This window comes from Pelobates fuscus, chromosome 11, assembly GCF_036172605.1.
Source record: "Pelobates fuscus isolate aPelFus1 chromosome 11, aPelFus1.pri, whole genome shotgun sequence".
NCBI lineage: Eukaryota > Metazoa > Chordata > Amphibia > Anura > Pelobatidae > Pelobates > Pelobates fuscus.
The window spans coordinates 140,208,040-140,270,725 of record NC_086327.1 but is presented as its reverse complement, the minus strand read 5'-3'; the positions used below and the strand labels follow the sequence as shown (position 1 = coordinate 140,270,725).

General features: G+C 42.7%; 1 protein-coding gene across 2 annotated transcripts; it reads left to right on the top strand.

Annotated features, from left to right (window-relative positions):
• The first annotated feature begins 15,642 nt into the window (after positions 1-15,642).
• Positions 15,643-57,072, top strand: DRAXIN (dorsal inhibitory axon guidance protein). 2 transcript variants are annotated; one of them, XM_063435760.1, is made up of 7 exons: positions 15,643-15,985; positions 46,828-47,292; positions 54,408-54,595; positions 55,187-55,298; positions 55,588-55,665; positions 56,305-56,394; positions 56,829-57,072. In XM_063435760.1, the coding sequence occupies exons 2-7, from the start codon at positions 46,845-46,847 to the stop codon at positions 56,939-56,941; spliced, it is 1,029 nt and encodes a 342-aa protein (XP_063291830.1). In that variant the 5' UTR covers positions 15,643-15,985; positions 46,828-46,844; the 3' UTR covers positions 56,942-57,072. The 2 variants fall into 2 exon arrangements, with proteins under 2 accessions (XP_063291830.1, XP_063291829.1); XM_063435759.1 differs by having other exon boundaries at positions 15,643-15,989.
• Positions 57,073-62,686: the final 5,614 nt, after the last annotated feature.

Sequence of the window (62,686 nt, the reverse complement as noted above, 5' to 3'; positions counted from 1 at the left end):
AGTATATTGGGGGGAGTCTGGGCTGTATATTGGGGGGAGTCTGGGCTGTATATTGGGGGGGAGTCTGGACAGTATATTGGGGGGGGAGTCTGGACAGTATATTGGGGGGGAGTCTGGGCAGTATATTGGGGGGGAGTCTGGGCAGTATATTGGGGGGGGAGTCTGGGCAGTATATTGGGGGTGGAGTCTGGGCAGTATATTGGGGGGGGAGTCTGGGCAGTATATTGGGGGGGAGTCTGGGCTGTATATTGGGGGGAGTCTCTGGGCTGTATATTGGAGGGAGTCTGGACAGTATATTTGGGGGGAGTCTGGGCAGTATATTGGGGGGGGGAGTCTGGGCAGTATATTGGGGGGGAGTCTGGGCAGTATATTGGGGGGGGAGTCTGGGCAGTATATTGGGGGGGGGAGTCTGGGCAGTATATTGGGGGGGGGGAGTCTGGGCAGTATATTGGGGGGGAGTCTGGGCAGTATATTGGGGGGGAGTCTGGGCTGTATATTGGGGGGGGGGGGAGTCTGGGCTGTATATTGGGGGGGGGGGAGTCTGGGCAGTATATTGGGGGGGGAGTCTGGGCTGTATATTGGGGGGGGAGTCTGGGCTGTATATTGGGGGGGGAGTCTGGGCTGTATATTGGGGGGGGAGTCTGGGCAGTATATTGGGGGGGGTCTGGGCAGTATACTGGGGGAGTCTGGGCTGTTTATTCGGGGGTTTGTGCGTTAGACGTGGGGGGCAGTCTATTAGAATGGGCAGCTGTGTGTTAGATATGGGGCAGTGTATTAGAATAGGGGGCTGTGCGTTAGATGTGGGGGATGTGCGTTAGATGTGGGGGGGGGGGTGTGCGTTAGATGGAGGGGCTGTGCAGTACGTGGGGCCTGTATGTTAGATGTGTACAACCTTTAACAAAATATTTATTTCCTAGATATCATATGCCATGGCATGCTTTTTGCTACGAAAGCCCAGCCATCTAGTCACTCACCAGGGATGGATGAGAAACTGCACCCCAGCGAGAGGGACTGCTCCACATCTGCAACCAAATCCGCCTGTCACTGAATTCAGTAATCTCCGTCTCTTTGTGCATTGTGTATGTATAGTACTCCCAATTCTTATATTTAATCCGGTGTGTCTCACAATCTGTGTCTGTCTGCTGTATATATGTGGCACGCAAGTCTGCATGCACTGTGTCTGTTATGCCAGTTACTCTAACCAGTTGTTTTTTTTTTTGTGTGTCACAACTCTGACAAGCATGTTCTCCTATGGGACACGAAGTACATGAGGCCCGCGTCCAGGGTGGAGTACTGAAGTGGCATCTGACACGTGACAAGCTGCTCCTGTTAGCACAGCGATTTGAACATTGTGTACTGTGATCACGGCCTAGTTCAGAGGTAGGTAACCTTGGGCAGTCCAGATGCTGTGAATTACATCTCCCATAATGCTGGCAAAGCATTATGGGAGGTGTAGTCCAAAACATCTGGAATACCGAATGCTTATGAATGAAAAGTATGGTGTGTGTGTGTGAATGGTCAGTAACAAGGGTTGAAGCCTTGACGTGGCGTTACTGCTCATATGTGTATCCATGTGCCAATTCAACCAATGTGAGTGACTGTAATACTTATGAGGTAACCATAAATACTGTGACGATGGAGACTTAAACGCCTGTATCGCCTAAACACTCCTCCGCACTGCGACCGTATCTCCTCCGCACTGCGACCGTATCTCCTCCGCACTGCGACCGTATCTCCTCCGCACTGCGACCGTATCTCCTCCGCACTGCTTGCAGTGTGACCGTATCACCTCAACACTGCTTTTACTTATCGGGATCCATCAAAGGAGAAATCTAGGGTTATATAGTCCATGTCACTTTAATCTGGGGGGGTGATAAAAGTGTTCCAGATATAAAGCCCCAGTTTTACCCGGTTTAATTCATTATATGTGAGACTGTTTTCTCCATTCCAGATCAAGTTTCAGAGTTTGGTGTCCCAGTTCGGGATGGAGAAAACCGTTCTGTTTAACAAGAGGATCGTTGTGCATCATCTATGACTTGTGGTTCTGCAGGAATTCAACAGGTTCATAAAACGGAACCCTCTGTTGCATTATACCCAATTCTGAGATTACGACAGACCCCTAAAGCACTTTATCTTTTAATTATATTTTATTTATTTATTTTGCATATTGTGCAAAGACCCCAGACTTAAAATGTCCTTTGTATACATCTTCTTTCTCAAGGTCCTCTTCAGCTCCTGGCGCTTCATCTGCCAGGAAAAAAAGTAGAGAGAAAAAAAAAAGAGTAGGAAAAAAATAATAAATAAATAATAAATAAATAATAAGTGTGTGTGTGTGTGTGTGTGTGTGTGTGTGTGTGTGTGTGTGTGTGTGTGTGTGTGTGTGTGTGTGTGTGTGTGTGTGTGTGTGTGTGTGTGTGTGTGTGTGTCTCAAATAGACCATTATGAACATTTTTATTTTTGGTTTTTTTCCTTCTTTTTCTGAAACGTAATGTCACGTTAATAAACTTGAATGAAATAAAACCTCACCGTTTTTTGAAGGTTAATATGTCTTGTTTTTTTTCCATTTCAGTTTGCACATAACTTACATGAATAAAGAATGATGTTGGAAAAACGTACCAAAAAAAAAAAAACCAATAAGTTAAACGATGGACAATAAAAAATGACAAATTATCAAACCTAAGTTAAAAATATTAAAAATCTGATTATTTTACAATCTAGTTCTTATTTATGTTGTGCTTAATGCATAGCAGACGTTGCTCAATAAGTGTGAAGATATTTCAGTGACTCTCATCCATCTGCAATTAATTGTACATGCCGTGATACACACTCATAATGAAAGACACACAATCTCATTGATTTAAAGCATACCCATTGACAGACAAACACTGTCACTAACAGACAAGACACACACTGACTTACGCACAATCCCTGACATACACACACACACACACACACACACACACTCACAGACAAACACATACATACTGACAGACACAATCACACATTCTTGCACACTCTCACAAATTAATTTTATTTTTTGAGGCCCAAAAAGGTGGTGGGGTCCTCTACCTGGAGTACAGTGTTGGATTGTGCTGTAATAGTGCAGCTTCACTCCTTCCCCGCTGGTTAATATGCCAGGGCCGGAATTGTCATATCATAACAGGTTAGGTGCCCCATGCACTCGCCCAGTGTCGGCCCTGAACAGGTTATTGAAACGGAAGAAAAGGAACCGCACTCAAAGCCACTTAAAACTGGCTGCACCGAAGTAGGACCAGCAAAACCAAACCCGTTTAATAAAACAGGAAGAAATCTTCAGGCACTCACAGAATTAAAGCACCAGCAGATTCATTGGATCAGGAAGGCAAAGCAACGTTTCCACCTATTAATAGGTCTTTATCAAGCTGGAGTTCAGTTCAATTTTACTAAACAAGGTTATTCACTAAACTGTGAATTCAAAGTGGATTTCAAATCTAAGGCCAGAGTAGCTGAATTGGAAACTTAGCTGACTTTGAGAATTTTTCCAGTTCAGCTACTTTGGCCTCGAATTTGAAATCCGCATTAAAATCCCAACAATTCCCACTTCAGTAAATAACCACGTAGGACTGTCAGTTAGTGACACATGTGGTATGTAGCATTCCTATCCTGCAAGAGGGAAATCAAGTAGCTGATCAACACAACGTATTTCCTCATTCAGCATATTAATTCTACATATGGCACAGAACCATCCTTCCTGTAATCTCTACCACAGACAGTAATATAGATGTATGTACGTATGATTAGTTAAAGGACCACTCTAGGCACCCAGACCACTTCAGCTTAATGAAGTGGTCTGGGTGCCAGGTCCAGCTAGGGTTAACCCATTTTTTGATAAACATAGCAGTTTCAGAGAAACTGCTATGTTTATAAATGGGTTAATCCAGCCCTCAAAGCCTCTAGGGTGGGGGCACCCTCAGGGCACTATAGTGCCAGGAAAACAAGTATGTTTTCCTGGCACTATAGTGGTCCTTTAAATAGGGGATCATTTGTCTTATGAAATTGTGAGTGTTAGAAAAGGAAAGGTTAAAGGACCTTAACATGTATAGCTTGGAGGAAAGACAAGACAGGGGGGGATATGATAGCAACATTTAAATACATAAAGGGAATTAACAGAGTAAAGGAGGAGACTATATTTAAAAGAAGAAAAACTACCACAACAAAAGGACATAGTCTTAAATTAGAGGGACAAAGGTTTAAAAATAATATCAGGAAGTATTACTTTACTGAGAGGGTAGTGGATTCATGGAATAGCCTTCCAGTTGAAGTGGTAGAGGTTAACACAGTAAAGGAGTTTAAGCATGCGTGGGATAGGCATAAGGCTATCCTAACTATAAGATAAGGCCAGAGACTAATGAAAGTATTTAGAAAATTGGGCAGACTAGATGGGCCGATTGATTCTTATCTGCCGTCACATTCTATGTTTCTATGTTTCTATGTACAAAAGGGCAACACTACATAAAAAAGCAGCATAGTGGCCCAAAGTCAGGACTCTCCTATCAGATCTAAGACAGCTGGCAGTTATGACCTAGCATTTGTAGCACTTTTATACAAAGTCCTTATAAGATGACAAGTGAGCTTGCAATCTAAAAGTGATAATGTTAAATGAGACAACAGTTCTGGATAATCACTCTCTGAGGCCTGGGGAAATTCTAGGTAGAGACGGGTCAGTGGGTGTTAGCGGAAGTGGGTGACGTGAGGTCTTTATAAAATTAGGAAAAGGGAAGTGACAAACCGTGAGCCTAAGAGCCAGTTTAACCCTTTAACCCCTTAAGGACACATGACATGTGTCATGATTCCCTTTTATTCCAGAAGTTTGGTCCTTAAGGGGTTAAATAAACAAGATGATGATAATAAGGTTGTGTAATAACAAATTGAAATTTACCAAATTACGAAATAGCAGCTGAAACTCTCTGCCTGCCAAGGTGGTGTACACTACAAACAAATGGCTTTTGGAATACCCAAATATTTCCTTACTCAAAGAGAAATGTATAATGGTGGGTTAAATTATGATGTTGTCATTTGCTATACTTACATTTGGGTAAAATTAATGAACAAAGCGTGCCTTTGTTTACCATTTCCTTTCTTTTAGAAGCCCTTTGCCACCAAAACTACAGATGCCTCATCTCCCCCTCCCCCCACCCCTCACCCCCATCCCCATATACACATTCTGTCTTTGTTGTAACTACACTGCCCTAATTTTGGTGACATGGTTAAAAATGAATGTTATACTGCCAAAACAAGGTGTCACTATGGTCATTACACCTCCCAACTGTCCCTATTTAGGAGGTACAGTCCCTACTGTGATTCCAACCCCCGTTTCCCATCGTTGTGTCTCTTTTTATTAGGAGATGCGTATTGTTAGTGTGTCTGAGAGTATAACAGAGCTCTAATCTAGAATGCACATAGGAGCACACCAAAATGTATAAAAATAATCTTTATTGTATCCAGTTGTTAAAACATTACACACATTAATTACAAATTAGCAACAACAACAAACCAAGACTACAATAAACAGATGTAAAGATGATGCATAGTAAACAAATTACAATCCCGATAAAGGCTTGTAGAATAACATACAGGCATCTCTATGGCAATACAGGTAAGGTTTCTTTAACCCCTTAAGGACCAAACCTCTGGAATAAAAGGGAATCATGACATGTCACACGTCATGTGTCCTTAAGGGGTTAAACTACAATGTCAGAGATTTCACAACATTTCACGAATGAGCCAAAATACCTCATCTGGAGCCTGCGGCTTTGGCGTTAGATTTATATAAGAAGGTTGCTTTCTGAAAACATATGTGTTTTTGTTGTGATTTTTTTATTTTTATGTATCATTTTTCTTTTTCTGTCTGTAGCTGATTGTATTGTACGTTTCACACAGCTGTATGCTGCTTTGTAAGAGATGGGGGTGTCCACCCCTATTGATCCTCTTTCCCATCCTTCCTGCGAGTTATAAAAGGTTAATTGGCAGTTCCTATAGCCAGGGGCTGCCAGACCCTCTATGTCCTCTTACATTGGAAAATGTCAATCACAGGGGGTCTGAGCTGGGTCTGGGGTCACTGCTCAGATGTTGCAGCATATGTATTAACACACACTCTGTGTCTCCATCCAGGGCAGGGACTACAATTCCCATCATCCCCGGATACATCACAAGTACTACGTTAGCGGATAATGCTGGGAGTTGTAGACTTTAACAAGTTGTTGATATTATTATTATTATTATTATTAAGCTCCTGCGGAGTAAAGATCTCACCATGATGGTACATATTGCCACTAGGGCCTAGAGCTAGTTGCAGTGCAATACGATACTACATGACAAGTCACCTGAAATCCTGGGGAACAAATGGTATATACTTTTATTTTTGCTTTGAAACGCTGCATATACAAAGATTTACCACTTTCACCCCTTCCCGACCGCTGACAGTTCAGGACCGTCATCGGAAAAATCCCCTTGAGGACCGGTGAAGGTCCTGAACCGTCATAACGGTATTATGTACTTACCCGATCACTGTCGATCCACCGGCGGTGATTGGCATTGCTCCAGGTGTGGAGAGACTGCCTGACAACCCAGGCAGTCTCCCCGCGGCAGATTAGGACACCGCAGCCAAGTGATCGCTCAACAGAGCGGTCATATCGTCACAATAGGTGTCCAAGTATCTGCCTGCAGGGGGACTGCCTGTGTTGACAGGCAGTCTCCCTGCAAGTGTAAAATAAAAAAATAATAATAAATAATAATAAAAAATATAATTATATATGTGTATATATATATATATATAGACATATATTATATCTATATAATATATGTCTCCATATCTTTTATTATTATTATTATTATTATTATTATTGCCATTTATATAGCGCCAACAGATTCCGTAGCGCTTTACAATATTTTGAGAGGGGGGGGATGTAACAATAAATAAGACAATTACAAGAAAACTTACAGGAAAAATAGGTTGAAGAGGACCCTGCTCAAATGAGCTTACAGTCTATAGGAGGTGGGGTATTAGAAACATTAGGATAGGAAATATCAAGTAGGAGTGAAGCAGAGCTGGAGGAGAGAGCAAAGCACTATCCCATAGGAGAGCAAGAGACAGGTATGTAAGGGAGAGATTACTCTGGGAGGCCATACGCTTTCCTGAAGAGATGGGTTTTAAGGCCCTTCTTAAATGATTGAAGTCTAGGGGAGAGTCTGATGGCAGTAGGCAAGTTATTCCATAGGAGAGGAGCCGCCCGTGAGAGGTCCTGCAAGCGTGAGTTGGCCGTACGGGTGCGAGCAGCGGTCAGGAGGTGGTCGCGGGCAGAGCGGAGGGTACGAGGAGGGGCATACCTCTGGATCAGTGAAGAGATATAAGAGGGGCTGGAATTGTTCAGTGCTTTAAATGTATGGGTTAGCACTTTGAATTGACTCCTATAGGATACAGGGAGCCAATGTAAGGACTGGCAGAGGGGCGAGGTGTGAGAGGACCGACTGGATAGGAAAATCAGTCTAGCTGCAGCATTCATTACAGACTGTAGCGGGGCAGTACGGCTTTTGGGGAGACCAATCAGGAGAGGGTTACAGTAATCCATGCGGGAAATTACTAGAGCATGGACAAGCTCCTTGGTAGCATCTTGCGTAAGAAAGGGGCGGATGCGGGCTATGTTTTTGAGTTGGAACCTACAGGACTTGGCAACAAACTGGATGTGAGGCTCAAAGGTGAGACCAGAGTCAAGTATGACGCCAAGACAGCGCGCTTGTAGGGATGGACTTATGTGGATATCACTGACTTGAAGGGAGAGTGAGAGAGGAGGATCAGTATTAGGAGGAGGAAAGACAAGGAGCCTGACAACCCAGGCCGAAAGTCCAGAGAATTTAATTTGCTGGCACTATATTTAACCCATTAACTTTCTATGACACCCTAAAACCTGTACATGGGGGGTACTGTTTTACTCAGGAGACTTCACTGAACACAAATATTAGTGTTTACTTTTTTTGCGTTTTTCACACACAAACGGCACTTTCACGGATAATATAATTGTTGTGATACGTTTTCCTGTTTTGAAACACTAATATTTGTGTTCAGCAAAGTCTCCCGAGTATAACAGTATCCCCCCCATGTACAAGTTTTAAAGTGTTTTTGAAAGTTACAGGGTTAATATTTGGGTCAAATATTTTTACATTGAAAATGGCCAGGTTGGTTACATTGCCTTTGAGAGCATATGGTAGCCCAGGAATGAGAATTACCCCCATGATGGCATACCATTTGCAAAAGAAGACAACCCAAGGTATTGCAAATGGGGTATGTCCAGTCTTTGCAAACACTGGCCAAAGTTAGCGTTCATAATTGTTTTTTGCATTTTTAACACACAAACAAATATGAACGCTAACTTTGGCCAGTGTTTGTGACTAAGTGGCTACTAAAAAAGACTGGACATACCCCATATTGAATACCCTGGGTTGTCTACTTTAAAAAAATAAATATGTACATGTGGGGTGTTATTCAGAGATTTATGACAGGTAATAGTGTTACAATGTCACTATTGATACATTTTAAATATGTATGTTTTAAAACCGCAATATCCTACTTGTACCTATAGCTCTATAACTTGCAAAAAAAAAAAGCCAAAAAGCATGGAAACACTGGGTATTTTTAAACTCAGGACAACATTTTGAATCTATTTAGCAGTTTTTTTCATTAGCTTTTGTAGATGAGTAAAACATTTTTCAAGTAAAAGTTTAAAAAAAAATGTTTTTTTTTTCATTTTTTCACCATATTTTATTATTATTATTTTAATTAAATTATATGACACGATAGAAATAATGGTATGTAAGAAAGCCCTTTTTGTCCAAAAAAAACAACATATAACTTGTATGGGAATAGTAAATGAGAGAGAGGAAAATTACAGCTAAGCACAAACACCACAAAAGTGTTAAAACAGCCCTGGTCCTTAACGTACAACATGGCCAAAACAGTCCGGTCCTGAAGGGGTTTATTAACTCCACCTCGGAGTTTCGGGCTGGATAATGTGAATTCTGTGCAGTGTGCTTGCGCCAGACAGCCAATGACAGTGTGGTCGCCCCCCTCTGTGCCACCTGTCTTCCCCTCAGTCCCTCATCCCTGATCTCGCTCTTTGCCACCTGGCCTCAGAGCTTGGAAAACAAGTACGTTTCTCATTTTTGGTTTGTTTTTGTATGTTGGGGGAGGTGGACCACCTCAGAAAGGGCAACTCTAACCAAAACCAGTATTTTATTTAAATATTGATTTGTTGGTTGGAATAACTCTTGAAATTCAGAAAATTAAACCCTATTAAATAAAACCATGGATTTATTTATTATAAAAACCTGTGGTGTAACTCATGTTTTAATCCCCATACATGAGTGATTACTGGCAAGCTAGAATTTAAGACCCTGCAAGTTCTTCCAACACAAACAGCGTGATACTAAGGCATCAAAATCAATTCTTATATGTAGAATGTCTTGCAGACATTAACAAATCCATAGATTTACCTGTAGGTGGGACCATGATAACGATAGTACGAGGAGGTCTCCCAATGCGCTTTTCATTTCAGATATCATTTTTGTGCTTATTCTATAACATCAGCATTATCACTTAGAGTTTCACCTTCGACACCATGTAAACAAACAATGCAAACAGCCGACACAAAAAAATCTCAATAGCTTCTTGTAGACAAGATGACACCTGAAGATCAGGGAAAAAATGCCAATTTTTTACAAAAACAATATATTCTTCCCGGAACTCCGTTGTCAATAAGTGAAGATTCACACTGGTAAAAAGCTTTTAAATTACTAAAACCATCGTGCCAAATTGCCGGTTGCCCAGCAGACATTCTTTGAGCAATTCTCTTCTAAAGTCATAGTATGAGCGCGTAATGGAATGTTTACAAGGATACATTGATGAAACAGAAACACTGTGTCTTACATGGAATGGGAGGAATAATACACTTAGTGATAACAACATCACAGCCAGGTTTTACAGTAGTATATGGAAACAAAGGGAGAAAGGTAGCGCAAATAATATATTTACACTGTTAAAATAAATAAAAAATGTAAAAAGACTATTATAGCAGTGTAGCAGAGCTTCAATATTTATCATAAATATCTCCGCTGTATAATCCTTGTAGCTGAGGAAGCAATACGTTATCCAAGACACAATCCCCCCAGTAACTGGACGACACGCAGTTCTGGGAGTCAACTGGTTCTTATTCAGCCACAGCGGGCTTTTATGCAACTCCCCATGCAAGGGCATTCCCCCGATGGACCTGAGAGGGGACAAGGGACAAATCAACATTTTACAGACTCCTCCTCTGTGCCTGGGAGATAATTGAGTAAATACAACTCTTTAATTTTATCTCTCCAGTACAGAAAATATACAATATTTGCAAATATCATAAAACACATTTTAATATTTCAGAACCCCACGAAAGTCACCGAATAGCTGGGATCTGAGCGCCCACTTTGTCAAATATCATTCAGCTCCATTCGGTGGTTCGGGAACACCATTCCAGTGAAGTTTTGACTGGTCGGCCACAAGGTAAAGCCCCAAAACAGTTCCAGAGCAATTAAGACTCGACCAGTTTTCTTTCGTTGGTTCTTTCGAAGGCTTCCCCTGGCTGCTAGCATACGAATGTTCCCCCTGTTCGGTAGCTTAGGTCTCCTGGTTCGGGAACTTGGATAGGCAGCGGTATCAGTTTACCGGGTGTTCGCGAGGTAAAGTAGCTGAAATTAGTTCCAGCTGCCCACGTTCGAGAGACAAAATCGTCGCCGTTTGTTTGCACATGTGTGTTCGGTAATACGAAGGGTGGCCACACAGGGAAAACCCTTTTTTTAACAAGCAATTTGCGGTTAACAGCCAGGGGTGGTCGGTTGTTAAAAGATGCGAACCCAGGGACCACACAGATGGGGGTTCTGTAAACAAATGGGGGGTACGGACAGCTGAACAAAGGGTACAAAAAAGGGTATTACAACATTCACTCTGCTACAAGCTGGTAAAAGGATAAGAAAGTCCACAATAATGTCTAAAATCAATATAAAGTGCAACTTGCAAGGTCACAGAAGATATTTTTCTTGTGCAAAATCTTGGGTGAGAAGTGGCTTGCAATTGGTGTGAACATATAAAAAAGCAGAGAAATGAATCCAATGGTACAGTATATCACAATCAACTTAAACAGAATAAGATGTACTCACATTTACCAGAGCGAAACCAGCTCTAGTGTAAGGAGCGTAGAGTGGTATGAGCTACACTTCTAGGACATATGAGTAGATGTAGTAGTCAGGTTTCTAAGCAGTATGGCGGTAATGAGACCCAAACGGAAAAACAGAACAGATAAAAATAATGCTCTCCGTATATACTAAACCAGGAGTAAAAAGAGAATAAATCTTACATTTTATACAGCAGGCTGACCCTTTAATTAATAAGGTACAGGTGGTATGATCCCCACCCTGGCTTCTTTGGTGAGGTCCTCACTGGAATAGAATACCAGGATGCCGACAAAAAAATAAGATAAAAATAATAAAAGCAAGAAAAATAGCAAAATTCGGTATTAAAATAGCCTAAACTCCTTTATTAAAATGCTATATAAAATTCACAACGCGTTTCACCATACAGGGCTTCATTAAGTGTAAAATAGACCAGGTTTTACAGTAGCTTTGAAACGAGAGAGACATAACACAGAGAATTTCAGATGTACAATATGTGAAGTCTCATGAAGTAGCAGATTATTAATGGATCAGAATCCATATATTCCAGGAATGGGATGTGCGTGTCACAGGAAAAACTCACTTTCAGAACTAGACTTAATTCCTATAGATCCACAAAATAATTTTACAAACTTGTAAAAGCTACTTAGATTGCAAATAGTAGCAATAAATAAAAAATGCTATGAAAATAAAATCTGTAAAAAAAACTCCTGAAATTTAGTCACCCGTGGACAGCAGTGATAGACTGTGAGTACTAAAGATGACCCCACCATAACCACTACATTGAGCTGTGTCCCTTTAAACTAAGCAGATGTTTAAGGAGCACTGCCGTTTATTAAAGCGACGTGTGGGTTCATTGCAGAACTCCCTGTAAATTCTAATGCCAACATCTTCAGCAAGCTGAATCGGAAAGTTAACTTTTTTAAGGTTTTGATAGGTTCACTATACAGTGGACTCTAATAAACTGAAAACGTTAGGGGTTCTGTGTGCATGAAGGGGTTCTGTGTGCGTGAAGGGGTTCTGTGTGCGTGAAGGGGTGCTTTTTATGTGTGGAGGGGTTCTGTGTGCGTGAAGGAGTTCTGTGTGCGTGAAGAGGTTCTGTGTATGTGGAGGGGTGTTGTTTATGTGTGGAGGGGTTCTGTGTGCTTGAAGGGGTGCTGTGTGCGTGAAGTGTTGCTGTGTGCATGAAGGGGTGCTGTGTGCATGAAGGGGTGCTGTGTGCGTGTAGGGGTTCTGTGTGCGTGGAGGGGTTCTGTGTGCGTGAAGGAGTTCTGTGTGTGTGAAGGGGTTCTGTGTATGTGGAGGGGTGCTGTTTATGTGTGGAGGGGTTCTGTGTGCGTGAAGGGGTTCTGTGTGTGTGGAAGGGTGCTGTTTATATGTGGAGGGGTTCTGTGTGCGTGAAGGGGTTCTGTGTGTGTGGAGGGGTTCTGTGTGCGTGGGGGGGTTCTGTGTGTGTGAAGGGGTTCTGTGTGTGTGAAGGGGTTATGTGTGTGAAGGGGTTCTGTGTGTGGGGGGTTCTGTGTGTGGGGGGTTTCTGTGTGTGGGGGGGTTGTGGGTGTGTGTGGGGGTTCTGTGTGTGTGGGAGGGTTCTGTGTGTGTGTGGGGGGAAGGGTTCTGTGTGTGTGGGGGGGTTCTGTGTGTGGGGGGAGGGGGGGGTTCTGTGTGTGTGGGGGGGTTCTGTGTGTTGGGGGGGGTTCTGTGTGTTGGGGGGGTTCTGTGTGTGTGGAGGGGTGGAGGGGTTCTGTGTGTGTGGAGGGGTGGAGGGGTTGTGTGTGTGGAGGGGTTCTCTGAGTGTGGAGGGGTTCTGTGTGTGTGGAGGGGTGCTGTTGGTGGGGGGGGGAGGAGTGTAGTGTATGTATGGGGGGGGCTATAGCATTGATATATTTATATTAAAAAAATTAAAAAAAACGTTATATTACTCCCCTCACCCCTTACCTTTGGTCAGGGCCCAGGGGAGAGGGGGAATACTCTTCAATCCCTGGTGGTCCAGTGGTGGCGCGTGCAGTTCAGCCTGCAGCTCCTCTGGCTGCAGGCTGACTTCGCTCTCCTCCCGCGAGAACATCAGGCAGGTCGGAGCGTTGCCATGGTAATGCACAGCAACGCTCCAACCTGCCTGCTCGCGGGAGGAGCATTCTCGCTTCCTGCTTCCTGTTACACCGGGTAGGGGAACAGAAGCTCCCCTACCACGGTCTGCCTGCTCGGCCACGCTACATTCTGTGACCGGCAGGAGGGGAGCACATGATCACATCCCCTTCTGCCGGTCACCCTGCAATTGCGGCCCGGGCTGGTGCACACTAGGCGGCCGCACACCGGCCCCCTAGTGTGCCGGCCCACCGGAAAATTTCCCAGTGTCCCGGTGGGCCAGTCCGGCCCTGTACAGAAGAATCTAAAGTGAATTATTTTATTGGTCGTCATTATTTGTAAATATTTACAGCAAACCAAGGAATAAAGTGAGACGTGAAGGAAACTGTTTCAATTTCAAACAAAAAAATATCAGTTTTTATTCCATAGCGATAACTAGAGTTCATATTGGGCAATCAGCAGGTCGTCCAAGTTCTGTAACTCCGAAACGGCATATGGACGAATGACGAAGCTAACTAAAGAGACAAACGAAAGAGGCATTTCATTTATTAAGAGATGATTGATGTGAAATAAGACGATTGACAGATAGGGGACAGCCCAAAAAAATAATGATTGTATTCACAGTTTAAGAGAAAAGTCAGCAACTATTATACCGTATTTAATAAATGTATATAAGTAGAGAATTTTGTTTTGTCCTGCCCCATCTCTCTCAATCTCTGTTGGAAACTTTTTTCACTTGATCTGTGAACCACCTGGGGGGATGCTATCCTCTTTATGTTATGAATATATTTTGCAGCACACTTATTAAACCATTTTCGTACCCTTTGCTTTGTCCAAATCATTTTCTCCAAATTATTTGCATGGGCAGAATTCATTAAACCATAACACACCATGGCCGGAGTTTGGAACTACCTGAACTAAATTTGGGTGGGTTTTCAGGCAAATCAATGTGGCCAAACCAAATGTTGTCACCGTGCACAGGCCTAGCGATAAATATGATGAAGACAGAGATTATACGAAGAAAACGTGTAAATTGAAACCGATAGCACTGGCTGACAAATGAGACATTGCCATGTATATTCATTTGAGTGTTTTTGACTCAGTTCCTCGCCCTTCCCTCGTTTCTCTCATGTCTTTTCATGGTAGTGAGTTTGATATTGTGAATCATTTTCTATGTTTTACTAATATTGAAATTTTTATTTATTTCCCTATCATTAAATCAAAATAAAAAGTAAATTCAGTTTGCAATAATAGTCTGAATACGCTGCATTGTACAGACCAAGCCAAACAGAGTCATTTTATTCTAAACCAAGTTATGCAAAACACTTTTATTCTTTATTCACTAAATACCCAATTATAGTATTATTGAAAACCAATTAAGGCTACAATAGCAGATCAGGAAAATCTCCAACTCATCAATAGTCACAGCTTGACTGTTTTAGTCTGAATTCTGTCCTTCAGATTTTAATTCGCTACAACTCAGAGTTTAGTGAATAAACCCCTTTATGTTCGTAAAGTAATAAAGTGATTTTTAATTTCCATTTTTTTTGAATGGTTACAAAATGTCCCGAAATTTGACATCTTTTACAAGGCATCTTCCGAGCCAGTGAATCTCCGCTTCCTCAAGGTTAGCAGGGAGCTTTGTGATCTTTTGTTCCCTCTCGAAAAGCAGAATCCCCCATTTCCTCTGCAGCATCTCTCATTCTCTCTCTTCTTCTCTCCTTTTGTTACCAGCCTCCAATTCTCTCTCTTTTCACAGGAGACTGGGGCAAAGCAGAAGGCGCGCAGGAGCCAAGGGCGCACAGGAGCCAGGGGCGCACAGGGCTAGGGATTATAGGCTACCTGATTGGTTACATTGTTTTTGATTATTTCTAAATTACTTCTGCTAACACAAATGACACATTCTGTCCATCAATTAACAGAGGCACTGCCGCAAACTCATTGTCTGCAATATGTCAATAAAAATATTGCCATGGGTTTGGTACTTTGTAATAAGAAATATCTGTCAGTCTTTATGACTGTGTTATTATTATTATTTTGATTTATATAGCGCCAACATACATCGCAGCACTTAATAGTTTTACAAAAAACAGCAGGTTATTGACAAACAAAACAACAGAGACAAAAGGTGTAGAGGCTCAAACAAGCATCTATCTATCTATCTATCTATCTATCTATCTATCCACCCACCTACACAGCCATCCACCCACCAATAGTTATGCCTGTAGCCTAAAGACACACACACACAGACACACACACACACCAGACACAAACAGTGTGCACACAGATAGAAGGCTTGGTGCTAATAGTGTAGCCAGCAGATAATCTCTATATACAATTGGGTTACAATAATCTCTACATCTTAATCTAAACTAATATTCCCCCAACCAATGACTCCCTGAAAACTTTCGTTCCCTCTCCCCATTGCCCCCTCCATGCCATTCCCCACCTCTCTCACTGCACCTGGTCACATTTTGGAATTAAGAAAAAAAGCCCCCCTCTAATTATCCTGTGCCCCTCCTCTCTCTTTCCCTCTTCTCCTCCCCCTACTTTCTCTCCCATCCCTTGGCTGCTGGATGAAGCAGATTTGGAGAAGAGGGGCTGTGGACAGGTAAGGAGATCCCTGTCTCCAGAAGCCCTGTGCTGTGTCCCTGCACATCTGTAGCTGGTGGGTGAGTGACTTACAGCAGCTGTTTTTAGTCTGTTAATTTCTCTAATATTAAACTATATTAATATTAAGCTATTATATGCAATGCATGCTATATCCCTCCCCTGTATTTATAGAACGATTATCTGTGTGTCTTTACCTGCACCTACACTCACACTATCTGCCCCTACACTCACATTGCTTGCCCCTACACTCACACTATCTGCCCCTACACTTACATTGCCTGCCCCTACACTCACACTACCTGCCCCTACACTCACACTATCTGCCCCTACACTCACACTATCTGCCCCTACACTCACACTGCCTGCCCCTACACTCACACTGCCTGCCCCTACACTCACACTGCCTGCCCCTACACTCACACTATCTGCCCCTACACTCACACTAACTGCCCCTACACTCACTTTGCCTGCCCCTACACTCACATTACCTGCCCCTACACTCACACTATCTGGCCCTACACTCACACTAACTGCCCCTACACTCACACTAACTGCCCCTACACTCACACTACCTGCCCCTACACTCACACTACCTGCCCATAAGCTCACACTACCTGCCCATACGCTCACACTACCTGCCCCTACGCTCACACTATCTGCCCCTACACTGACACTATCTGCCCCTACACTCACATTACCTGCCCCTACACTGACACTATCTGCCCCTACACTCACTTTGCCTGCCCCTACACTCACTTTGCCTGCCCCTACACTCACACTAGTGGGGAGGTGTGTGAGTATTACCTGTGTTCTCTCCCCATCACTGGACATTTAACATTCTGCTCACTGTCTGTTAAATGTATCACTTATTTCTCAATCCTTTTCACATTCAGACAATCTTTTGCTCATCCTTCTGTCTCCTCTCTCCAAATCCTTCTGTTCCTTGTAAGAGTGGGGAGAGGTTGGGGCTTCTACAAATCTAATTTCTTATTGTGTTACATGTCTTACATCGTTAATGCTGGAAGTATTTTATTTTCTAGATACTCATAGTTTTCTGTAACTGTGTCCATGTCTCCCCTTGTGTCTGATTTATCACACCTTACCCCATTACCTTCCTAATGAGAATCTTAGCTGGGAATTTGGGGATTTTAAAATCGGTGCCAACTCACTGGGAATCCTGGCTGTCACTTTATCTGAGTTACTCTTTTCCAAGCAAGGAGGGCATCTTCTGTGCACTACAATTCCCATCATGCTCTGAGACTGAGAATCACTTCTATCCCTTCAACTTAAACTGAGGTTTTTGCTGAAAACGTCTCTTTGTATTAGAAATAAGATCAACTAAAGTAACATTGATTTCCTACAGAATCTTCCTGTCCGTTCCTTTAGGTCTCCTTAGTCATTTATTATTTTCTATGCTTTAAAAAATATATATTATTATTTTATTTTTGTGCAAATTTGGTGAATACATATTTATATAGTTCTTGTAAACAGATCAGAAATTAACAATATATTTTGGGGAAATGACCAATGAATGTACTGTCATTGTCTTTAATCTTATTGTTTTTATTATTTTTATTTTTTTATTTATTTTTATCTACGTAAGTTTAAGCGCTTCATCAAGATCTGAGCAAATTAGCATTTTAATGATCAGTAACACAATGACAATGTTAATTTATTAACTGGTGTCTTGGTGTAGAACAGCGTCTCTATGGGAAGTAATGAGAATCCTTGTTATCCCAACACAATTCTTTGGAAAAATCTCAATTTGCTTAAGTCAGCTTTTTTTTTTAACCATTGACCTTACACCCCCATCACTGTTTTCAAAGTCGAGCTACAGAATGACAAATACAATATTGTAGTGGGATTTTCTTAATAACACTAAGGGCAGCTCTGTTTGAAGAAGGTCACATATTTAAAATCTATTTCTCCTGTGAGATTTTCTATATTTTTTTATGACTCACTGTATAATTTGTGCTAATTACATTTCGGTGTCAGCCCCCTCTGATTGATTTAATTAATATAGCATTATATGTTGCAGATCTAAAAAAACAAACAAAAAACACAAGTCAGGATTTTAAAGATTGAAGACAGTCTTTGATATCCCTCTCGAATCTGGATTAAAAATCCACTGCCCAAGGCAAAGTATCTCATAAATAAATAAGAGACACAATAAGCCTTCATGGGAAGATTGAGTAACCTTTAAAATGAACTTTTTATTTATTTATTTCTAGGGGGAGCGAAAAGAATATACGGTATATTGTTTTCAATGAACCCCCTGTCATGTATATCGTATCCTATATGAGCTGTACATTCATTCGTTTGGTTTTTAAAGTACAGCGATCGCCCCATGTTTTTAAGAGGATATACAATGGGGTTTAATTACTAAATTGGAAATTGTGGAGAATTGACAAGAAGTCAGCAGGGCTGTGAAAGTCCTACATTTGTAGAATTGCCCCAGTTCAGTTAGTTTTGCCTATATTTGCCAATCTCTTTCCCGCTTTTCAAAGTTCCCAATTAGTGAATACACCCAATATTAAATCAAAGTGAATTTCACATTTTAGTAGCTGTAGTTGGCTTGCATTGTTTACAATTTGGGAGAATATTTTTTACAATTTGGCTATTTTTGAGTAACATTTGAAATCCACTTTGCATTATTATTATTATTATTAATATTTTATTATTTATATAGCGCCATCAGATTCTGTAGCGCTGTACAATGGGCATTCATATAACACTTCCCATATCGGGCTATATTTCTGTGTAATGAAATGAAGTTTAATGCACTTTTTATATTAGTAAAAAAAAAAAAAGTGAGATAATGTTAGTAGATACCCCTTATATAATAATTATCAGATTTGTGAAATCTACCGAATGAATCCCTTTCTTTCCCAGCTGGCGAGTAATAGACGCAGTGCAAGGCATGCTGGGACATTGCCGTCTGTTGGCTCATGATCTGGGCTCCACAGCTCATCATAAGCTTTTTATAAACTAATGTTTTATTGTTTCCATGGAAACATTTTCAACTTTGCTTTCTGCTTAAAAGAAAATAAAAAATAAATAAATAAAAAGCTTGAAAAAAAACCAATAGAAATATGAACATGCCAGAAAAACATAGCACATCCCTTCACACAACTAGTTATTATTCTTAGGCGGGGTTTTATTTCATTAGAATTAGTCTTCTATTATTTATTTGCGGTTATCCTTGTGGTATAGGCAGTACCAGACATACAGTAACATGTTTGTGGGATAAAATCAGTTCATTTAAGGGACACTATAGGCACCCAGCTCATTGAAGTGGAAATATTTACCTCTGAGGGTTAACTTCACCTCCAATAGCGGTCTACCAGACAGCCACCGGAGGGACTTCTGGGTTGTTGGGCGACCGTCGGCTTACTGGTGCTGGACGTCCTCACGCTATGCATGGAGACACCCAGCGTCACCCAATACCCCATAGGAAAGCCCCACATGTCCATTAGGTCTCCCCTGCTGGCTGACGTTGGTGTGGGAGGAGCGGAGGTGGAGCCCAAACCGGCGCAGAGAAACATCGGTGGGTTTTTAACACCTTCTGCACTGTGGGTGGGGGCCACCAGATAAAGGGGCACTATAGGGAGGGTTGTAAATAAATAAAAATTAACTTCCTCACATAGTCTATAATCATATAATAATAGCAAAGTATTTAACCAGGAAAGGTACTCTGGTTTTAAAGTACGTCCTGGGGATGTTTACCTTAGCCCAACATCCATGGGTTGTTACTATTACCCAATTTAATAGTTTTATGTACCTCAGATTGATGAAGGGCTGAGTCAACCCTGCCAGGATTTGAACCTGCGACCCAAGGGTTGAACAGATTCTACTGATGATGCATTAGCCCACTGAGCTATCTCACCATAATATGCTGTTTGTTTTGTGTTTATGGTGGGGCTGCGTTGCCTGTACTAGGGGTAACAGTGTGAGCATGAGGGTTATTGCCCTCTGCCTAAGACTGCCTGTGCATTTCTGAGGGTGACTCTGGCAGGAAAGTTGTGACAGAGTGAGTGTGACATGATGACTGTCTGTGAGGGGAGGGAGTTGTGGTGATGTGACAGGGTGACAGTGTGTGTGTGGGGAGGGGGTGATGTGACATGAATGTGTGTGAGGGGAGGGAGGGGTGGTGATGTGACAGGGTGACTGTGTGTGTGGGGAGGTGGTGATGTGACATGACTGTGTGTGAGGGGAGGGAGGGGTGGTGATGTGACATGACTGTGTGTGAGGGGAGGGAGGGGTGGTGATGTGACATGACTGTGTGTGAGGGGAGGGAGTTGTGGTGATGTGACAGGGTGACTGTGTGTGTGGGGAGGGAGTAATGTGACATCACAGAGTGAGTGTGACATGATGACTGTGTGTGAGGGGAGGGAGTTGTGTTGATGTGACAGGGTGACAGTGTGTGTGGGGAGGGGGTGATGTGACATGACTGTGTGTGAGGCGAGGGGTGGTGATGTGACAGGGTGACTGTGTGTGAGGGCAGGAAGGGAGGGGTGGTGATGTGACAGGGTGACTGTCTGTGAGGGGAGGGAGGGGTGGTGATGTGACAGGGTGACTGTGTGTGTGGGGAGGGAGTAATGTGACATGACTGTGTGTGAGGGGAGGGAGGGGTGGTGATGTGACATGACTGTGTGTGAGGGGAGGGAGTTGTGGTGATGTGACAGGGTGACTGTGTGTGTGGGGAGGGAGTAATGTGACATCACAGAGTGAGTGTGACATGATGACTGTGTGTGAGGGGAGGGAGTTGTGTTGATGTGACAGGGTGACAGTGTGTGTGGGGAGGGGGTGATGTGACATGACTGTGTGTGAGACGAGGGGTGGTGATGTGACAGGGTGACAGTGTGTGTGGGCAGGAAGGGAGGGGGTGATGTGACATGACTGTGTGTGAGACGAGGGGTGGTGATGTGACAGGGTGACAGTGTGTGTGGGCAGGAAGGGAGGGGGTGATGTGACATGACTGTGTGTGAGACGAGGGGTGGTGATGTGACAGGGTGACAGTGTGTGTGGGCAGGAAGGGAGGGGGTGATGTGACATGACTGTGTGTGAGACGAGGGGTGGTGATGTGACAGGGTGACTGTGTGTGAAGGGAGGGAGGGAGGGGTGGTGATGTGACAGGGTGACTGTGTGTGTGGGGAGGGGTGGTGTGACAGCACAGAGTGAGTGTTTTTTACTTCACAATCTGGATACAGACAGTCAGAGAAAATGCAAACAGGTACAAATATCATCGGTATCTGCTTCTATGGGAATCCTCTCCTTCTTATGCAGCTTGTTTTGTCGTTCATATTATTCAATACTGCCAGTGGCTGAGCTGGGCTACCTGGGCTACCATTTTGATACATGTCTTTTTCTGGAATTAAGGGGCGTGGCTAAAGAGGCAGCCTTATGGTGCACTATTTATTTTATGGAAAAACAGTGATGTGACATGACTGTGTGTGAGGGGAGGGAGTTGTGGTGATGTGACAGGGTGACTGTGTGTGTGGGGAGGGAGTAATGTGACATCACAGAGTGAGTGTGACATGATGACTGTGTGTGAGGGGAGGGAGTTGTGTTGATGTGACAGGGTGACAGTGTGTGTGGGGAGGGGGTGATGTGACATGACTGTGTGTGAGGCGAGGGGTGGTGATGTGACAGGGTGACTGTGTGTGAGGGCAGGAAGGGAGGGGTGGTGATGTGACAGGGTGACTGTCTGTGAGGGGAGGGAGGGGTGGTTATGTGACAGGGTGACTGTGTGTGTGGGGAGGGAGTAATGTGACATCACAGAGTGAGTGTGACATGATGACTGTGTGTGAGGGGAGGGAATTGTGTTGATGTGACAGGGTGACAGTGTGTGTGTGGGGGGGTGATGTGACATGACTGTGTGAGGGGAGGGAGGGGTGGTGATGTGACAGGGGGACTGTGTGTGTGGGGAGGTGGTGATGTGACATGACTGTGTGTGAGGGGAGGGAGTTGTGGTGATGTGACAGGGTGACTGTGTGTGTGGGGAGGGAGTAATGTGACATCACAGAGTGAGTGTGACATGATGACTGTGTGTGAGGGGAGGGAGTTGTGTTGATGTGACAGGGTGACAGTGTGTGTGGGGAGGGGGTGATGTGACATGACTGTGTGTGAGACGAGGGGTGGTGATGTGACAGGGTGACTGTGTGTGAGGGGAGGGGGTGATGTGACATGACTGTGTGTGAGACGAGGGGTGGTGATGTGACAGGGTGACAGTGTGTGTGGGCAGGAAGGGAGGGGGTGATGTGACATGACTGTGTGTGAGACGAGGGGTGGTGATGTGACAGGGTGACAGTGTGTGTGGGCAGGAAGGGAGGGGGTGATGTGACATGACTGTGTGTGAGACGAGGGGTGGTGATGTGACAGGGTGACAGTGTGTGTGGGCAGGAAGGGAGGGGGTGATGTGACATGACTGTGTGTGAGACGAGGGGTGGTGATGTGACAGGGTGACTGTGTGTGTGGGGAGGGGTGGTGTGACAGCACAGAGTGAGTGTTTTTTACTTCACAATCTGGATACAGACAGTCAGAGAAAATGCAAACAGGTACAAATATCATCGGTATCTGCTTCTATGGGAATCCTCTCCTTCTTATGCAGCTTGTTTTGTCGTTCATATTATTCAATACTGTCAGTGGCTGAGCTGGGCTACCTGGGCTACCATTTTGATACATGTCTTTTTCTGGAATTAAGGGGCGTGGCTAAAGAGGCAGCCTTATGGTGCACTATTTATTTTATGGAAAAACACTAAATATTCGAGTGTGCTAAAATAAATACAGCATAGTAAATAGGCCGAAACCTATCAAATGCATTAAAGTATTATGGGTGCCAGGAGTGTCCCTTCTAGTACTTAGCTGTAGAGGGCACCCCATTAAAGAGGTAATCTGTGCTGAATATGGTTTCACCTGCTGAATGTCTTCTCTTCAGTCCAATACAAAACTGGATACTTGAGCAAGTCTAATACAAAACTGTATTCAGTAGCTGACAGTACAGTACAAAATGTTATTTATTTTATGTCATTGATTCCTGGCAATACCTGAATCCTCCCATCTTCCTGGATTACTACCTTCTAATCCTCGGTAGGGATTGTTCCACTTATGCTACAAATATTGATACAAAAGTATGATTATATTTTCAATTCTCTCCATATATAATATTAGAACACTATATTCCATCTCCTTATTCTTATATATGTGAATACTGCTGGAGAACAAGTGTATTCATTATATATATCCCTGGATGGGCATTATACCGCCTTATATCTGGAAATGAGATATTTAATACAAAGCTCTATACTTGTGAGTGCACATTTTATATTCTTTGACACTTTATGTACCCTGTAGTTATAGAGAGAGCATAGAAACAATGTGTCTGTTTATTCTCCTCATTTGCAAAGTGTGCCATGACTGTGCCAGGCATAAACTAGATTATGATGTCATATGCTATATCTTTAATATGAATGTGAAGAAAATGGAGCATATTATGAAAAAAGTTAACACAAATGATTGTGTTATAATAATTAAGTCATTTTCAATGTTTTTTTTTCAGTTGTGTAATTTCCAGAGAAGGGACATTTCACCTTTAACTCCTTAATACCAAAGGATTTATACCAATGTTATTAAATGATGACATTCATTTCCTTATATTGCAGTGACTAACACATTGTTACTGTGTTATTGCTGGTTGTGTATGAATGCCAGTTTGCTGTGTGTATGTGTAGCAGATCATTACAGAGCAAGAATTAACAAGCTTGCTTTGGGGCTCAAATTCAGACAAAGGAGCAAATCACTGGCCTGTATCTCTTAGGAAATAATAAGCTGCAAAAATGTCCTAATCAGACAAAATGTCCAGGAAACAAGCAGAGTTGTATGCCTTGGTCGTTCGCTAACGAGGCATCGTATTAAAAATATGTATATGATATTATACATTCCTGCTGGTGTCAGCATAGACTACTAAACACAATGCAAGCCTCGCACTGCTACTCTCTGTTTGGGAAAGAACTGGGAAATCTGGGGAATGCCACAGGCTGGTAAAAAGCTCAGTTACCGTACATGGAAATTTAAAAGCAAAAATAAAAATTAACGTGGAAATTTAAAACAATTTGTGTCCTTTGGCTTTATGAGAGATAAACTTGCATATATGATGGGTTTAAGACTTGAGAGGATTTTGATTAATTGCCAATATCTGACCATTAATAAGTCATAATATCAGAATAACAGTATGTTTAAAAGGCACAGGTTGGGAACACTGAAACCGAACGGTAACTGTCATTCAGTATGAATCAATGGACCCCATCTAGGCTTCTCATTCTGAAATCACAAACTGTATTTTTAAAGGGATAAAGAATCTTTAAAACATGTGTACATACTTTGACATAATGGGGCATACAACTATATAGTATAGCATTTAACTGAATGCACTGTTTTTGTATAAAATAAGGATAGTCTGGGGTAATAGAGACTGTGACGGACCGCCTGGCACCCTGACCGGGTACCTCCATCAATCGCTGCTTCCTAGTACTTACAAGCACCATAAGCACCGCACTGGAAGACCATAACCACTGTAAACCCCACAAACCACCGCGGTCCTCGCTGCTTTCCATCCACCCTGCACCAAAGACCAGGATCCAGCTTCCAGTTGGTAGACCTCTCCTATTCCAGAGAGCAAAGCAGGCTGCTCTTACAAGAGCAATCGTTGTGATCCAAGGGAGTATAGTGATTATAGCAATCCCCAGAGTGACTATAGCTCTCCAATCCCCACAAACATGAGCCTAGACTTCATAAAGGGTAAAACAAATCTCTTTAATGGCAGCCACAACTGGCCTTATATGCAGGTACCCATGCAAGGGACACTCCCCCCTGGACCTGAGAGTAGACTACAGCAAAGACATATACAAAATTATATTGGCTCTCAGGTGTAGGACACTCCCATACAAAATAGGTCAATCCCTCCCCTATGCCTGGGAGACAATGGAGCCAGCACTGTACTAAACTCAATTATCTCCAGGCACAGAAAACATACATTTTTACAAAACCCCCAAAATACCTTAAAACACACAAAATCCCCACAAAAGTTACATCCCCTCATAGCCCTGATCTGGGTGACCAACATATCCAAAAATCACCCAGACCAGTTCAGGGGTTCAGGAATTTCCTGGAAGTCCTAATTTGACCGACCGACCCATACCCAAAACAGTTCCATAGAATCAGAGCTTGCAGTCAGACTAGTTTGGTAGTTTAAAAATGAACAAACTACCCAACACAGTCAATAGTCTTACCCTGGAGTTTGTTTCCCTTGTTCGTGGTAAGGTTTCCACCGAACAGTGCCTTACTAAGTGTTGTGGAACCGAACGCAGGCGATGCTGGAAGTCCACCGGTGTTCGGGAGTTTGTGTGTCCGTTTTCATTTCCATGAGATTCATGCCCAAACACCGCTGCTTGCATTCGCGGGAACACGATGGCTGTCCATAGGAATTGCCGCCACCCAGACAAACACTTAGAACACTGCGGTGGAAATTGCTACAAAGTAGCAATTAGGCTTAACAAGCTCCAGGGTGGTCTCCGGTTCGTGCGGCTGTTTGGTTCCCGAACCAAATATAAAATCCCACGAACCAAGTCTGTTCACATGTTTTTTTTTAAAGGGCCCTTAGTCGTTTGGTAAGAGGCTGGCAAGCAGGCCCCTCCGAAAGCACGTGACGAGGCTCAGTTCGTCACAGAGACCATACAAGGTGTGTTGTAGAGCACTTTTAACCTAATACATTCATTGCAATAAAGAAATTGTGGGCTAATGGAGTGAAGGATTTAAAATTATAAATAATTGTTGGGATAGTTGCTTAAACCCGGTAATACAATTTGCACACCGCTGGTCTGGTCATCAGTATGTATGCAAAAAATACTTCTGATGGCAGACCAACAAAAAGATCCGATTAACAAAGAGTCAAACAGAAACCGTTCGGTGTAATTTTCTAAGGGTAACCACCAGTATTAGTGTGAAATGCGTAGGTATTTTCTTTACCTCTGTTAGTGAATGTTAATGTAAATACAACTGATTTTGTAAAAGCAGGTATGCAGCAAACAGGTGTTTATTATTTAATTTTCATCTGTTTATTTCCTGTTGGAAGGGGGGGGGGAGAAGAAGGTTGAAAAATAAATTAAATACCTAAGAGGGCACTGTACGCGTTTCACGTCTACCCTGACGCTTTATCAACATTCTGTTCCGTGGAGTTTGATGTAATTTGCATGATTAGACATAACTGAATGCTGATTGGCTTAAACTCAAGGCTCCAAAAATCCAATCAGTATACAACTTTGGTTTTGTATTGCTTTTTTCCTGCTGCTGTGGTTTCTATAGAATTCTTGTAGCCTACAAGTCTTACAAAAGTTATATACATTTTTGAACTTGCCTCCGTCTACTATTTCAAATGAAATACGTTCCTAATAAACATAACTGGACCTTTATAACCACTTTATATCCACTTGTGAATATACCAGGTTTCTCTCAATCAGAGCACATGTTTAAACAGAAATTTCAGATAATGGTACGTGTACCCAAGGGAATCTCTGCTCTGTCAAGAGGTAAAAAGAGTTGCCTTCTCCTTCTTCAAATGATAAAGATTTGATACGCACAGTGGCCACCGTAGGTTTATGGGATTATATATATGTCGTCTTGCCTCAAGGAAGTCCTAACTAGGAAAGAATGTTATGTGAGATGGTTAATGTCCTTCAAAACCAAAGAAGACTCCCAGATGGTCAATGTTAAGTACATTAAAATAGAAAATATGTAAGAACCCATTATAAAGCCTTTGAAATAATATCAAATCCACAATTTCTAGTGGTTTGGAAAAGCACATCAACCTCCTGTAGTTGGTACAGATCAATAGAATTTTTTTGTGTCTCGTTTATTTGTTGTTCTATTTATGAACCAGGTCAGAAGTTGAATCTCCTCTGGGAGAGTTCTATATATCTCACTGTGCCGGCAGCTGCAGACAGCAATCAGGTAGCCGTGTACAAACGTAGTGATTATATGTTGCTCGTAATCACTGCCAAGAGAAATCTCACTTCCAGTCGGGAGAGATGAATTCAGACAAACCGGAGAAGAAAGGAAAGGGTACAATGAAACATATTGGGGCCTTAAATCATCACAGTGAAGTCAAATAAAACATTACTTTAGACCAACGCACAGTCATTACTTTCCTCCACAACTAATAGCCTGCTATAGCTTTTGCAGAGTTTTCCGGCTTGAACTGACTAACAAGGGTGGAACGGATAGAAGAACATATCGCCAACCTTTGAGTTATCCAAAAAGAAAGACCCCTTAATTAAGTGGACTAGCGAAAAAGGAACAAGTTGAGGTCAGGGCCTCCAGAAGTCAGAATAGTTGTATAACATGCTAGAGGTCAGGGCAGGCAGCAGACAGAGTGGTCACATAATAAGCCAGGAACATAGAACACGGGATAATCCAGAGAACAATTCTAAACGTAAAGCAGTCAACGTGGAGGCAATGGAATGTTCCTAATGAGTTTATACATTAAACTGTTAACAGCTTTCTAGTAACCTACTTTGCCACCTTACCCTTACCTCTTGAGGAGAGCCCTCAACCCCTCCTGTGTGTCCAACCCGTCTGGTTATAAATACATGTCTGTTAGTCCACCCATTGTACAACACTGCAGAAATTGTTGGCACTATATGAATAATAATAACAATATATAAATCATTATCCCTAGAATTGTTCTTAATGTATAGTCCTCATTACACATTAAAGCGGCACTGTCATGCCGAACTTACCTTTCCTCAATCTCTTCCTCTTCTCCCCCTCTCTCGGGATCTGTTATTCTTTTCTTCCTGTCTTCTTTAGTTTTCTTTAAAATTATAAGACAAAGTAGGGACTCTGTCTTATGGAGGATTCCTCCGCTTGACCAGCTCTGACCAGCGGAGGAGCAAAGTGTGCTTCATTTCCGCTGGTCAGAGCAATTTTCCCATGATCCCTAGCTTTCCTCCCAGTTCCCACAATGCTTCCTGTCAGTATTGCCAAACGTCCTGTCACTTAGACAGAACGCCGGCAAAACTGCCGAATTGCATCCTAACAGAATGAGCACTGTTTCTCCATTGGTGTTAGGATGCAATTCGGTACTTTGTTCGTATCGGAATTTCATTCTAATGAATGAAACTCCGATCCTATTCATTGCTGTGGCTGCATCTTGCAGCCGCTTAGTAGATAACTCCCTAATTCCCACGGTATCAGGGAGCTATCTACTAAAAGGCTGAAAGACCTGAATTGGTCTTTCAGCCAAATTTACTAACACCAAGTAAAAATGACTTGGTATTAGTAAATAATATGCCCCTACTCGCTATACCGCGAGTAGGGGCATGTCTAGTAAGCAGTGAGCAGCCTGTGGCTGCTCACTGTAAAAAAAAACAAAAAAACACCTAATAACCCCCCCCCCCCCCCTGCGCGGGGGTTAAAGATGGGGGGGACCTACTGTCCTCCCCCCTGGCCCCCACCCCTGCGCTGTGGGTGGGGGCCCTAATAAAATAATAAGGGGGGGGACCTACTGTCCTCCCCCCCTGGCCCCCACCCCTGCGCTGTGGGTGGGGGCCCTAATAAAATAATAAGGGGGGGGACCTACTGTCCTCCCCCCCTGGCCCCCACCCCTGCGCTGTGGGTGGGGGCCCTAATAAAATAATAAGGGGGGGGGACCTACTGTCCTCCCCCCCTGGCCCCCACCCCTGCGCTGTGGGTGGGGGCCCTAATAAAATAATAAGGGGGGGACCTACTGTCCTCCCCCCCCTGGCCCCCACCCCTGCGCGGTGGGTGGGGGCCCTAATAAAATAATAAGGGGGGGGACCTACTGTCCTCCCCCCCTGGCCCCCACCCCTGCGCGGTGGGTGGGGGCCCTAGTAAAATAATAAGGGGGGGGACCTACTGTCCTCCCCCCCTGGCCCCCACCCCTGCGCTGTGGGTGGGGGCCCTAATAAAATAATAGGGGGGGGACCTACTGTCCTCCCCCCTGGCCCCCACCCCTGCGCGGTGGGTGGGGGCCCTAATAAAATAATAAGGGGGGGGACCTACTGTCCTCCCCCCCTGGCCCCCACCCCTGCGCTGTGGGTGGGGGCCCTAATAAAATAATAAGGGGGGGACCTACTGTCCTCCCCCCCCTGGCCCCCACCCCTGAGCGGTGGGTGGGGGCCCTAAATGAACCCCCCCCCCATCAAGGTGACTAGGGGTCCCAAACCCCTAGTCACCCCCCCAACCCAAAACATTCTATCCCCTACCTACCCCCCTCACCCTAAAAATAGTGAGGGGGGAATAAAATAACTAACCTGTAAAAAAAAAAAATTAAACTTACCATTTGACGTCTTCTTTTTTCTAAATTCTTCTTTCTTCAGCCCCCAAAAAAGCCAAATAAAAATCCATCATACCCGTCGCACTTTAAAAAAAAACAAAAAAAAAAACGAGCGCCAAAAAAAATTAATCCATGTTCACCCATGGAGGGCACGCCGCGTACTGAGCTCCGCAGGGCGGATCAAGGCTTATATAGCCTTGCCCCGCCCTGCAATTAGGCTTAGAACACACTGATTGGTTGGTTTAAGCCAATCAGAGTGCTCTGTGTCATTTTACACAGCGTGGGAAAATTCAAAAGAACTTTCCCACGCTGTGTAAAATGACAGATCACTGTGATTGGATGGTTTTCAAGCCATCCAATCACAGTGCTCTGTGTCATTTTACAAGCGTGGGAAAATTCCAAAGAACTTTCCCACACTTGTAAAATGACACAGAGCACTGTGATAGGATGGATTTCAAGCCATCCAATCACAGTGCTCTGTGTCATTTTACAAGCGTGGGAAAATTCCAAAGAACTTTCCCAAGCTTGTAAAATTACACAGAGCACTGTGATTGGATGGCTTGAAAACCATCCTATCACAGTGCTCTGTGTCATTTTACAAGCGTGGGAAAGTTCTTTGGAATTTTCCCACGCTTGTAAAATGACACAGAGCACTCTGATTGGCTTAAACCAACCAATCAGTGTGTTCTAAGCCTAATTGCAGGGCGGGGCAAGGCTATATAAGCCTTGACCCGCCCTGCGGAGCTCAGTACGCGGCGTGCCCTCCATGGGTGAACATGGATTAATTTTTTTTGCGCTCGTTTTTTTTTTTTTTTTTTTTAAAGTGCGACGGGTATGATGGATTTTTATTTGGCCTTTTTGGGGGCTGAAGAAAGAAGAATTTAGAAAAAAGAAGACGTCAAATGGTAAGTTTAATTATTTTTTTTACAGGTTAGTTATTTTATTCCCCCCTCACTATTTTTAGGGTGAGGGGGGTAGGTAGGGGTTAGAATGTTTTGGGGTGGGGGGGTGGGGTGACTAGGGGCTTGGGACCCCTAGTCACCTTGATGGGGGGGGGTTCATTTAGGGCCCCCACCCACCGCTCAGGGGTGGGGGCTAGGGGGGGGAGGACAGTAGGTCCCCCCCCTTATTATTTTATTAGGGCCCCCACCCACAGCGCAGGGGTGGGGGCCAGGGGGGGAGGACAGTAGGTCCCCCCCCTTATTATTTTATTAGGGCCCCCACCCACTGCGCAGGGGTGGGGGCCAGGGGGGAGGACAGTAGGTCCCCCCCCCTATTATTTTATTAGGGCCCCCACCCACAGCGCAGGGGTGGGGGCCAGGGGGGGAGGACAGTAGGTCCCCCCCCTTATTATTTTACTAGGGCCCCCACCCACCGCGCAGGGGTGGGGGCCAGGGGGGAGGACAGTAGGTCCCCCCCCTTATTATTTTATTAGGGCCCCCACCCACCGCGCAGGGGTGGGGGCCGGGGGGGAGGACAGTAGGTCCCCCCCCCTTATTGTTTTATTAGGGCCCCCACCCACCACGCAGGAGTGGGGGCCGGGGGGAGGACAGTAGGTCCCCCCCCCTTATTGTTTTATTAGGGCCCCCACCCACCGCGCAGGGGTGGGGGCCGGGGGGGAGGACAGTAGGTCCCCCCCCTTATTATTTTATTAGTGCCCCCACCCACCGCGCAGGGGTGGGGGCCAGGGGGGAGGTCAGTAGGTCCCCCCCCCCTTATTACCATTTATGTTTTTACAGTGAGCAGCCACAGGCTGCTCACTGTTTAGTGGACATGCCCCTACTCGCGGTATAGCGAGTAGGGGCATTGGGGAGATTTTAATCTCCCTTGTGCTATTATGGGGGTCATATTGACCCCCATAGAGTGAGGGGGGACCTGGGGGGCTTATGAAGTGGTGGGGAGCACAGCTCCCCACCGCTTCTGTCTTTACATATTACAAGGAGGGAGCTGCACGCCGGTAGCTCCCTCCTTGTAATAAACTGATCGAACAAACGAACACTGATACTCAGTGTTAGTTTGTTCGTCTGATTTTTTCTATTCATTCATTCGTCTGTCTGATGAATGAATGGATGAAATTCCCGTTCGCATGTCCAGGTGTTTCACTGGGCATGTGCGGGAATCTCACAGTCTGTCTAGTGTGGGTAGATGACGTGTCCCACAGGGACTTCACCTACCCACACAAAGATGGCGGCGCCCTGAATAAAGATCGGGGCAGAAGATACAGATTTAAAAATAGGTAATCTGGGGGGCTTAGGGGCATTTGGGGGTGACTAGGGGGTCAATTGGATGTAGTGGAGGCGGGAGGGGGGTTAAAAAAAAAACGGGATTCGGCATGACAGTGCCGCTTTAACTGGGTGTCATGTATGTCTAGAAAGCTGTGCTGTGAGTTAAAGGGCCGATCAAATGCCAAAAACGTGCATATGACAAGTTCAGCATTCACTAATGCAGAAATTAAAAAATATCAATATATCACGTCTATATCCCTCACAGTTGCCCGCTCTAAATGGATGTGAGCAGACGTGCATGCTTCTACCAGTTCAGTATTGACACCTAGAGAATAGATTGTTTAGCGGCTTGGAGTGTCCTTTAAACTATAATCTTCATTCTTCTCAATCCATTTTCTCTGTCTAGCTACTATTGTATGTCTTTTCTAGTTTCTTAAATGGTTTGTAACACTCAACTGGTGTTCTCGATTCTGTCTACTTGATCGTCTGCAATCTGGTTCCCACTTTCTGAACTCGAAGCAATGGGGCCAATGATTTAATCACAGTTCAATCCAAGGGTCACTGCTCTGTCACATATTCTTCTTGACCTTTCAGCTGTGTTTGACACATTGGACCATCCGCTTCTTCTTCTTACCCTTTACGACCTCTGCCTTCGTGACTCAGTTTCTAATCTCACCTCTCCCACCACTCTTTAAGCCACCAATTTCCCAGTAACATTTCTTCCCAGCAACCTCTTTAATGTGGAGCTCCCCAAGTTCTGGGTCCCCTTGTGTAATAATTGTCTCTCTTAGCAATTTTAAAACTTTTTTTTACAGACTCGGTGTGATAGCAGAGGTCACTGCCAGGACCATATAACCCAGCTAAACGAAGAGATGAGATGATTCTTACAATTCTACTTACTTTTGAAAAATGTTTATTTATAAAACTTGCAGATGCCTTGTGAATCCCAGACAATTTCCAGTTCAGGGAATAATTTACAAGCCAATACAATATGTAATACACAATATTAATACAAGTGAAAGATAAAGGCAGGGTTATTGTAACGGACCGTTTCGCTCATCAGAAGTTAAAAACCGTTTAGGCGTTATTCCCCTTTCCAGATGCACAGGCAGCAACTGTAAGCACCAATCTCCCGAACTGCAAACTCTACGAATCCTGGAAACAGCCGAACAGGAAACCATACAAAAGGGTTACACTCCTGGCAGTCAGCATACAATACAATTCCCCCAATAACGAGACGACACTTCGTTTTGAGGGTTAAGCAGAATCTGACTGTACTGGCACATACAGTCTCTTTTATTCCCAATCCACAAACATAGTACAGCCCACAGGGTTTTACAGAACAACCAATCAATCCGTACAATACACACAGACACTCCCACACAAAATCCTCCCCTCTGCCTGTGATATGATTACTGAACACAATGGGTAATCTCATTATGACAGGCAGAGGAATACAGTTTTTACACATTATTCATAACTTTGAAAGTATGCATCACATTCACATAAATCAGCATACTCCAAATACAAACATATGTCAAAATCATCCAAATTGGTCCATTGGTTCAAAAGATAGATCGAAGTCCTTTGTGACCAAATGAAGCATGGCTTTTCTGCCCAAAACCAGTTCCACAGAGTCTTCTATCCTGGAGATAATTGAGAAGTAATCCAATGATCTCCAATGACAGAGGCAAAACTCCATTAAGCACATGGCAGTAAAAAGACAGTAAAATACAATAAAATATACAAGGTTACATTTCTTACATAAAATACAGACATTCTACCTATCCCCAGATAGCTTAGATCTGAGCGCACATTATTACCGCATGGCGCTCAGATCACATACATACAGTTCAATCGCCATGGAGCCAAAGTCTTTCATACAGTCTTTCAGTATACGGCTGGGCTCCATGGCATAGCTATCTTGGGTAGCATGGCTTTAACAGTCCGCAGAAAGGCACAAACCAGCCTTTCTGCAGGGAAAAAGAACAGGGGCCATAGTCTAAAGGCAAGAGGCGGGCAAGCAGCCCCCTCCAAGGACACGTGGCGAGGTCGGTTTCTCCACAGTTATCTGCTAAAGTGTGAATTGTTGGGCTATGTGTAAATACCAATTATTGGTTCAGTTTCAATTTCACTTAATTTTAACCAGTAAATGCCTTAATAACAACCTAGCTTTTAAAGATCACATATTATATTGGAATGTGTCACGAATGGTTCTTATCTGCCGTCACATTCTATGTTTCTATTTTTCTACCATGTCCCTACCGTCTCACTGCTCAATTTGCTGCCATTTAGGAGTTAAATCCCTCTTATTTCTGTTTATGCAGCCCATGCCACACCTCCACTGGCTAAGGCCCTGGGGAGTCAGCACAGCTAAACGGACAAGGGCACATGTATGAGTGTGGGGATGGTGCTAGTAATTGGCTATATGTGTTTAGGGGAGTGGCTGTATGTGTATATGGGCGTGGCTATATGTGTTTAGGGGAGTGGTTATGTGTTTGTAGGGGGGCAGGGATCATCTTACCTCAGTGCCTTTTGGGATTCTGGCCAGCAAACATCTTCCCTCCCACCCACCCTAATTTTCAGTTTTTGTTCCGTCACAGCTAGCGGGGAGCGTGTCCTTGCCAACAGGGTTGGGGACCAGATGGAATGTCAGGAGATGGACATGGTGGGTCTCAACCTCCCCTGCTCTGTAAGGTAAACTTTTAAGTTACCGAATAGGACGTGCCCACCGAGCAAAAAGCCGGCTGGTGGTAGAGCATTTAAGATGATGGGAATTTTTGGTTTGGACGAGGGGGGAGGCGAGACACCAGTGGGTAAAGTTTTGGTGCATAGGCACCTGGTTAAGTTCGTTGGCAAGGACGGTTATTTAAGTTGGAGGCTGTAGGGCAATAAGTGTAATTTATATGTTAATTATGGTATGTATATGTATATATTTATATGTTTATTTATATTTGAATTAAAGAAAAAGAATAAAGTTCGGATGAGTCCTACAGTTGTAAGTTTAATAAATGCTGTGGCCTGTTTCATCCAATATTCGTTGTTTGTCATTATTGGGGGGAGAATTGGGTTAGTCTCCTTACTCTTAGTCGCACCACATTCCCCGCTACGTACATACATGACTGTCACAGCCTACATGGAAAAAAAAAAGGTTACATTTTCAATCACATCTTAACTTTATTCTGTAAATTAAACTTTAATCACACACAGGAGGCCGCTACCGGCTCTAGCAGGGCATTAACAGAGCAGGAGATAAGAAATTCTAAATTAAACAGAATGTGCCATAAAGGATGTTTAAACATTAGACCTCTCTTTACAGTAAGTGTTTAAGAAGGTCACATGCAGGGAGTTGGGGCTGGGGCTGCATAAAGAAAGTGATTTAGTGACCTCCTAAATGGCAGATAATTGAGCAGAGTCATGCTTGTTTCGTGCCTCTAGTATCCCTTTAAGGTGTTATAGATTTTAGCTTTTTTTAAATGTTTAAGTATTATATTTACACAATGTAATAGACTTAAACATTTGTGTATAGAAAAGACAATTATACAATATACTCTTCTGATACAAAGCTTTAAAGGTTAAATAATGAAAAGCGTTTAACTAAATATGCCTGGCCTGGCCAACAATATGTCCACAAACGTGATTTAGAGCAAGAAATAACGGCGGTTCCTGGATGTTTGGGTTGGTGTATGTGTGCATTCTGTTCTGGGGCCCGCAGAGTGCTGTAAAGTCCTCTTTGTAATTTTGTGCAAAGATAATATATGTCTACGTTCTGTTGTCCTTTCGGTGAGTCCCCTTCCCACGTATGTCTGATCTCTGGGATTTAATCCTCTGTGTACAGCAGGACCACGAGAATAAAGAAAACGTCTGATAAAAAGCTTCTTTTTGGTCACCCCAGCTGTCATCATTGCCATGGCTTTATTCTGCTATTCACGGCCCTAAAAAAAACCTTTAATATCAAGTCCAAAAAGTGACAATGAAACCACCACCCAGTGAAACCAGCATGTGGAGGAATCGAGGGAATAGATCTTTGAAGTTTAATGAGACTTTAATTCACGCTCGCTACGAAGTCCTTGGGCCTGCCAAATCTCCAGCCTCACAATTTATGGAGAGCAAAGTGTTTTCAGGATAATAACACGATAAACATTCAGTGCCCCCAAGGTCTGATTTACGCAGAACACCGCGAGCTTGGAACTTATAACGCACTGAGAATGACTGAGCACGAAAAATACACAATCCAATTTATGGAAAGGGCGAAAGAACAAATGCAGCCTTTCCGATACACCGATCGTTTTTTGTTTTTTTGTGATCACTTGAGCTGTAAAGTCTAAGTCGAACAAACATATGTTTGAATTACAAATATATTTCTACATCAGCAAACTATGCACTCAGCTGGCTGAAGGAAATGTATGGCTCGAGGGGGGGGGGGGGGGGTGGAGGGTTTCTTTAAACGTGTTGTCCAAAAATCACATAACATCCACAGCAATGAAACCTGGGATATAACGTCTCTGTAAATAAATAATTAGCAAGTCCTGTCTGATGCCAGTGTAATCTATGCATTGTCCCAAATCGCTAGCAACGGTTTGGGGTTTTATCTACCGAACCCACAATTGTAGGGAATTGTAAAGGGCATTGCAAGTTGTGCTACAAAAGAGACCATTTGGAAACATTCTTTAACTTAACATTTTGTTCTAAAACGTGCAATTCCATTGTCCGTTTATGCAATCCTCCAGTTAGTAAAGGAACCGTTTTACAAACCTCTGTTTTGGGGGTAGGCAACCTTCGGCACTCCAGATACTAACCAGATCTCACTTGATGGCTGTTAGAGCATTGTGGGAGATGTAGTCCACAACATCTGTAGTACCGAAGGTTGGCTACGCCTGCCTTATTTGGATACATGTAGCAATTGTACCTCTGTTAGTCATTTGTCTGTCCCAATGTATTGATAAAAAGTAGCATTAACAAATAGCACTTTACTTATTGAGACTTTTTACCCTCCCAGGGTAAAAAGTAAAATGTAATTGGTTTTACAGCTTCCACAGGGTCACCTCCTCCGGGAGAGCTAGAAGCAAAGGACGGCAATGCACTGGAGGGCTTAGCTCAGAGGAGCGAACGCAAGCTTCATGCAGGAGTTTTTAGCTCTCCTGGAGGCTGTGACCAGCACTCAGCAGACCCAAGGTAAATTATCGAACCACCACAAAAAGTTAGACTACTTGCCTTGGGAGGGTAGTGGTTATGGTGCTTGAATATTTCCTTCTAAACTTATCATTACCTGGGCTTACCGTTAGTCTTGTTACACTTACAAAGAATATCGTATCTCTCGACTGTAAGCTCGTTTGGGATGGGTCCTCATCTACCTATTGTTTCTATTTCATTATCATCATCAGTGTCTCATTAGTTGTTAATTTTACCCCCTCATAATATTGTAAAGCGCTACGGAATAAGTTGGCGCTATGTGAATACCAATAATAATAATAATAATAATAATATAGGATAAAGTAAAACATTCTTTGTTGAAGCGTTTGTTTCAATTTCTAGTTAACTTGAATCATACATCATGATTTATCCCGGATTACTGTTTTAATATATATTTAGCATTTCATTGAATGGTATACGAATGCAGTAGTTGTAGTCCGCCCAATGTATGCATGCATTGTTTAATTAGACTAAGAGATGGCGTGCTGGGTGATGATTGAGAGAGAATTAATTAGATGAATGACAGTACAGACACGTAGTAATTAAGGAGGGGTGTGGGCAGTGAGAGGAGCTCATGAGGAAAGATTGGGAAAATCTGGTAAATTGGGGATGATGAATTGTTTTGGAGCCGGGGATGGGGGGGTAAACAATATTTAAATTAGATTTTAAATATTTTGGAAGGAGAAATGAGTTGCTATTCGCTCAGAAAGGGGCTGTATGAGAGAGTTTGCAGAATGAAAACCCTTAAAATGCCTATTTGCCTAGGTGACAAACACTAGAATAGGAACCATGCATTAAAAGGGTTAATGCAAGCAGTGCACTGAAAGGGTTAATGTGAACAATTCATGGAAAGGGTTAATGTGAGCCATTTGTTTTCTATACTGGTAAACGTGGAGAATTGACAGGGGATTGCAAATGTTAAGCTAAAATATGTAAAAATATATCCTATGCCCGTTTTGGTTGTAAAACCTTTTTCATTGAATAACGTTAAGAGTTTATACACGTTATACAGTGTGAGTCTCGTCCCTTATTAATTAATTACTTAAAGGCACACTATAGGCACCAAAACAACTTTAGCTTATTGAAGCAGTTTTGGTGTATAGATCATGACCCTGCCGTCTCCCTGCTCAATTATCTACCATTTAGGAGTTAATCACTTTGTTAATACAGCCCCACCCAAACCCTTCTGGCTGTCACTCACACAGCCTGCATGCAAAAAAGATTATATTTTTAATCAGATGCTACAGAGTTTTTATCCCTTGCTCTGTAAATTGAACTTTATTCACACACAGGAGGCTGCTTCAGGGTCTATACCAGGGGTAGGCAACCTTTTAGCAGCACTGTGCCGATATAGGATTGTGAAGTCCCTTAGCGTGCCGGTCCTATTTTTTTAAATTGAGGTGTGTATGCTGCCGTATTCTGCTTTTGTTATTTTTACTGCAGTTGCTTTGTATCGTTGTATTTGTGCGTATATGAGCTATTATATTATATATGTTCATTAGTACTTTATGGTATCGTGTATACCTATGAATGTGGGCTGTGTATGGGGGCTGCTTGTGGAATTGTGGGTGGATGGATATGTCACATTGTGTGTTTGGTAGTGTGTATGTATGTTTAGGGGGCTGTTTGGGGTATTGCATGTCAGATGCAGCATGCGGGGTTGTGTGCATGTATGTGGATTGTTAGTGGTGTTGCGTTTGTGGGGATTGTGTGTATGTTTGTGTGTAGGCTGTTCATATTATTTTTATGAGGGGAGGGTTATTTATGTGTATATCTAGCAGTATGGGTGGCTTCCCTAGGTTCCAGTGGGGACCAGGCCGGCCATGTATAGCTCAAGTATAGGAGCTGCAACAGCAGCGGCAGGCTGCTCTGCTACAGTGTGGATTCCCATTCACAAGTCCTGGGATGAAGTGATCTGAGATCACTTCCTCTATGTGCTGCAATGCTTAAATTGAGGATTGTCCTTCACCACCTCTTCGTATTAGCAGATATCTGAAGTTTCACTGGGACTCCTGATAGGACAGAGCCTGTTTGGCTCTAGCAGCCTTGAGTGCCGTGCAAAGTCACCTTGAGTGCCGTGCATGGCACTAGTGCCGTAGGTTGCCTACCCCTGGTCTAGAGGGCAAATAAAGCAGGAGATAAGAAATTCTAAATTAAACAGGCTGTGCAATAAAGGAAGTTTAAAAATTAGATCTCGCTTTACAGGAAATGTTTAGGAAGGCTGTGTAAGATGTGACTAAGGCTGTAAAAAACAAAGTGATTTAACTCCTAAATGTCAGATAATTAAGCAGTGAGACCGCAAGAGCCTGAGCTATACACCAAAACTGCTTACGATAAAGTTGTTCTGGTGCCATAGTGTCCCTTTAATGACTACAAGCTGGACATATCCCATTGTATCATGATATGTCTGACATGTGAAACCCCTAAAGTGAACTGGGTAATATGTTCTATGCTCAGCATTTTAAGTATATGTAAGGCTGGGAGACAGAATGTATGTGTAAGGCTGGGAGATAGAATGTGTGTGTAAGGCTGGGAGATAGAATGTGTGTGTAAGGCTGGGATACAGAATGTGTGTGTAAGGCTGGGATACAGAATGTGTGTGTAAGGCTGGGATACAGAATGTGTGTGTAAGGCTGGGATACAGAATGTGTGTGTAAGGCTGGGATACAGAATGTGTGTGTAAGGCTGGGATACAGAATGTGTGTGTAAGGCTGGGATACAGAATGTGTGTGTAAGGCTGGGATACAGAATGTGTGTGTAAGGCTGGGATACAGAATGTGTGTGTAAGGCTGGGATACAGAATGTGTGTGTAAGGCTGGGATACAGAATGTGTGTGTAAGGCTGGGATACAGAATGTGTGTGTAAGGCTGGGATACAGAATGTGTGTGTAAGGCTGGGATACAGAATGTGTGTGTAAGGCTGGGCGATAGAATGTGTGTGTAAGGCTGGGCGATAGAATGTGTGTGTAAGGCTGGGCGATAGAATGTGTGTGTAAGGCTGGGCGATAGAATGTGTGTGTAAGGCTGGGCGATAGAATGTGTGTGTAAGGCTGGGCGATAGAATGTGTGTGTAAGGCTGGGCGATAGAATGTGTGTGTAAGGCTGGGAGATAGAATGTGTGTGTAAGGCTGGGAGATAGAATGTGTGTGTAAGGCTGGGAGATAGAATGCTTGTAATGGAGCATTTTGTAGAATTTTTTGTGATTAGGAAGAGGTCATAGAGCTTACACTATAGAGCGTATATATTGATAATAGAATGGGACATTGCAAAGCAAAACCCAGTTATATCATTACGCTGAGCCACTCGCGCTGTTGAATTGAAAGTGTTAAGAGAGTAACAACGGCAGTAGTTTTATGTTTACATTATATTGTTGATGTGTAGTACGCGTTTTATTAATAGATATAATTAAAAGCAGCAGTAGAAATATTAGCTTGATGTCGTTAATCCCACGTTCAGTTATAACATGATTAAAGGCTGACAATCAGCGATTCTGCGTGCAGATTCAGGATAAGTAATTGGCTGGGCTTTCTTGCAGTAGGTAACATGTTGTGCGCCCAGACGGGCGTCCTAGTGAAATGAATCTGCGTGGGGGGGTGGGGGGAGTTGGGTACCAAGATTCCATGTTGAAACCAGCTGGGCACAGAGACGGTGCTGACCCTAACATCTGTGCCGACCTGGCATAGCTCACGTTGTGTTGGAGCGCACCGGGAGGGGGGGGGAGGCCATCTCCAAAATTTCCTACCAGCAGGGAAGGAATAAATTGGAGCAAAGTAAATGAAAAGGAAACATCAAAATGATTAATTACTCTAATTTGCATGTGAATCTGGAGCACAATGCATCTCAGCAGATTGTGGCCATATATGCTTCTGCCAGAAAACATAACACTTCATAGAAAGCCATCTCTTTTAATTTACTGACGGGTCCCTGTGCGCTTCCGCTACCAGCCAGCGAAGATTTAATGCGGTTTTATTTCCAAGATTCAAAATATTCCTTATTGTTTTCATTAGTAGCATTTTTTTCCCCTCCCCGGAGTTCCATATAACATTATTAGAAAATGGATCGCTAGGACTCACAGGCCGATTCTTCAAATGATCCATAGAGTGATCAGGATCAAGGAAGGGGTACTAAGCCACTGACTGGCACTGCGAAAAAGTTACATCATATCACATCAGCGCTGTTACGCTAGTGATGATGTGATCGAAATCTCCAGAATTGACTGTCAGGATTTAACTAGGACCCAACACGCAGGACTTAAGATAAATTAAATATAACCTGAATACTAAAGCGTATTACCGGACCGTAGAATGGCTGGAGTTAATGCTAATAATATAAAAAAGTACAGAACAGGCCAGAACAGGGAGAGAGAGTACATAAATGGTAAGATAATCCAAATATTAAGAAGGAGGAATAGTCAAGGTACACGGTAGAAGAAAAACTACCACAACAAGAGGGGCAAAGGTTTAAAAATAATATCCGGAAGTGTGACTTTACTGAGAGGGTAGTGGATGCATGGAATAGCCTTCCAGCTGAGGTGGTAGAGGTTAACACAGTGAGGGAGTTTAAGCTTGCGTGGGATAGGCATAAGGCTATCCTAACTATAAGATAAGGCCAGGGACTAATGAGAGTATTTAGAAAATTGGGCAGACTAGATGGGCCAAATGGTTCTGATCTGCCGTCACATTCTATGTTTCTATAAGAAGCCGGAGTCAAAATAATACAGAATCAATCGATATAACGCGCTCTCGGATAACTACATGCGGAAACACGACAGGGCACTGAGAAAAGTATCAAATAAGCTTAAATAACCGTAAGAGGGCAGGGACAGGTTATCGGCTATCATGTGACGTCGGAACGTGTTTGTGCAACATCTGCGTGATGATGGGCATTAGTGTCCATAATCAGGGCAGAGACTTTGGAGCCATAGGAGGGTTCCGTTTGGCAGCAGCTGGGCGCCCTGACATCAACATAACCAATATAGAAACCATTTATTTTGGTTATTTAGAGAGAATTATTGTTGGGTATAAAGCACCAACATATTCTGCAGCGCAGTACAAAGGGTTACACAAAACACATAAAGATAAAGTGCAGACATCAGGTGGACTCCAGAGAACCCTCAATGGACAAAACCAATTTCTGTCACGTAAGCAGTTCATCTTCATAACAAAACTCACTTTTGCTGCACTCCTCTGCGGAGCCAAGTTCAGGAGTCTTATTTTTTATTTATTATTGGGTAAGAAATCAATGGGAGTGTAATATTTTCTCTTATCACACAATCCTTAATGTTTATTTCATGGATATTGATTACGATGTGTTTAGTTATAATATTCTGCTCTGTGTGATCAATATGTGGGGTTACTTTGTCTGCTTGGATTCTGTTGGTTTAAGTACTGCAGGGCCGCACGGTTTTCCTAATTAAAAATTAATCCAAGAGTTCAGGTAGCTGACAGTGTGACATAAATACTACACTTGAGATTTGCCCTGGGGACATAACCAGGAAGATGCCAATCTGTAATGAGAAGAGACAGGGAACCTACCCAGCTCCCATTACAAAACTAAATGACAGGACCATGTCACCAGCAAGGAGGGCACAGGTCTGCTGTGATGTTTCTAGCTGCAATTAGAGAAGTATTAACCCAGCAAGTGCCAGGGAAAAATATACACACTCCCAAATATAGCCACATTCCGACTCATACATATACATACACACAGGACGTATCGTAGAAAATAAGACACAATTTCCAATCTATCTTTTGCTCTAATTTTTACACCTGCTCATTCACTAAAACAGCAGATTCAAGAACTCTCAATTGTCCCTATTTAGGAGGGACAGTCCCTATTTTGGACTCAACTCCCTCTGTCCCTCTTTTCTAGGAGCTCCATATTGTTGGTGTGTATCACAGAGCTCCACAGCAATAATACCCCCAGTAATGTGTCTGAGTGTATAACGGGACCCCACAGTAATAATACTCCCAGTAATGTCAGTGTATAACAGAGCTCCACAGCAATAATACTCCCAGTAATGTGTCTGAGTGTATAACAGAGCCCCACAGCAATAATACTCCTAGTAATGTGTCTGAGTGTATAACACAGCTCCACAACAATAATACTCCCAGTAATGTGTCTGAGTGTATAACAGAGCTCCACGGCAATAATACTCCCAGTAATGTGTCTGAGTGTATAACAGAGCTCCACAGCAATAATACTCCCAGTAATGTGTGTGAGTATATAACAGAGCTCCACAGCAATAATACTCCCAGTAATGTGTCTGAGTGTATAACAGAGCCCCACAGCAATAATACTCCCAGTAATGTGTCTGAGTGTATAACAGAGCTCCACGGCAATAATACTCCCAGTAATGTGTCTGAGTGTATAACAGAGCTCCACAGCAATAATACTCCCAGTAATGTGTCTGAGTGTATAACAGAGCTCCACGGCAATAATACTCCCAGTAATGTGTCTGAGTGTATAACAGAGCTCCACGGCAATAATACTCCCAGTAATGTGTCTGAGTGTATAACAGAGCTCCACGGCAATAATACTCCCAGTAATGTGTCTGAGTGTATAACAGAGCTCCACAGAAATAATACTCCCAGTAATGTGTCTTTAATCTACAATAAATGTGTTTAGAAATCAGTCTGTGGAAAAAAGATACATTGTTCTCCCCTCTCTCTTTAATCCTTCTCCCCTCTGTAGTCTCCAGTCTTTTATTTCTCTGCGTTTTCCCTCCTCAGTCTCTCTCAACAAACTCTCCAACATTGCATTTTCACATGTATGTATTTGCAACCATTCCTTTCCCCCAATTCCTTAAAGGAATGCTATAGGGTCAGGAACACAAACATATATTTCTGACCCGATAGTGTTAAAACCACCATCTAGCCACTCTGGTCCCCTAATGCCTCCCTAAATATAGTAAATCGTACTTGTTTTCAAGTCTGGAGCTGCTTGCATTGTCATCCTTTAGACCTGCCCACTGCCTGCTGACATCATCAGAAGTGGTGGCCTGATCCAATCACAGTGCTTCCCCATAGGACTGGCTGAGGCTGACAAGGAGGCAGATCAGGGGTAGAGAGCCAGCATGATACAAACACAGCCCTGGCCAATCAGCATCTCCTCATAGAGATGAATTGAATCAATGAATCTCTATGAGGAAAGTTCAGTGTCTGCATGCAGAGGGAGGAGATACTGAATGTTTGGATGCATTTTAGGCAGCCATGACCCAGGAAGGATCTCTAACAGCCATCTGAGGAGTGGCCAGTGACGTTATCACTAGGCTGTAATGTAAACACTGCATTTTCTCTGACAAGACCGTGTTTACAGCAAAAAGCCTGAAGGTAATGATTCTACTCACCAGAACAAATTCAATAAGCTGTATCCTATACAATGATCTGAGTCCTATAAAATAAGCTGCATATCATTAAATAAGCTGTAGTAGTTCTGGTGACTATAGTGTCCCTTTAACATTCACCCATACTAATCTTACAGAAGCACAAGATACACAGTAAACTTAACAAAATTCTGTTACAATATGTTCATTGAACCCCTTAAGGACACATGACATGTGTGACATGTCATGATTCCCTTTTATTCCAGAAGTTTGTCCTTAAGGGGTTAAAGCAGGTGACATGAGGTTATGGAACTGATATTGTGACATGTTTAATTCAAAGAGACACTCTGAGCATCGGAACTATTATTACTCATTGTATTATTACAGCTCATTAGAGTTTCATTTTCACTATTAGCTCTTCTCTCAGAAGTGCCACAAGGCATGGAATTATTTAGGTGCCTTTTTTGTGTGCCCCCCTTATACCCAATCGCTATGACTATTATAGAAAAAAATCTATTTTTAGCAATATCAAAAGTCCGACTGGTGTTCATTTCCCAAGTGAGAGATCTGGTGTTGTGTTTTATATAAGATACCCAGCACCTTACGTCTACCTCTTACCAGAGACGTCATTCCGTATTATCTGTCCAAACATCTGTACGGTGTGATGACTCTGTGCGTGCTCAGACCTTGCAATGAGGGGATGTCAAACGTCAGGATCAGGCCAATCTGGATCTCTGCTATCGGTTTTGGCGTAACCATTTTGGCTCACGCAGAGTTAATAAGTCATGGTAAAAATGTATCACGTAATATACCACTATATGTTGCTAAAGCATGATTTTGAAATGGTGATAAAAGATATGATAATTTTTCACATTATATCCGGAGGAGAGTTTTTCTGTATTCCCAGCCATTCTGAGAAAATAACTGTATGTAAGTGGCTGTTATCGTTTTAATGTAATGGCGCCAGGTGGACGGATATATTAGTTTAATTGTTGGATATATTGAAATATTCCATTGCACAAAATGCTAAATCTTTCTATTCAGTTTCAGCTGCCGTGTTGCAGTACGAAAGGTTCAACGTTAAAAGAATAATCAAAATATTAACTGGTTCGATACCAACCCTGATCTCACCCAGATTTACAGGACGAGAACTGGAATCTTTGGTCTTCCAAGTTCCACTTACCTGTATTTTGGGTAAAACCACAAATGTATGTTATTAAGAAACACTCAGAAACATTCCATTATTTTATCATTTATATAGCGTCAGCAAATTCCGTAGCGCTGTACAATGGGTATCCATAAATAGAAGAAAATCCCATCCGGTTTATTATGGGTTTAGCGATGGCGTACACTCATACTGGACGTTTTATTAGTGTTTTTGTGTATGTGTGTATATATATATATATATTTCAATATTATTTTATCCATGAAATAAGAAAATGATATTTTTATAATGAATAACTAATTATTACATAAATACAGTATTAAAAAAAAATGAGGTATGAAATATAATTCTGTTTGCTCAACGGTAACCTGGTATATACGATAGTACTCATCCGACAATAGAAATGGGGTGGGGGGAGGTTGCGCCAGAGTGGTATGAACATTAAATAAGTAAACTTAACACAAGAGAATAAAAACCAATGGTTGAAAAAAGGTGTAGTGTAGCAAAAAATATACAATAATAAAAATGTCCAGTATAGAGTCCAATAAAACCTTGTCTGAAGAAACAACCACAATCCTGTCAGAGGAATATCGTCTACGATGGTGTCAGATTAGAGTATTTATGGAATCCGTATGAAAAGACAGAGGGGAGCTAATAGTGCAATATGTCCCAGGAAAGGTAATAACAGTCAATATAAGGTCTATTTTGGTCCTACTCACGTTTTTGAGAGCTTTAAACCAGCTCTCGTATGAATAGCGTACAGTGGCATAATCCCCACTTATAGGAAACGTTGCATGAAGAAACGTTGCTAGGCAGATGTCACATTAATATGAAGACCATTTGTAATTAAAAGGAAACAATAGTGCTCTCTATATACAAATTCTTAGGAGTATGAAATAACATAACAATTGGTTACTCACATTTAATTGAGAAGGCGGACTGCTCAATGAATAAGGCGTAAGTGATTAAAAAGTGCTGATTAGAATCTATATGAATGAATGGGAAAAATTGCCCCTACATTGGAGTGTGCTTGGAAACAATTAATTAATTAAACATAAAGCTTTAGCCATTCTTGGTGGTATTTTTGAGCACTGTGAACTAAGCATAGGTTTATTTAAAAATATATATTTTTTAAATGGAGCAGAATTTTGGGTGAACTCTCTTTGACGCCTTGTCACCCCAACAAATTTAAGTTTAATCCCACAGACACATAAAACTGACATTTCTGGGTTGTGTTTTCCCAGAGCGCACATCTTAAATGTGTTCATCTTCGGTCAATAGAAATCATTTTCCGATTGCATAGAAACGTTAACATTTAGTTTCTTTAATCCCACCCAAAAGGTCATGTTGTTTGAGATACCTCAGTAACGCCATGATAACCTTGTACCATGCAGAATGCTCTCTGCGAGTATTTCAATAAAACCATCTGTTTAAATACCAAACCGTTAACCTTTTTTATTATTATATATGGCTGCTTGTAGCCATTTGGTTCCTACTCTGGGCACTGTAAGCTCCATCAACACTAAGGATTGTTGTAGTGGCCATGTAATTATTGCATTACTACTATATATGGCCAAAACATATACATTGGTACGTTTACAAGTGTTGCTAATTTGGGGTATTTTTGTCTCTTTTTTCAGATGAAATAATTAGGAGAATGACTGCCCTATTTGACTGCCTTCCTTCCGTCTGCCTGGTATTAGTGATTATTACTAATCATCTGATCTGCCCGAGCTCCCTGGAGCCAAAAGTCAAACCTAAAAGAATGTCAGAAACCAGCAGGTATGAGCAGGACATGTGGGGTCACCAGCCTCAAGAGAGGACAAACAGGAGGTCAGGAATGTCTAAGAGAGATCGAACTCGAGGTGGAATGTCACCCACAGCCTTCGTACCAGTGGATGGTGTTATTGGGCTACCACCCCAGAGCGAAGTAGCAGATGTAATACAGCCAAGCGCACTGAAACAGGACAGGGAACAATTTCAGGCTTTCGATTTTCCCTATAATCAAAGGGACAACCAGTCACCAGGAGTCCATTCAAAGGGGAAGAAACATAACCGAGAACACAGAAGGTCCAACAACAAGGATCGGGTTAAGCACCATCGAGGTATTCACTTTATTTTTGACGATTTTATATTTTTCAATTCAAATTCAACCCTTGTCCACAACAAAATCTTGAAAATGCTTGAAAACCATACAAACTACTTCGCTACAAAACCCTAACCACTTACTTAAAAACAAATATCAAATAAGAAATGATTGATCTATCCATTATCTAATAGTTTCTAGACTTGACGATTTCTAAACTCAAAGTCTAAATGTACACGAATTATGGACCATCTGGAACACGAACATATCTGGGCTGGCTAGTGATTCTTCGTGGTCCCCCCCAAAAATGAGATGATTGATGACTAGAGGGACAGTCACTAAATGTTGATTTTATTCACAGATCAAATAAGAAGTGAGCAATAGAGGAAGTAAAAAAGAACTGTATAAAAATATATATTTATATAAAATATTATAGTTCTAATAAATATGTAATATAGAAATACTGATTTGTTTTACTGCTTCCCCTTGGTTTCCCCTGTATCTGTTACTTTTTCTCACTTGATCTGTGAACCAAATGGTGAGAGCTACCAGTGTACTGCAGAGTACATACATAATATTATATTGTGCAGTGAAATGATTGCCCCATTTTTACACCTTTTTTGGTTTCCGAATTGGAATCTATGTTCTGAAATTCTCCTGAGCCAAACCATGTATAAACGTGTATTCCTAATGCTATAGCGCTCTACTCATCCGTGTTGCTCCGCCCCTTTAGCTGAGATCTTGAGACCATGAGCGACAGATGGGGACCCTTAATGAAAATGGGGGGGGGGGACCTATTGTCCTCCCCACCCGGGAGTGTTCTTTACAATTTTCCCACGCTGTGTAAAATTACTCAGAGCACTCTGATTGGTTAGATTCCAAGCCAACCAATCAGAGTGCTGTGACAGGTAAATGTGGAGACTTACCTGTCAGTCTCTTCATTTACCTGTCAGAGCCCTCTCATTGGTTGGTTTAAACCAGACTTCCCCAAACTCCGGCCCTCCAGATGTTGCTTGACTACAACTCCCATGATTCTATGAATGAAATAGATAGGCTGAGAATCATGTGAGTTGTAGTTAAGCAACATCTGGAGGGCCAGGGTTTGGGGAAGCCTGGCCTAAACCAACCAATCAGAGCGCTCTGAGTCAAATTGCAGGGCATGGGGAGGCTTTATAAGTCTTTCCCTGCCCTGCAGAGCTCAGTCGCCGTGCCATCGCTGGGTGAAGAAGGAATATTCTTTTAGCATCAGGATTTTTTTTTTTTTGACTGATTTTTTTTTTTGCACTTTTTTTTATTAGTTCGATGGGTATTATGGTTTTTTATTTGGGCTGAAAAAAGATGGTTTAAAAAAAAAAAAAAGAAGGCATCAAATGGTAAGTATTTTATTAATTTACAGGGATTTAGTTTTATTGTCTCCCCCCTCACTATTTTTAGGGTGGGGGGGAAAGGTAGGACTTTCATTTTTTTTGGGGTGGGGGGGTGACTAGGGGCTTGGGGACCCCTAATCACCTGGGGGGGTTGACATTTAATCCTCACCAGTCGCCCATGGGTGGGGACCGGGGGGAGGACAATAGGTGTGTCGTTCCCTCTCATTTTCATTTAGGGCCCCCACCCGTCGCCCAGGACAATAGGTCCCACCCTACCCATTTTCAATTAGGGCCCCCACCCGCCGCTCATGGGTGGGGGCCGGGGGGGAGGACAAAGGTTCACCCCCTATTTTCATTTAGGACCCCCATCCGCCGCACATGGGTGGGCGCCAGGTGGAGGACAATAGGTCCCCACCATTTTCAATTATGGCCCCCACTCACCACTCATGGGTGGAGCTAAGGGGGACCTGTTTATTTTCATAGCCCCCACTCACGGGTCACGGGTGGGATCTAGAGGGACACTATGTTCCCCCCGCTAGTTAATAGATTCCCCACCATGGGGCTACTTGTTGAAAGGGGGGAGAACGGCTTTTTTTTTTTTTACACCGGTGAGCAGCCACAGGCCACAGGTTGCTCACTGTTTAGTAGACATGCCCCTACTTGTGGCATAGCGAGTAGGGGCATTCAGGTTTTTGACCCCCATAGAGTGAGGGAAGACATGGGGGGGCTTAGGAAGTGGCGGGGAGCACTGCTCCCTGCCGCTTCTATTTTTACATATTACAAGGAGGAAGCTGTGCGCCGGTAGCTCCCTCCTTGTAATAAACCGAACAAACGAACACCTATATTCGGTGTTTGTTTGTTTGTTCGTCTGAAATTTCTATTCGTGGAATGAATGGACAAAATTCCCCTAGCGAATGTCCAAGTGTAATAACAGCGCTAGTGTGGGCAGATGACGTGTCCCGCAGGGACTTCATCTGCCCACAAAAAGATGGCGGCGCCCAGGACCTAGGTCGGGGCAGAAAATGAAGATTAAAAAATAGGTAATATGGGGGGCTTAGGGGCATTTGGGGTGACTAGGGGGACAATTAGATGTAGTGGAGTTGGGAGGGGGGTTAAAAAAAAAAATACGTGATTCGGCCATGACAGTGCTGCTTTAACACTGTAAAAATAACTTTGCCTTTCCTGTTCAATGGCAATGTTTTCAACTGCAGGGTTAAGAGAGGGGGCAAACATCACCCTGGCCGCTTCATGGTGATTGACAGCAGGGGCAAAGGAAGGAGCCATGATCTAAAATGAAACAGTGGTATCTTTAAAAAGGAGGAAAAAGTCTTCAAATAATAATTAGAAATTGCAATCTAAATTTTAGTCAATCCATGATATATTTATGCTGGGTTGTCGTGGCTATAACATTAGATTTATATTTTAGTATCATTACCCATATTGGATTTGCCCAATCCTAACACAGCCTCCCTCAGAGATCATAGTATCTGCCAGAGGTCACCCCAGGGGTGCAACCTAAAACAATAATGGAAGGTTTATTCGCTAAACTCCAAATTGTAGTGAATTGAAATCCGACCCTACTAGTGAATAAAAATAAACAAAGTGGCAAAACTGTAAATTTTGTTGCTTTGGAAAAATAATTCTAGATCACATTTTAATCTTAATTTTGCCATTCAGATTTTAATTCACTACAATTCGGAGCTTAGTGAATAAACCTTTTTCTCCATATATTCCAGCTTTTATTAAGTCCATTTAAACCCACCGTCAGTCTCACTCCTGCACTAATGCCCTTAGAATTGTCTGTTACCAGGTATTCGGCCCGTGGATTCCTAGCTATTGTTCTCGATGGTATGTGATATTTCTGCACTTATTCTCTAATTACCAGCAGGAAATAAAATCCGTAGCCAGAAGCACTAGTTCACTCCCCCCCTGGGGGTGATTACCGCCCGCCCAGCTTTAATATTGTACTAAAAATAAAATGTCACCAGGCCCCCATTACATAAACACATATCTGTCTTCCAGCATCTTCTAACAAAGATACGAAGTGCAAACAATATGGTTTATTCACTAAACAGCGAATTGGATTGAAAACCAGATAGCAAATTAGACCAAACTAGATAATTTGGAATAATTCACCAAGTTATAGTCACAGCTTGGCCATTTTAACCTGATTTTTGAAATTTGGTTTTCAAACCGCAAATTTACTCCAAATTTTAAGATTTTCCTAAAATTCTGCGAAACATAGACAAACTTATATGTCGGTGATTTATCCCAACGGCCACAACCCAAGCGCACAATATTACACATTTGGCCTTTAGGGTAAGATATATAGAGGAGTGTAAATAATAACCATTTTTGTTCTATTAACCCTGTAATACCTTTAGGAGCACAAATAGTTAAGTCATAGTTAACGTAGAGGACAATTTGCAGTGTTGCAGAGGGTTTAATCCTACAGATGAAAAAAATCAAATTTCAAACAGATTTGCAAAATTCATTATCATCAAAGATGGATTTTTGGCCCCTTGGGGTGAGATGAGTTAATTTAGTAGCATGCTTGTCTCTGGCTTATGTCTTCTGGTTTACAGCAATGGTTACCAAAGAGCCTTAAATGAAAATGCTTTGTTACTTAAAATACATTAGAGATACTATCGACATATGTAAAACGGGAAAGTCTCAGCTCCATAACCACTACAGCACTATATAGTGGTTATGGTGCCAATGGTTACACAATTGGTAATCACATTGATTTCAGTTGGTTCGACACTCACGCATTCTGTGATTACCTGTCAAATTGTTTTCAGTTGGTTCGAAACTTATCTGGGTCTGCACATTACCGTTCCTCTTCATATATCATTAAAGCAGAAGTCCCTAATTCCACGTTAGTGGTATCAATTTTGCCTGTCTTTGGATTGAATTTATTGACTGAGAGCGTCATCTGATAATTCATACCTCCCAACTGTCCCTATTCAGGAGGGACAGTCTCTATTTTGGGCCCAATTCCCTCTGTCTTTTTTTTTCTATCCTAATGTCCCTCTTTTCTAGGAGCTCCACATTGTTGATGTGTCTGAGTGTATAACAGAGCTCCACAGCAATAATACTCCCAGTAATGTGTCTGAGTGTATAACAGAGCTCCACAGCAATAATACTCCCAGTAATGTGTCTGAGTGTATAACAGAGCTCCACTGTAATAATACTCCCAGTAATGTGTCTGAGTGTATAACAGAGCTCCACAGTAATAATACTCCCAGTAATGTGTCTGAGTGTATAACAGAGCTCCACAGTAATAATACTCCCAGTAATGTGTCTGAGTGTATAACAGAGCTCCACAGTAATAATAATCCCAGTAATGTGGCTGAGTGTTTAACAGAGCTCCACAGTAATAATACTCCCAGTAATGTGTCTGAGTGTATAACAGAGCTCCACAGTAATAATACTCCCATTAATGTGTCTGAGTGTATAACAGAGCTCCACAGCAATAATACTCCCAGTAATGTGTCTGAGTGTATAACAGAGCTCCACAGTAATAATACTCCCAGTAATGTGTCTGAGTGTATAACAGAGCTACACAGCAATAATACTCCCAGTAATCTGTCTGAGTGTATAACAGAGCTCCACAGCAATAATACTCCCAGTAATGTGTCTGAGTGTATAACAGAGCTCCACAGCAATAATACTCCCAGTAATGTGTCTGAGTGTATAACAGAGCTCCACTGTAATAATACTCCCAGTAATGTGTCTGAGTGTATAACAGAGCTCCACAGTAATAATACTCCCAGTAATGTGTCTGAGTGTATAACAGAGCTCCACAGTAATAATACTCCCAGTAATGTGTCTGAGTGTATAACAGAGCTCCACAGTAATAATAATCCCAGTAATGTGGCTGAGTGTATAACAGAGCTCCACAGCAATAATACTCCCAGTAATGTGTCTGAGTGTTTAACAGAGCTCCACAGCAATAATACTCCCAGTAATGTGTCTGAGTGTATAACAGAGCTCCACAGCAATAATACTCCCAGTAATGTGTCTGCGCGTATAACAGAGCTCCACAGCAATAATCCTCCCAGTAATGTGTCTGAGTGTATAACAGAGCTCCACAGCAATATTACTCCCAGTAATGTGTCTGAGTGTATAACAGAGCTCCACAGCAATAACACTCCCAGTAATGTGTCTGAGTGTATAACAGAGCTCCACAGCAATAACACTCCCAGTAATGTGTCTGAGTGTGTAACAGAGCTCCACAGCAATAATACTCCCAGTAATGTGTCTGAGTGTATAACAGAGCTCCACAGCAATAACACTCCCAGTAATGTGTCTGAGTGTATAACAGAGCTCCACAGCAATAACACTCCCAGTAATGTGTCTGAGTGTGTAACAGAGCTCCACAGCAATAATACTCCCAGTAATGTGTCTGAGTGTATAACAGAGCTCCACAGCAATAATACTCCCAGTAATGTGTCTGAGTGTATAACAGAGCTCCACTGTAATAACAGGCCCCACCAGCTCTCAAGTCATGTACTTAATTCCTGCGGTGATACTAGATGTGAATTTATAAACAGAAGCCGCCAGTGGGGAGGTTTAATTTAGATAAATGAATTCAATTTAATAGGAAGCGACCGGTGTGTTGTAATTGCTGATAAATATGAAGTTTACACAAGAGGTTTGTGCAGTTATCACTCAGTGTAGAATTGCAACAGAAGCAGAAAACACACAATCCTTTTACTTCTAATTGTGTTTGTATGAGATATATATATATATATATATATATAGAGAGAGAGAGAGAGATTTGCCATCCCAGGGGATTTATCAGGGCAGTTCTCCTTTAAATTGCCGGTTTGTAACCTATACGTACCTGCTGCAGGTGTGATGGGTAAGGCAACACCCCATGTAGTGTGTTTGTACCTTTCCTGACCCCCAGGGTCTGTATCCATGGCTTATCTGGGTCTAGCCCAGCCAGTAACCAGCACATTTGTGTCAACAGTCCCTCATTTTGGGGTACTGTCCCTGCAACAATAAGTCCCAGGGAACAGTCCCGAATTTTGAAATCTACCGGCAGATTTCAAAATGCAGGAGGGGACTGGGCATGGTCTCCTTAAGGGGGCAATGGAGAGCAAGCAAAGTCCAGCACAGGTAGATGCACTAATTACGGAGATAAGGAATATAAAGCCAGGATGGGGTGCGGGGGGGGAGGGGGGATGCGGTGGGTTTGTACTGGCTCTGCATGGGCACATGCCAAAGTGACATTCACAGACGTAAAGGGGGCATTCTATCTCAGCCGCATTACATCAGTGAATTAGGGCTACCCTGGCACAGAACTTGTTAAAACATCAACAATGATACAAACAGCAATGGCCTGCAGAGACGTGGGCGTCTGAGACTTCTATTTGCAGTGAATCCAAAGTGAATTTCAAATTCAAGGTAAAAATAGCCAAAGCGATCTGAATCCAAACAGGACGGTGGGACAGGGACCCCTAAAGAAATTGATCTATAGCTCTTCTACGACACTGTCCTTCTATCCTCCTCTTCCACTGCCACAGAGACAGGATTATTCTCACAGAATTGCACTGAATTGGAAACTGAATGGCAACACTTAAAAAAAAAGTATATGATATTTTTGGATATTGTAATAATTTTGAGCGAAAGAAAGTTTATCCAAAAACATGAAATCAATGCCTAGGTTTAAAGCCCCAGCTTGTTGGCTGGGGAAGGACAAAGCACTGCTTGCCTTAAGGTATCCTGCTTTCTAATCTGTGTCTTTGTATGTTTGCAGGCAGAGGCTTTGAAGCTGAACCCAGCAGTCTCATGAAAGAGGATTTAAGCTTTAAAGTGACCCCCCACCTGACTCGTCTGGATATCTCTCCGAGTGCCCCTGGCCCTGCATATCCTCTCAGCACAGGCAGCCAATCGCCAGTTGCCGAGCATCCCACAGCGGCGTTGGATACCTCACATCGCGTCCGGGTACAGATATTATTATATAGAATCATGTCCCAGAGTCCCAGAGCAGTTGGGTAGATGATTAGAACCGTTTCGGTATATGGACAGGTGTTCAGGACAGGATTCCAATGTAAATGTTGGGTGGATTCTCAGTCTGTTAGGGCCAGTGAGCAGATTCACAGGGTTTATTGTCATTTTCTCAATGTCTAGATGGGACAGATTCACATGGTCTCAGGGCGAATGGGCAGGTTCTCAGGGTGAATGGGCAGATTATGGTGCATTTTTTATTGATCATATTATTGAGACATTGGAGTATAATCTAAGGATCTCAGGACAGATAGGTCGGTTCTCAGAATGGCAAAGCTCTCGATGGGTAGATTTACTAGGTGAATCGGCAGATTCCCTTAAGGCTTAGGATGAATAAGAAGATTTTAAAGCTGACTTTGAATGTGAAATCCCTGGCCGAAGTCATGGCAGCTAACATTGCTGGATTGCCAGTGGTTTATATACCAGGCACAGGTAAAACATTTGGGTTTTTGTGCCATTTTAAAACCCAGCAAATAGTAACATTCCATGTTTGAAACCCTGATACAATATTCGCCTTCTCGCTTGCAGTCTCATTCAAAGAAAGGCGGTGATGTCGCGCCAACACTGGATATGGGGCTTTTTGATTGGACGGATTATGAAGACTTGAAGCCGGATACCTGGCCATCCCCAAAAAAGAAAGGTAAACAGACTTTGCCAGAAAATGGAGAAAAGTTTACACACCCCGTATTGAATCCAGCTGGGTATTCAGTAAATCCTGCACGATTATCACAATGTGAGGACTGTTATGATGTAACGTGTCTCTAATTTCCCAGAAAGAGTGTTTTTGAGAGATCACAAATAATATAACTAACAGAAACTATGTAACAGAGAGATCATAAAAATACAATCACAGAAACAGTGTTACTAGGAGAACACAAACACACAACTTGACAAATGTAAACTGTAACACTACTTATTGTTTCTTACAGGGAAGCAGAAAGATAAATTTAATACAACCTCGATGGCTGAAGTAGAGCCATGTGATCACCATCTCGATTGCCTCCCAGGTAAGGGGACATGCCAAACACATCTATATTCTTTCTGATTGACTTATTCAAATATAGCCATCCTGAAGATTACATTTTCTCTGCTTAAATTGGGCACTTTATGTGCGAAGAGTGCATGGTCATTTTTTTAAATTTCTTTTTACAAAAAGTGCAAATTTCAAAAGAAATGTACACTTTTATAAATGTACCTTGTTACACCCCCATGGCTGTCAATCAGACCACAGATCTGTTACTTCCTGGTTTGTTTAGCTCAGTGAAGTTAAACTCAAGAGGCAGCAATTGCCTTGCAACGACTTCTCATTGATGTGTATTTGGAAGTCTGTGATTGGACAGCCACAGAAAGTCTGGGCGGGGTTAGAAGGGGAGGGCTTGCAAAGGCTGCAGCTCTTTTTTTATATACCACCAATGAAAAAATATTAAATGCTTACACAGGCCTGCCCACCCATCCCAATCTTCATATCTCCCAATGTTGGGAGGTTTGGATTCATGTGTGTGTGTGTACACAAGAAAGTGTTTTACATGTTTGACTGCACACATGTACATTCAGGCTTCCCATCTGGTTGTAAAATGTGCTTAGGCTGAGAGTACATGCATTAATCACTCCAGTCAGTAGATCGTGTTTACTCTTTTATTTCCCAGGTTCCTGCTGTGATCTGCGCGAACATCTCTGCAAAGCGCATAATCGAGGGTTGAACAATAAGTGCTACGATGACTGCATGTGCACAGAAGGTGCGGACATCCATCGGCCTGGCTGCCGGGGTTTAATGAGTCTCATATTGTTTATTAAATAATAGTTTCACTAATCTCCAGGAATTGTGTAGAATCAAAAAAAAATTGCAAATTTTAGTTGGGAAAAAAATAGATAAATTTGATATTTTTGGTTTTAATTCCAGAGTATTGCAATTCTTTCTCATTTTTCCTCAGTTTCCTGTTTGGTGAATACCGTTTGATGGGTAATTTGTGGTGTTTTCTTTCTGCTTGCCAGCAGTCGCTATAAATGTGGAACCGGGATAGACTAGCCATGCTATTGCACTTGGCGTCAGACTACTGACATATTGACTGGCTGAGGAAAATGGGAATTTGATTTTGAACCCAACCTGTATAGGTTGACCAATACCATTGTCAATCATTTTTCTTAATTTATTTTTTTTATTTTTTTGCAGGTCTGCGCTGCTATGCCAAATTTCACCGTAATCAGAGAGTCACCAGGAAGAAAGGGCGCTGCGTGGACCCAGAATCAATCAACAAAGACCAAGGATCGTTCATATCCGTTTAAATTATTTCTGGAGTTTCAACCACGCTGCAGCATTTGCCAAACAGATTTGAAATCTGACTATTTTGTATGGGGGGGGGGGGGGGGGCGTCAGTGGTATCACTGGTAATAGTCGCCCCAGGGATTTGGTGTGAACAGGGCCACTGGTTAATTGTAAATACCAGAAAAATACTGGGTTATTGACCAAATTATTGTTTTCCTAACGCTGAATTCACAATGGGCATTAAAAAATTACATTTATAAATTAAAAAAAAAATCGATCCTTAATCTATAACAAGAATAATTAATTTAGATGATTATCTCTCTCTCCTGAGAGCTTGGAGAGATATGTGATATCATGTGAATTAATGTTGGTCAAATCGCCAGCTGGTAGTACAGGAAATACATTGTAGTTTAGCCGATAATCAGTAATATTCTGTACAATTTCTTGGTCGGGATTTTTAAACGACTTGAGATATAGATCGATTGCCCAATTTCCCTTCTCTACAACCCGTCCTTTGTATCTTGTGACTGTTGACACTGAATGGCTAAATCACACGACTGTTTTTTTGCTGTAATAGAATATCTAACAGAAATTCCACAATTCCAGATTATTACCGCAGCCGGCAACGAGCCAGTGCTTCCAGTAAGGAGATAGAATTACAGGGAAGGGATACATCTTTTATGGATCACCAAATTGGTTGAAGGATTTGTTTTTCTGCGTAGAGAGGAAATAACATTGCAGTGTAGCCGGCTTCCTATGGAATATTATGAAATTAGGATTTAAACTCACTCACTGCCATGAATTAACCCTATTGCGTTTTTTCTGAATTCTGAGAAGTGTGTGAATTTCTGGCAATTCAAATAAATTCAAAGTGGATTTCAGATTTCAGACCATAATAAAAGAACTGGGAAATAAATCTTCCAATTTGATTACTTTGGCCTAAAATATTAAACTCAATGTGAGTCCCTGACAATACACGGTGTAGCGGAAAATCCTGTATCTATCAGATATTCTTTCCAATTAACCCTTCCAGGTACAGTCAATGTATTGCTCACCCTCTGGCGCTCAATATTCCTTATCAATAACTTTACAGACTGACAAACATTAAATACATTAAATTCAGGATTTCAAAGTTTATCACAGCTATTCGCAAAAGTGAGAATTCAAAGTGAATTTCACATTTTAGACCAAAGTAGCTGCATTGGCTTGGTGAATTTGTGATGAATGGCTGTGATAAACATTGAAATCCTGAATTTAATGTATTGTTTGTCACGTTTGTGAATAACCCAGTACATGTTTCTCATTCAGAGACCGCCCCCCTCTCCCCCAACTTTTTTTTTATAAAATGCTAACCCCTGATGTTTGTGAACTACAGATCCCATGATCCTCAGCCAGCCAAAATCATGGCTGAACATACTGGGAAACATTTGACTTACTAGGGTTAGACATCATTGGTCTAGTGGAGGGAGCAGGGAACCCCCTCTCTGAAATCCTTGCTGCCGTCTGAGCAATGATGCAGACCGCTCCATGATATTACATTTGGTGTCTGTCATGTCCTATGGTAAAGAATATTACTGGAGGAGATACAAATCACGAGGTTTTGGTGACGGGATGGTCCCTTACATAGAACAAGGAGAAGGGGGACTGCAAGGCCGTTACAGAGCACTCCGCAGCCAGTTCACGTTTTTCATGCTCTCCTTGAAGGATTGCTAATGATAACAATAATAATTTGTGAGTTAGTAATGAGATTTTGTAAATGAGAAGTGAAATATTCCTCTAGGCGGCGCCTAGTTTGTTATTTCTGGATTTTGTATATTAGGATTGTTAGAGGGATTTCGGGTTTGTGGTTTGACTTTTTATTGTATCGTATTATCATGGTAACACGTCGAGACTTTCCTAAAAGTTCTGTTATTTGGAAGTTCACAAAATGTGACTTTTGATGTAAATAAATGACATTTGCTTCCCAAAGTCTCTTTCCTTTGCCTCTAGTAAATATTCTGGAAATAGGACCACGCAAAGCGATACCCAACCTTCGTACAAATAAAAAATACAAAGTAGGCCTCCTATCCCCACTTCTATCCTTCAACAACCTCTGTGACTGCTGAGGGATTTGGCTATTTCTGGCTCTCCAGCTGTGGGAAAACTACATCTCCCATGATGCTTTGCATGATATATAGCTACCGAGCATCAAGGAATAAAGCCAAAATAGGGGAGATTGATAGCCACTGTGTCAAACAGAAATGTCTCCAACTCTGATCATAGAGCAGCGTTGGCTAACTGTGGCTTTCCATTAATGCTTAGTTAGCTGAAAGGCCTCGAGGTCACTCACATCGCGTTGTTACAGATAGCCATCGCTGCCTTACTGCCTGTATTCTGCTTTCTTTCGCTGAATGTGTGTCTGCAGAAAATATTTCAGGCTGGTCAGCACTGGGAATTAAAGCTGCTGGCTGGCTAAATACAGCGGCCACATCTTGCAAACTGTTTGGGGATTTGGTGATAGAACGCCCTTGAATGAGCCAAATCCTCCTTCTGCTCTCACCGCTGCACAATGTGACTCGGATAAACTCTCCTGTGGCATCCGGATGTCATTTTTCTGCAGCGTTTGATATTTTTACCCCATGTCCCCAAAACATCAAATTACAGCTACAAATGTTTTGCAAGTGATCCCAGACTCCCAGCATGCGGCAATGCGAACAGAGCGTATTGCTGAGCATCATGGGAAATATACCATTTTATTCACTAAACCGTGAATTGTCAAAAAATCACCAGAAAATGACGCATCTAAGGCCAATTTTTTTTTAGCTTTTCCTTTTCGGATATTGATTGCTATTGGCTGACGTTCCCTTGTGAATTCCCAACAATTCATGGTTTAGTGCATAACAGAGGCCAGATCTGCCACAATGTACCAGCAGCCAACAATGGCTAAGATTAGCCATCAAATATCAGAACCCTAAGGGTGACACTCTAATTTGCTCGTTAGGCTGTGAGGGACCTTGGTGTTAGTTTTATTGATTTGTTGCGTCATGGTTACAGAGAACACGAGGTGACAGATGGCTTGTTCAATAAGTCATGCAGGAGCCGCGTGATCGCTTGGGGCATGGGGGCCAAGTGATTGATAATGTTATACCAGGATTATTCTCAAACAGATCGTGGTACCTTTTATTAACAAAGTCACAACAAAACCCTGATTCTCCTTAACAAAGTTCGTGTTACGATCACAGTTTCACATTTCTGATATTGACCTCGATTTGATATTATTGATCAATCAACATAGTCAAATATTCTTCAAAATTTTATAATTTAAAAGTTTATGCAAAAATATTAAATCATTTGAAAATCTTATCTAACAGTATTAAACGGAGGCCTTTATTTGGCATGGAGCTTCACGGGGGCGATGTAGTCCACATGCTTCTGCTGTGCCAAGGTAGTACCTCAGAGAATGGTTCTGTGATATACAGAGCAAGGAATGCCAAGAGTTAGTGAGTTTAATAGATCACAGTTTACCTATACTGCAAAGTGCACCATCACAGACAGAACCTCAATTCTCTGTATTGTACTGGGCTTAAAGGGAACCTATTGGCTTGCTAATATAAAATCGTTAAAGGACCACTATAGGCACCCAGACCACTTCAGCTTAAGGGAAAACTCCAGTGCCAGGAAAATAATCCGTTTTCCTGGCACTGGAGGTACCCTCTCCCTCCCACCCCCCCACCCCCCCCCCCCCACTCCCCGGCTACTGAAGGGGTGAAAACCCCTTCAGTCACTTACCTGAGTCAGCAACGATGTCCCTCATTGCTGCCTCCTCCTCCGCGCCGCTCCTCCTACTGTCTCCGTCGGTCGGCCGGTGGGCGAGACTTATCCCGCCCACCGGCCGAGGAGACCTAATGCGCATGCGCGGCAATGCGCATTAGCGCTCCCCATAGGAAAGCATTGAAAAAGATTTTCAATGCTTTCCTATGAGGAAATGAGCGACGCTGGAGGTCCTCACACAACGTGAGGACGTTCAGCGACGCTCTAGCACAGATAATCTGTGCTGTGAGTCAGGAAGTGACCTTTAGTGGCTGTCTACTAGACAGCCACTAGAGGTGGAGTTAACCCTGCAAGGTAATTATTGCAGGTTATAAAAAACTGCAATAATTACACTTGCAGGGTTAAGAGTAGTGGGAGTTGGCACCCAGACCACTCCAATGGGCAGAAGTGGTCTGGGTGCCTGGAGTGTCCATTTAATGAAGTGGTCTGGGTGCCAGGTCCCTCTAGGATTAACCCTTTCTGCTGTAAACATAGCAGTTTCAGAGAAACTGCTATGTTTACCTATGGGTTAATCCAGCCTCTAGTGGCTGTCTCATTGACAGCCGCTAGAAGCGCTTCCGCACTTCTCACTGTGATTTTCACAGTGAGAAGACGCCAGCGTCCATAGGAAAGCATTGAGAATGCTTTCCTATGGACTGGCTGATTGCGCGCGCGGCTCTTGCCACTCATGCGCATTCCTGCAGGGACGTCAGAAGAGGGAGGAGAGTCCCCAGCGCCGAGGGAGCCCGGCGCTGGAAAAAAGGTAAGGGATTAAGCCCTTCCTCCCCCTTCGCTCTCCTCCTAGCCATCAATGGACTGTAACTAGGCATGAGCGGCCAAACGCTGCACTACTCTAGTTAAGTCAGCAGCATTTGATTCCAGGACCAGTACACTCCCTCCACCTCCCACCCTCCCCGCGCTGGTCCAAAGTGTGCGCACGCGCTCTGAGCCATCAAATTGGTAGCCTGTGATAGGAGGGGTAAGGGCCCTGTGACGTCAGGAAGGGGCATTGAAGAGCAGCCCCATGAGCATCGCCCGATGCTGAATTTCCGGTAAGTAAAATTGTTTTATTACACTTTTTACAGTGCATTAAAAAGGAGGACCTTCTCCAGAGTGCCCAATATGACATATTACATCTTATAAGCGCCCCTTCTCAAAGGGTTATAGTAACCCGTAAAAAAGGACCTATTCACATTAACAAAAACGTGCAATTCTGAGATCTCACCTGACTTCTGCCATGCGTGTCTTGGTTCAAGTATAAAATGTGGTTAGAACACACGTATCCACATGTTGCCATGTGCTGAGATGGTAATGTAGGTGAGACTGGGCATAGTATTCTCCTATACGAAGAAACATATTGAAAAAGCATAGATCTCTGCAAATATAGACAGCTGCAGACATCCACATTAACCTCAGCCAGCCTGCAGAATGAATGTCGACGTAAGCTGAACTATTAACAAAGGTTACTAGGATTTTACTCATTTCAATACAGTTACTGGAATGGTGTGAGAAGTGAGAAAGGAGAAACAATCATCGCTTTCTTACAATTAGTCATGAGAATGGAGAATTGAAAATAAAATCAGCTGATACCCTCCAGCTGTGCGTATTGTAAACATAATAAACATATTAAAGGTCACGCAGTGGAAGTAATTTGGGTCACTGATCATGCTGTACCAACGAATAAAGATAGCTTTATCGCTTGATCAGGACATTGGGCTGGGAAACAGCAAGGAGAGTAGCACAGACAGGTGATACCTCCCAACTGTCACTATTCAGGAGGGACAGTTCCTATTTTTGGCCCAAATCCCTCTGTCCCTCTTTTCTAGGAGCTCCATGTTGTTGGTGTGTCTGAGCGTATAACAGAGCTCCACAGCAATAATACTCCCAGTAATGTGTCTGAGTGTATAACAGAGCTCCACAGCAATAATACTCCCAGTAATGTGTCTGAGTGTATAACAGAGCTCCACAGCAATAAT

Excerpts from the sequence above, each read along its gene's own strand:
- DRAXIN (XM_063435760.1), top strand. The coding sequence starts at position 46,845 with ATGACTGCCCTATTTGACTGCCTTCCTTCCGTCTGCCTGGTATTAGTG. Across the intron at positions 54,596-55,186 it reads ATACCTCACATCGCGTCCGG|TCTCATTCAAAGAAAGGCGG; the intron begins GTACAGATATTA and ends TCTCGCTTGCAG. Across the intron at positions 55,299-55,587 it reads GCCATCCCCAAAAAAGAAAG|GGAAGCAGAAAGATAAATTT; the intron begins GTAAACAGACTT and ends TGTTTCTTACAG.